General features: G+C 37.7%; 3 protein-coding genes, 1 long non-coding RNA gene and 1 pseudogene across 8 annotated transcripts; 3 read left to right on the top strand and 2 right to left on the bottom strand.

Moving 5' to 3' along the window:
- Positions 1-23,693: 23,693 nt before the first annotated feature.
- Positions 23,694-24,366, bottom strand: LOC109154020 (annotated as a pseudogene).
- An 11,154-nt stretch (positions 24,367-35,520) lies between these two features.
- LOC109154083 lies at positions 35,521-36,227 on the top strand. The gene is made up of 2 exons (XR_002049653.1): positions 35,521-35,560; positions 35,651-36,227. It is a non-coding gene; the product is annotated as an uncharacterized LOC109154083 (long non-coding RNA).
- Positions 36,228-50,051: 13,824 nt separating this feature from the next.
- Positions 50,052-52,109, bottom strand: LOC109154019 (serine/threonine-protein phosphatase 7 long form homolog). Its single transcript, XM_019301906.1, has 4 exons — positions 51,896-52,109; positions 50,658-50,807; positions 50,494-50,581; positions 50,052-50,396 (listed from the first exon to the last, which is right to left on the bottom strand). Exons 2-4 carry the CDS (start codon positions 50,717-50,719, stop codon positions 50,052-50,054), a joined length of 495 nt encoding a protein of 164 aa, XP_019157451.1. The 5' UTR covers positions 50,720-50,807; positions 51,896-52,109.
- A 1,494-nt stretch (positions 52,110-53,603) lies between these two features.
- On the top strand, positions 53,604-58,625 carry LOC109154082 (disease resistance protein ADR2-like). 5 transcript variants are annotated; one of them, XR_002049651.1, is made up of 4 exons: positions 53,604-53,735; positions 54,335-54,438; positions 57,475-57,878; positions 58,073-58,542. XR_002049651.1 is itself a non-coding variant. In XM_019301958.1 (4 exons), exons 1-3 carry the CDS (start codon positions 56,099-56,101, stop codon positions 58,319-58,321), a joined length of 633 nt encoding a protein of 210 aa, XP_019157503.1. In that variant the 5' UTR covers positions 55,679-56,098; the 3' UTR covers positions 58,322-58,342; positions 58,474-58,625. The 5 variants fall into 5 exon arrangements, 2 of the variants coding, with proteins under 2 accessions (XP_019157503.1, XP_019157502.1); XR_002049650.1 differs by lacking the exons at positions 53,604-53,735; positions 54,335-54,438 and adding exons at positions 55,679-56,379; positions 56,771-56,873; XM_019301958.1 differs by lacking the exons at positions 53,604-53,735; positions 54,335-54,438; positions 57,475-57,878 and adding exons at positions 55,679-56,379; positions 56,771-56,873 and having other exon boundaries at positions 58,073-58,342; positions 58,474-58,625.
- A 75-nt stretch (positions 58,626-58,700) lies between these two features.
- LOC109154080 lies at positions 58,701-60,016 on the top strand. The gene is made up of 2 exons (XM_019301956.1): positions 58,701-59,341; positions 59,437-60,016. The coding sequence occupies exons 1-2, from the start codon at positions 58,796-58,798 to the stop codon at positions 59,986-59,988; spliced, it is 1,098 nt and encodes a 365-aa protein (XP_019157501.1). The 5' UTR covers positions 58,701-58,795; the 3' UTR covers positions 59,989-60,016.
- The last annotated feature ends 12,073 nt before the right edge of the window (positions 60,017-72,089 follow it).

Here is a 72,089-nt window from a genome sequence, read left to right as displayed (position 1 = left end):
CATGACTTTTCTTATTTTTTGTAAGGACATTTTTGTCCCTTCATATTTTTCTGGAATAAAGGTCAAATAGGCCATTCAACTGCACACCAAACTGCAATTAGGTCATTGAACTCAAAAAAAAAATGCAATTGAGACATTGAACAACACAAAAACATACAATTTAGCCCAAAATTACTTGTTTACCTGATATAGCGATGAGTGAAAACAGATTATCGTTCAACTAAACTCTGAGAAGATACAGGAATACAAAAGAGGATTAGAGTCCTACCTAACTACACCTAGTCAATAGCTAGTAGTTATAGGACTAATTCAACTCTAATGTTACATAATAATTAAATAGGAAATATAACATGACTAACACTCCCCCTCAAGCTGTAGGTGGTGTGGACACAACACAAAGCTTGTCTCGTAGAGTGGCAAAGCGAGTTGACGGTAGAGGTTTGGTGAAGACGTCGGCTAGCTGATCTTTGGTGGAAATAAAATTAACCAAAAAATCCCCAGAGGCTACCTTATCCCTGACAAAATGGTAGTCAATCTCAACATGCTTAGTCCGTGCATGAAAAACCGGATTAGCGCACATGTAAGTGGCTCCCAAGTTATCACACCATAGAGTCGCCGGTGCCCCGGAATGTAACCCAAGTTCCTGAAGAAGAGACACAACCCAAGTAACTTCGGCTGTGACATCGGCTAGCCCCTTGTACTCAGCCTCGGTGGAAGACCTAGCTACGGTGCGTTGCTTGCGTGATACCCAAGAGACAAGATTCGACCCCAGGAACACGGCATAACCACTTGTGGACTTGCGATCTATCGGACACCCAGCCCAATCGGAGTCCGAGTAAGCATGGATGTCAGCCGAAGGTGAAGCGGATAGTTTAAGCCCAAATTCCTGTGTACCCTTTACATACCGTAGAACCCGTTTAAGTAAACCCCAGTGCTCATCAGTCGGGGTCTGCATGAACTGACAGAGCCTATTCACGGCATAAGACAAGTCTGGGCATGTAATGGTTAAATACTGAAGTGCACCGGCTAATCGACGGTACTGAGTCGGGTTCTCGTACAGGCTCGTTACTGGAGATATGGCTTGCGTGACTGCTGCTGGAGTGGATAGAGGCTTGCAATCGGCCATTCCAGCTCGCGTTAAGATATCGGCCATGTAGCGACGTTGTGAAAGTAGAACACCATCTTTCACTGGAATTGTCTCAATGCGGAGGAAGAAAGTTGGAGTACCCAAATCACGGATTTTAAAGGTGGTAGACAGCTGACTCAGGAGGGAAAACAACAAGTCGGAGTCATTGCCCAGCATGATGATGTCATCCACGTAGACAAGGAGATAGACTCGTGACGTGCCTCGTGTGTAGTAAAAGAGAGATACGTCAGTTTTGGACGCCACAAAACCTGCAGTCAGTAAGTAATCATGTAACCGCTTAAACCAGGCACGTGGAGCCTGTTTAAGACCATAGAGGGACCGCTGCAAACGGCACACGTAATCTGGATGAGTGGGGTCTTCATAACCCGGTGGCTGACGCATATGGACAGTCTCGGCGAGATGTCCATTTAAGAAAGCATTATGGACATCCAGTTGGCGCATAGTCCAGCCCTGTGATATAGCTAGGGCGAGTAATATGCGAACCGTGGTTGGTTTGACCACTGGACTATAGGTTTCAAAAAAGTCCTCTCCAGCGACTTGATTGAACCCCTTGGCAACCAACCGGGCTCTGTAGCGCTCGATGGTACCATCGGCCTTCCACTTGGTGCGATAGACCCACTTGCAACCCACTATATTCATACCGGGTTTGGCCGGAGTGAGACACCATGTATTGTTATGCAGCAATGCATTAAATTCCTGGTCCATAGCATCCCGCCACTGTGGGTGTGCTACGGCCTGAGTATAGCAAGTTGGATTAGTTGAGGCGGTTAGAGCCTAGAAGGGCTCATCCGTGTCTCGTGTCATGCGCCGGAGCCGCATGGTGAGGGGTTGAACTGGTGGCTTGACCCGAACCCTGGTTCGACGTCGTGGTGCCACAGCGGTGACTGACTCATGCTGTATGGCTAACGGTGGCTCTTGAACTGCCAGCGGTAACTCATTTAGAGGTTCAGCCTGAGACTGTGTGATGATGGGGCTTGACGCCCACGGTACACCGCTTTGAGTGTCCGTACCGCTACTTTGCTCGTGTGAACCTGTAGCATAGGGAAACACACTTTCGTCAAACCTGACATGTCGGCAGATAAAGGTTTTCCCAGTTGATGGGTCCATGCATCGGTACCCCCTATATAACGTAGGATATCCTAAAAAGACACAGGGTGTAGAACGGTACTCTATCTTGTGGCGATTGTAGGGCCGCAGATAAGGGTAACATCTACACCCGAATACTCGTAGGAATGTGTATGGTGGGATTTTGTTATAAACAGACTCGTAGGGACTGACAAAGTTTTTAAGTGCAGATGATGGTAAACAGTTTATAAGATAGGAAGTTGTTTCAAACGCGGCATCCCAGTGTTTGATGGGGACAGAGCTGTGCGCGAGTAAAGCCAACCCGGTTTCGACAATGTGTCTGTTCCGGCGTTCTACTCGGCCATTTTGCTCATGCGTGTAGGCGCAAGACTGCCTATGCACGATGCCAAGGGACTGAAAAATAGAGTGGAGACGACGATACTCGCCTCCGAGATCGGATTGAACAGACTTGATAGAACGCGAAAACTGGCGTTCTACCATGACACGAAAAGACTCGAAGATATTATAAATGTCTGATTTTAACCGCATAGGGTAAAACCAGCAAAAACGTGTGTGGTCATCCACAAAAAGCACAAAGTATCTAAAACCCCCGGCAGAGACAACGGGTGCCGGGCCCCAAATGTCCGTGTACAGCAAGTCAAGTACATTATTACTACTAGAAAAAACCCTATCTAGCGGGAATCGAGACGATTTCCCGAGCTGACACGACGAACACAACTTCGACATACTGGACTTCGATTGAGTGACCGGGCATTTTTGTAAGACTCGATTTTGGGCACGTTCATGCGGATGTCCAAGCCTGCGATGCCAAACGTCAGGTGGCGCACGAGCCGTTATTAACGCAACATGTGACCGTGACATGGGTAGCTTGTACAAACCCCCCGTGGAAGGACCCCTAAGGAGCACCGCCTTGGTGTGACAATCCTTCACAACAAAATGATCATGATGAAATTCAAAATATACAGCATTATCAATTGTAAAACGGTTAACTGATAACAACGGTAAGGAAAGACGGGGGACATGCAGAATATTGTTTAATTTAAGAGTTCTAGACACAGAGTTTAATGATGAATGGCCAACACTGGTTATACCCAAACCTGATCCGTTGCCTACGCGGAGCACATCACCGCCGGAGTAGGGGTCTGATTTCGCCATCATCGTCTGATCAGGCGTAGCATGCGACGACGCCCCGGTGTCCGGGTACCACGCGTCTGCCACAACCGCCCCCTCGTCTCCGGGAACTGCCGTATGGGCTTGCGGTTGCGGTGCGCCGGAGTAGCGCTTGAAGCAGTGGAGCGCCGAATACCCATGAGACCGGCAGATTTGGCATCTCGGTCCTCCGCCACGCCCTCTGCCTTGTCCACCCCGACCACGGCCGCCTCTGCCACGCCACTGCTGCCCGGAACCAGCCTGCCGAGGTCCACCGCCAGCGGCCTGATTTTGACCGTAGCCTCGGCCAGCGATCAACGCAGTGTGCCCGGAGGAAGCGCCGGCAGTGGAGAATTCATCTGCCCAGATGAATTCTTGGGCCTGGAGATAGTCCGAAAGTTGCGGAATCGAGACCGGCGTTCCGGATGCCGCAAGGGAGGAAGCCATCGACCGGAATTCGGGGCGGAGTCCTCGGAAAACCCAGAGGTTTTGTTCATCAAGCGAGACCGGACGGCCGGCCAACGCTAAATCTTCCACCAGTAATTGCGCGCGGCCGAGATACTCGGCGGGTGTACTGTCGCCCTGCCTGAGCGATTGGAATTGCGCCAGGAGATTAAGGCATCTCGCCCGTGTGGAGGAACCAAGCGCCGCTGTGATGGATGTCCAGACCTCCTGCGACGTGGTGCGGCCGACGGCGAGATATAACACCTCGTCCGCCATCGAGGATACAAGCAGCGACAGAATGCTTTGGTCCTGCTGTATCCAGACGCCATGAGCAGGGTTCGGAGAGGTGGTGGCCGTGGAGCCGGAAGCAGCCTCGCCGGAAACCGGCGTGTCCAGCGTCGCCAGCGGGCACGGCGTATCGCCGGTGACAAACCCGAGGAGCCCCTGTCCACGGAGGAATGGAACAAGTTGAGTGCGCCAGAATAGGAAATTTTTGGTGGTTAACTTCATAGAGATGAAGTGGTGAGCCGAAGAAAGGGTGTTTGGGGTGGTGGTGGTCGACGGCGTAGCGGCGGTGACAGTCCGTTCGCTAGAATTAGTCGACATATTCGGAGAGAGAGAGAGAAAAGGTTCACCTAGCTTACTGATACCAGATGAGTGAAAACAGATTATCGTTCAACTAAACTCTGAGAAGATACAGGAATACAAAAGAGGATTAGAGTCCTACCTAACTACACCTAGTCAATAGTTAGTAGTTATAGGACTAATTCAACTCTAATGTTACATAATAATTAAATAGGAAATATAACATGACTAACAGTAGCAAGTTACCAATTCTAAAATTAATTTTTAAAAATAATTTTTAATAATTAAATAATTAATTTAGACAAAAAAAAAAAAAAAAAAAAAAAAACCAGAAACTGCCGGCCGGAGGCGAGCCGTCTCCGGCCGGAGACAAACCTCCGTCTCCAGCCATGGAGACAAAGACCTTCGTCTCCGGCCAGCAGTTTCTTTTTTTTTTTTTTTTTTTTTTTAAATTTTAAATTATTTATTTATTAAAAATTATTTTAAAAAATTAATTAAAAAATCGGTAACTTGCTACATCAGGTAAACAAGTCATTTTTTGCTAAATTGCATGTTTTTGTATTGTTCAATGACTCACTTGCATTATTTTTTAGTTCAATGGCCTAATTGCATTTTGATGTGCAGTTGAGTGACCTATTTGACCCTTATTACTATTTTTCTTTTGTTATTTTTCTGATTTTAACCAGTTTAATTGGTTTAGAACTTTAGGTAACCTTTGATTTTTAGTAACCATATTTTTTCAACCGGTTTTTAGTAAAGTCCTAAATCTATTAAACTGGTTGAAATCAGAAAAATAACGAAAGAAAAATATGAAGAGTCAAAATGCCCTTATTATAAATAGGAAAAGTAATGAAAAAGACTAAAAGTGTCCAAAAATAATAGTCTAGGGTGTTAAATGACAAAATGATAATTTAAGACTAAATTTAAAATTATCACAAAAAACAAGGGACCTCTGGTGGAATTAACTCTTTCTTTTCTTAGCTCCGATCTTCACTCTTTCTCCCAATCCAAGCTGCATGCCATTTGATCTCCAATTTCCAACTTTTGCAGTGCTAGAAATTAAGTTAAAGCTTGAGAAGAAAAACAACCCACTTTTTGTAGTCTTCCATGCAACTTCATACCGGTTTCCAATTAATTTCTTAGATTATGGCCTGGCCTACCTGCATCTTCTAATTTTCTGCTTAATTTCTGGGAATGACCGGGCTTGGTTTTTCCATATTTGTACGTACTGTACGTGTTGATAATAACTCTGGTCGGATGGCCCCTTTAATTTAATTTTGTGATTAGTGTCTAAGGGGCGCGGTGCAAAAGGTTGGAAATTAAAGTTATACACAAGATTAATAAACAGTCGATGTGTGTCTCAACATCATTCTATATCGGCTTGTCAAAACACAAATGCTAGACCATGCATCAAAGTCAATTAGCTAGAAGCGGGCATTAGTTGAATATCGAGATTGGTTTGGCAATATAATTATCATTACAACTAGAAATGTCAATTTATTGAATGGTCCTAAAAAAGATTGTGATGAGAAATAATATAATGTTGGAGCTCTTTAGTTAGTCTGTGCGTTTAAGAATTCAAATCCTTAATTAATAGACTTTAGAACTATCAAATATGATAGTATGTTATGCAGGGGACTTCCTTTGGCACTTCCCGTTCTAGGTTCACATTTTGGAACAAGATCATCAATCCAACAATGGGAAGATGACTTTAAGAAGCTGAGGAGGATTTCTCATAAACATATTTTGAAAATTCTCAAAATTGATTATGATGCACTTCAGATCATTAAATCTTTCTTGATATTATATTTTTTTTTAAAGGGAGGAGGATATTTTGGCATAAAAGATTGTTAAGATATTGAATGGCTGTAGTTGAGGAGTTTCAGCGCTCAAGGTCAAGGAGGTAGTTGATATTTCAGTTAATAATAAACAAATACTCTACTTGATTTCTAATTTTCTACAGTGTAAACTTGTACATAGGACAAAATGAAATGGAGCCCTGCTCACTTGTCCTACTCTAATTTTCTTTGCCGTCTAATTAACATCGCCAATAAAGGGAGGAACTTGCCTCTAATTTTCCATGGATGCTTCTTTCATTTTCCTGCCAATTTACAATTGCTTTCTTTTTTCAACCCAAATGTTATCACACTAGGGACAACCCCAATTAAGTTTGTTTGAGAGTTAACTTGGTAATTATAAAATTTCAAGTTAGACCCTTCATGGGAGTTAGTAATTGTGCCTTATGTTATGAATTTCTGTGTCTTGTGCTGAGAAATTCTGTGCCTATGAACACAAATTAAGTACCTAAATTAGATTTGAAAAATAAGTAAATAGATGAGAGAAAAGAAAAAGGAAAGAAAAGAAAAATGAAAGAAAACAAAAGAAAAGAAGAGAGAAAAGGAAAAGTACTCTGCTGGGAGGCAATGATGGCTTGGCGTTTGTCAGGACTAGCCTCAACAATGCAGGTGTCAGCGGTACAAGAGGCACCCTAATCCGGGCTGAACGGTGGCCGGGCAGGATTTATCAAATCCGTTGACCTAGTCAGGCTTGCTGCTGGCCAATAGTAGTCGAGTCCCTACTGCGCTCCGGGTGGGGTGGGTCATATATGATGGGGGTTGCCTTGTTGTTCGTGTATGCCTGTTATTTCCTTATACACTGCCTATTGAAACATGATTATGAGTTGTATTGGTTTAGGAAATGTGGCGTTGTTTTTCTGTCACGTTTCATTTTGCAGGTTTTTCCTTGGCTTTTGAGGTATTGCTGGTCTTAAGCTTGTTTGGTTTTTCCCTTGTGGGTTTCTTTAAATAGACCACGCCTCAACGTTGGTGCAAGCGGTAAGAAATTGCATCCTAGCCCGGGCTGAACGGTGGTCGGGTAGGTGTTTATCAAATCCGTTGGCGGTTTGTCCAGGCTTGCTGCTAGCCCATAGTAACTAATCCCGTTAGGGTTCTGGTTACTACGATATTGGTGTTGCTTGGGTGGACTGATGATATTGGCTGGCCTATATGTGGCCTGTGTTTTTTGGGTCTACGTGCCTCCTTTTGGTTTGTTTGCCTTGTGCTGATAGTTGGGCAGCTGTTGTTGTGTATTTCTACCCTTGTGAGATAGCCCTGCAGCAGGTTATGTTGCCGGATATCTTACAAAATGGGCTAGCATTCTTCGAGGTTTGTGGCCAGCCAATAGATTTAGTTTGACGAGACGTGGGTGTGAAGCGTTGCGGCCGTGTTGGCACTGTTGCATTGTTGTATTGTGGCGCAGAGTCGCAGCATTGCAACTTTGTGGTGGTGCGGCATGGTGGTGCACTAGTACATGGTGGCACGCACGTGCAGCTATTCTCCTAGAAACAGCCGTTATGCTGCTGGTTTTTGCGAAAATTGGTGCGCGCCGATAGGGGGATTCTGCGCCTCCATTTCAGCACCCCTATTATTTATTTATTTTTCTTCATTTATTATTCATTTGATCTGGTTTATTAGTTGGGCTTGGGTCCATTATTTTATTCTTTCATTCTTTAAGCCTGGCCTGTTAGCGCTTGACTCCATCCTTTATTTTAGTTTCTTTATATTAGTATAGGCCCAATCTCAAAGGGCTGAGTATGGGCAAATTATGCTGTGGACTTGTGTCCACTATGCATTGTGGACACGAGTCCAAAACGTCGTCGTTTTAAAGGAAAACGACGACATTCTAATTAAAAAAAATTGTTTTTGTTAAGCCGTTAACGGCGTTATTGATTTGTTTGGCAGAAAATTTCTATTCTTTCGTTTTGGTAATTTGCGATTGCAATTCCTTCTATATCGCAATTGTAGAGTTTCGCAAGTTTCATATATTCTTTCCTTTCATATTTTTTGTTGTTTGTTGTTCTTCTGTTTTGGAATAATGAGTTCTTTGATGGATGGGGCAACAAATCAGAGTGAATTCAGTGCTGATCGATATTCTACGATGGAGGTTCGAGGTATTTTGCGATTTCTGATATACTTGATATTTTTTGTGTTTTGAGATTTATTAGGTAAAAAATTGGATTGGATTGTATATTTGTGTGTGTTACTGCGATCAAATTTGGTGTCAGTGTATGTGTTTTTTTTTTTTTTTTTTTGAATTTGTGGTTGGTGTTGATTACGTACAATGTCTGAGATTTTGGTGAGGTTTTAATGGTGATTGCAAACAATGTATGCGATTTGGGGTAGAATTTTCTGGTGATTTGAGATTTTGGAGTGTTTACTCTGCTCAGAAATCTTGGCGGTTTGCATCTTCATAATATTGCAACTATACATTCATAATGATTGACCTGTACATTCATATTGTGTGAACTATATATTCATAACAGTTTTTGGTATTCTGTAGCTATTTGTAAAGTCAATGTCAGTAAGTTGCATGTTATATGTTCAAAAATTTTACACTTGTATGTTTCTATATTTGATTGCTTTGTGTACACTGTTTATATATTTTCAGTGAATGAAGGTTTGGTGGGTGATTCATTACGTACAGATCAAGGAGATTTAAACATTGATGGATCTTCTTCGATTCCAGGTTTTTTACCAGTGTTTATTGTCAATTATAATGTTTTTTATTCAATAAATACAGATCAAGTATGCTGATATGTGATGGTTTTTATTGGTAGAATGGTGTTTTTGATCATATATTAATTGTGCTTCTGTGAATAGATTTATGAAATTATGAATATACACTATGAAATTATGAGTATGTAGTTTGAAATTATGAATGAATAGCTATGGAGTTTTGAATATACAGTTAAGTGATTATGAATATACAGTTTTGTAGTTATGAATATACAATTATGGAATTATGAATTTACATTCATAATGTTCAGCCCATGTTATATTTTTTTATCATTTGATGGAAATTCTATTCTTATGTAGAGCATGACTGGATTTATTCGGCATTCCCCTTCCCCCCCTCTACGTTGGAATTATTTTTCCATCAAATGTTATTATTTGTTATACTTGAGGTTATATTTTTGTAATTGCAGTTGATGAAGATTTGGTTGGTGTTGTAGTAAGTAATGGTGATGAAGTTTTTGAGTTGTATAATGAACATGCATATAGAGTTGGTTTTAGTGTGAGGAAGGGTAAACAACATTACAAGACATCTACCAAGACAATTCAAATGAAGAGATTTTACTGTTCTAAGGCTGGTTTTAAGTGTAAGGCAGATGGTGGTGTCAAGCTTTATTCAAAAATTGATACAAGGACGGGGTGTGGTGCATTTGTTCAGTTTGATGTGGGTGGGGATGGCTTGTGGACAGTTGCAAAACATATGAAGGTGCACAATCACGAGTTATGTGATTTAGACAAGAGTCATCTACTTCGTTCACATAGGAGAGTGGGAAGTAACCAGTTGTCATGTTTAAAAGATTTGAAGCAGAGTGGAGTTGGTTTGGCAGGTGGTATTAGGTTTTTCAAATATCAATCAGGCGGGTCTCCATTGGTTGGTTTCACTAGTCGTGATGTTTATAATTCGTTGGCTTCTGACACAGTCAAGAGTTTGGATGGAACTGATTCAAATTCTTTAATTGAAATATTTAGGAGGAGGCAGTCCAATGAGTCTGATTTTTTTTTTTTTTCGATTTTGAAGTCGATTCTGATGCAAGACTGTGTAATATTTTTTGGAGGGATGGTCAAATGAGACGGGATTATGAATTGTTTGGAGATTTGTTAGTGCATGATACAACATATCGCACTAACAAATATGATATGATATGTGGGCCTTTTGTAGGGATGAATCATCATTGTATGAATGTAATGTTTGGTTGTGGTTTTTGAAGAACAAGATGATAGAATCCTTTGTGTGGTTGTTTAGAGCTTTTTTAAGATCTATGGATGGCAAGTGTCCACAATCGATCATGACGGATCAATGTGTAGTTATGGCTGCTGCTATTTCTATAGTTTTTCCAACATCACACCATCGTCTTTGCATATGGCATATTGGTGAGAATTCGAAGAAGCATATCAAGACATTAAGGAACAATAAGGAGTTCATGGATATCTTTAACTATTTGTTGAAATACACAGACACTGAAGCTGAGTTTGAATTTTATTGGACTAGGTATGTTACTATTTATGGGTTTTTATTTATGAATCTACATTTTAGAAGTTTTGAAGTTACAGTATAGCAGTTATAAATATACAGTTTAGCAATTATGAACCTACAGTATATTAACTATGGATATACAATATTTGCAATTATGAATCTGCATTATATGAATTATGAATATACAGTTTATTAATTATGAATATATAGTTAAGTAACTATGACTCTACAATACAGAAATTATGATTTTAAAGTATATCAGTTATGGACATATAGTGTCTTGGTTTGTGGGGCATCTGTTAGTGTTTTGGTTACCTTATTGTTTTCTTTTACACAATTTTTTTAGTGAATGTGTCTTGTAAATTTCAGGATGGTGACTAAATATAAGTGTCACAAGAATTCGTGGCTAGGGAAGCTTTATGATTGTAGGGAGAAATGGTGTCCAGCATTTAACAAGGATTACTTTTCTGGGGGTATTTTATCTTCACAAAGGAGTGAAACCACAAATCATTCAATTTCTAGAAGGCTATCTAAGACTGCTGGTTTTTGTGATTTCTATTCCTCTTTTGTTAGCGTTATTTCTGAGTGGAGAAGTAAAGAAAATGGTGAAGATTTTCGTTGTGCTCAAGGGGTAATTGCTATGATGATTGACCATGTGAAACTTCTTTCACATGCTAGAGAGGTATATACAATTGAGATCTATTTTTTGTTTGAGGAACAATTAATGAAAGGCAGTGCGTGTCATCAAGAAATTGTTTTGAATGATGGGTGTCAATATAAGTATCATGTGTGGCGATCAGATGAAGACATTATATGGCGTGAAGTTAGTTTTAAGCCAATTAATCTTGACATTTCTTGCAGTTGTAGATTGTTTTCTGAAATGGGAATTCTTTGTTGTCATTGTTTACGCATACTTAATGTAAATTGTGTTCCTAGTATTCCTGACAAGTACATTATGAAAAGATCGGACTAAAAAGGTTGCGGCTGGTAGGAATGTGAACATTGATTCATTGTCTTATAATGTTGGTGTTCCTCCTTCAATTTGGGTTGTTGAGATTAGTAGGAAATTTCAAAGATTGGTTTTTTCAAGTCAAGACAATAGTGTAGCTAGACAGTTTTGCGATGAAGCTGTTGAGAATGCAAAGAAATTGATTGAAGCTGAGATTGGGCAAGTGAATATTGAAGGGTGTGGTGTTTCATCTTCAAGTGGTATTGTTCAAGATCCTTCAAGCCGAAGATTGAAAGGTGTGCGTAATAGAAGGATGATTAGTGTTATTGCAAAGAAGTACACTATAGCAAGGGGAAGAAGGAGTGCTGCAAATAAGGTTGCTTCAAATATAAAGGGTGCCGTTCAATCATTGGTTTTGGAAAATATATCTGAGATTGCTGGTGATGGTTATCTTGTACATCCAACTTCTAGTAGTTCACAGTTTGTTCGTTTTAGTAAGAGTTTAGATGAGAATGTAGTTGTAGATTGAGATTGTGCTATTACAATTGGTTAGCTTTGAACTTTATATTCACAACTGTTGACATATACATTTACAAGTTTTGCAGTATATATTCTTAATACGTGTTCCTTATTTTTTAAAGATGTTTAAATATCTATGTTGACAATTTATAGGTTGGTATGATAATAACTTTTATCACTATATATTCATAATTATAAGTTCATAATGTCAGAGCTCTATGTTCATAATTCCATAACTGTACATTCATATCCCCATAACTATACATCCATAATGCCATAACTGTACATTCATAATCAGAATACTATACGTTCATAATCTCATAAATGTGCATTTATAATCGCATAACTGTACATTCATAATCTTATAACAGTACATTCATAATCTCATAACTGTATATTCATTATATCATAGTTATGAATTATGTAATTTATTTTCAAAAATTAACAGTAGAACCATATTCTTTTGATATTTACATTTACAAGTTTTGTTGTCTATATTATTAATATTTGATCGTTATTTCTTTTAAGAGGTTTAAACATCAATGTTGGAAATTTATAGGTTGATATGATAATAACGTTTATCACTATATATTCATAATTATAAGTTCATAATGTCAGAGCTCTGTGTTCATAATTCCATAACTGTACAGTCATAACCCCATAACTGTACATCCATAATGCCATAACTGCACATTCATAATAAGAATACTGTACGTTCATAATCTCATAGATATCAAATATGTAATATATGTTCACAAATTAATAATAGAACCATATTTTTTAACCATAAAGTCATAATAATAGAACCAGGTTTTTGAACCATAAAGTCATAATAATAGAACCATGGTCACAAGTGCAAAAATATACATTCCCACAATCCCACTACACAATTCATATTTTCAGAAATCAAAATTCACAATTTTTCAGTCAACCATGCAATGACAGTATTTCACATTCATTTCGGGTTGGACATATCCCTTGCTGCTTTCATAATTTTGTGCATTTCTTTGTTCTCTTCCCACGTTATGATTGCAGCAGCATACTTAGCTCGCAACTCATAGATGAAATCAGCCTACAAATGAAGAATATTAAATAATCAGTTGCAATGGCAAAAAAACAAAAGTAATATATTTTTCTCTTACATTTACACTAGAATTTCTCTTGAATCCTGGGTTCCAATTCTTTAGAGTTCCTTTATATGATTCCATATGCCTCATGACATATATTCCACAGTCAATGGAATTTTCAGTGTCTCTCCAGGACATAGGAAGGAACTCTATAGGAATGTCTTCTATTTTCCAGTACAAGGATGAACTCTGTACTGTCAAGTATTCCTGGAATGCAGTTAGTTGCACAAAAAATATGTCAGTGTTCATTATGCATTATAATCCACATATCTCAAATGAGAAAAAGTTCAAGTTTTTGGATAAGTTACCAATAATTGAGGGCAATATTCATACTTATCTTCTTCTGTAACATCTTTTGGTAGGGCTTTGTTGTCTATCACTTCAAGCTTAGATGAAATCGTGTTGATGCAAATAACAAAATAGTGTCCATGTCGATACACAGGGAAAAATATCTTATTTGAAGAAATAAAAAAAATTATGAATTTATAGTACAAGAATTATAAATGTACAGTATTGATATTATGAATATATAGTATAACAAGTATGAATATGCAGTGTTTGGTTTATAAACATGTGTTAGTGATTTGGTAATCTTATTGTTTATTTTTTTGGATGTGATAAATAAACATTGAGTGTGGGTAATAGAACGTACCAATTGTGCATCACTGATATCTACATTGCCAAAACTACTCAGCTCATAGTTTAACCGCTCATTGAAATTTTTCTTCTTTTTATCAAGTGGGAGTGTCTTCATCCATTCGCTGTTGGGTCAAGATACAGCTAATGAAAAAACATTTATTAAGAAATGAGATCTTTGCATACTGTAAATTGAAATTCAAATAACAGTTTCTTGCAAGTCAAAAGACACTCACATATACCATTGTGCTGAAGAACACAGAATTTGGTTGTCCCAGTGCTCGTTTGATGTTGAGCATTGTATGCTTATAAGACCATACATCTATCAGAATGCTGGATATTTCTCCCTCACTCAATGTGAGGAAATGTTCTCTTGTCAAATAGAAATCCTTATAGCTGAACAGTAGCTCGCTACAACACCACAAAAAGCACAAAAAAAAAAAGAGTAGACATTAGTTAATACATGTTAAATATTTAAGTAGTTAAATAGTTTAATAAGTATTTAGATTTCAAACATACTCTCTTGGATGATTATCAGAAATTTCCATGAATGCATAATTTGAAGCGACCTTTTCCCTCGCAGTGGCATTGTGAATATATTGTGCATTCTGTGTCCAATAAGGAGATCGTAGATGCAGTGGGACATTCTTGAATTTTCTTTTTGGCCTCTTTCGGATGGTGACATCCACAATATCAGACTCACTCTCATTCAATGCTCTGTATTTATACAAAATGCAGGTAGGTAGTTATAATAATGCAATAGAATATTTACAATTTAATATCTATATGTTTGAAATTTACATACTGTATGTTCATAATTCATAAACTGTATATTCATAAATACCTAACTATAGATTCATAATAAATAAACTGTAGATTCATAATTAATAAACTGTAGATTCATAATCCATAAAATGTAGATTCATAATTACTTAACTATAGATTCATAATTACTAAATTGTAAATTCATAAGCACTTGACTATAGATTCATAATTACTTAACTATAGATTCATAACTAATAAACTGCATATTAGTTATATGCAATAGGTATCATATTAGTGGTAATCAAAATATATTGAATCTAAGCATACATTTACCTATCAATATCATCAAGCTCCACATTAGGGCAGCAGCAGCAGCAGGGGTGGCAGGGAAATCTATGGTGAATGGAACCTTAATCAAAGAAGTTTTTCCCTTGTTGCCGGAGGTTGAAACAACATCAGTTGACTTTTCTTTAGAATTGTTGGAGGTCGTCAAACCTGCTCCACATGCAATGCTGTCAACAAGAGCATCCAATTGTATTTCTGCTGTTGTGCTCTGCCCTGCTGGTCTCTTACGTAATGGGGCTGGGGTTAGGGAAATTCCTATATCAAAAGATGGAGCTTCTATTTCCATTTGCTTGGTTGTTTTCTGAAAGGCCTCTACCAAAGCATCCACTGCAGCTGTAAAAGTTTCTTGGCCAAAGAAAACGTCATCTAGTTGGGATGCTGTTGGGTTTGGAGCGGCTTCCATTGTGCTTGCCACAGAAATCATATTTGAAATACCGGAGAAAGTTGTCTTTATCACCTCTGCAGGTGCTCCCTCCTTTCCAACCTCAGCCATCGCCTCTCCAAATTCAATGACATCGGCAGCAAGCTTCTGCAGTACTCGCGTCACTCTATCAATACTGAATGATGGCACAAAAATCGTTGGAACCACTTGTGCAAAAGGACAAGCTGAAATAGCAACAGTGTGAGCAGTAGCAGGATTGTTGATGCGGGGTACAACCTTTCCCTTTCCGAATTCCCCAGCATTCTTCTTTGCATCCACTCTTTTCCTCAAAAGTTTAGTTGTCCATGCAAGAATGGTAGGGTGTGTTCTAATGACTTTCATTCCCTTGAATTGGACTCTATCAACATAGAATAGCTACAATTTTCAAAAAAAAAAAAAACAATGGGTTAAATAAATTCAGAACTAGATATTCAAAATTCTATAACTGTACATTCATAATGCCACTATTTTATATTCATCTACAACTGTACATTCTTAAATATATTTTCAATACAACATATTTATCCATATTTTAATAACTATTTTAAAATTTACATAATTATATATGCACAATATCACAGCAAACACATTGAATGAAGTAGAGACATAACAAGAACTTACAAGGATGAATGTGGCTGGACCAGTAAACACACTGTCAGGTTTCTTCTGGTACTTGTCAATTGATTTAATAAGAAACTTGTAGGTATAGCTGCACCAATTGTACTACTTGATATCTTGAACATTGATCAAGGAGTTAAGGATTCTGACATTGCAGTACCTTGATTGGAATCCCCGGAGCATTGAAGAAACGATCAAGACAATGAAATCTCTCTTAAATTCATCCCCGTAATCTCCCCTGCTTACAATTGCATCTCACATTCTTGCTATGATTGGTGATCCGGTTTGTATTCCCCACCTTTGCCTCCAAGTACGTAATAGAGCTTTGTACTCAGGTTTACCATTCTCTTCAAATTTTGGAGCCCCCTCCACCTCCTGTATGCCTTGCGGAATGCCTAAAGTGCACTCAATGTCGTTCTCATCAACATGTAGCCTATCGCCCTCCAATACGATGTCACACTTGAAAACATCAAAGCTGTCAACTAGATACTTCACCAATTGAGACTCACTTGTGTTCAGTTGAAGATTCAAGATTGCTCCAAATCCAATATCAGTTATGGCTTGTTTTTTATGTGTTGATAGTCTCTTAACAAGCTTATGCATTACTCTTGGCCCCATTCGAGTGCTAAAGTATGTAGCATCAGATTTATTTTCACCAGCTTTTGGTTTTGAGATTGGTCTTTTTAGTTTTACTTGCTGATTGCTTCGACTTCCTGGGTTTGGCTGCGATGGGCCAGCACCTTGTGTTTTTGATACCAATATTGTTCTTTTTTTTGGATTGCTTTGATTTGCTGACTGCGACTGTGATGCCTCGGCAGTCTGTGAGTTCAAGACGGCCTTTGTGGTTTTTCTTCGCTTGATTTCCTTTTCTAGCAGTGGCTGTGATGTATCAGCAGCTTGTGCAGGCCTACTTCGCGTCATTTTTCGTTGAATTTCTTTTAGCGCTTCACCCAAAGTAGGTTCAGATTCCATTGCTGCCACTGAAAACATTAGAAATGCATGATTTTATGTATGATAAAGCATAACACAAGACAAAATTAAAACGATTTTGATGGGCATATAATCCGTAAGTAGAGGGGGGATGGGGAGTGCCGAATAAATCCAGCCATGCTCTACAAAAAGAATAATATGGCCATCAAATTAGAAAGTGTTCTATTCACAATTTACAAATTACAGATTCCCACATTCATAATGTCTGAACTATATGTTCATAATGTTATAACTATATATTCATAAGCATATAACTACATATTCACAATGTGCAAATTACAGAGTACCACATTCATAATGTATGAACTGTATGTTCATAATGTTATAACTGTACATTCATAAGCATATAACTCAATAATCACAATGTGCAAATTACAGAGTACCACATTCTTAATGTCTGAACTGTATCTTCATAATGTTATAACTGTACATTCATAAGCATATACCTCCATAATCACAAAAGTTACGAACATTCATAATCTTTTTGAAGTCTATATACTAATATACAAAATGTATAGTGTTAGAACACAAACCCTAGGTCAAAAACACAAAATGTATAGAGAATCTATATGTTTATGATGTATAAACTCATTTTTAAGAGGCAAGGTTAGACACAGAATACCTGTTCGTCAAGTATGTAGAGTAAATGATGGAGACCTGTGGTGCGATCGACGATGATGGAGTGTATTTTGAGAAAAAAAACAGACAAAAATGATGAGAATTGGGAGAATGAAGGTTTTGCGAGGAAGGAGATGGAAGCTTGATCGACAGGAAACGGCGAAATGGAGTCTAATAGTGATGAATCGGGTTTTAATATTTAAGCCTAAATTAAAAAAAAATGATTCGTTGATGATAACGGTGCCACTTACGGCTCCGTTAGTGCGCTAGTATGAAACGCTGTTGTTTCAATCCGTGTCCATAGTGCATTGTGGACACGGGTGCATAGCATAACGATTGCTGAGTATGTGTTATGGTCACTTTTGGATCATCAGTTGTAAGACATTTTTATTCCTTTGCTTAATAAAGTTTTGTTTAAAAAAAAAAACAAAAAACAAAAAAACAAAAAAACAAAAAACAAAAAAAGTAAATATATAACATGCATATGTGTCTTGTGTTATGATTTTTTGTATCTTGTGTTATGAAATTTTGTACCTTACAAATATGAATTATATATCTCGTCGTTTCAATCCAGGGTTCATAATGTTATATGTCTTGTGTTGTAATTTTTATGTGTGTTTTGTATTATGAAATTATGTACCTTACGGGTATAAATTTTCTAACTCGTCGTATTAAATCAGGGTCCTTAATATTATGTGAATCCTCGTCCATGATATAAATTGTCAATTTTTCATGTTTTGGAAGTAGAGAAAAAAATGACGAAATTGCAATTCTTCCAACCAAAGTCCAAGTAAATAGTACTTCATCAGTCCCATTTTATTTGTCCAACTTACTATTCATTGGTCAAATCAACTCTTTCTTCTTTGTTTATTTTCGTTACTTTCTTTACTTATTTTTAAATTTGATTTGTTGTGTTTAATAGTACTTTTAGTGTAGTTTCTAAATATATAAATTATGTATACTAATACTAAACTTAATATTACGAAAAATTAGATTAAAAATGACTTCAGTCAAACCTCATTAACCGAACCAGACACATAAAATGGGACGAAGGAAGTAGTAACCATAAAATAATAAATTATGCTATGTCTTTACCTGCAAGTATTTTGGTCGTGGAATCCACATCTAAAACTAATCCTACAACAAGGATTTGTTGTATGAGTTGGTGCACATACGTACTTATTACTTCCTCAAATTATTTCACTACATGCAAATTATTTCACTACATGCTATTAAGACTATGTATTTAAGTCAGATTCACAGTCCTAGTTTCCCTATGATTCACAATCATATTCTCCCTATTTCTTCTCTTGTATATATACCTAGAATCTATACATTGTAATCACCACTTTCAATACAATCAATAACAGTTCTCATGGCCGACGGATATGTCAATTCCTCCGAATGGATCGTCTCTGATGGTTTTATCTCTTTGGTCACCTCGATCGTGAGTACCCTATCCACCGCCCACCACTTTATTAGTGTTAAACTAACTTATAAGAAACTTCCAGTTTTGGAGAGCTCATAATGTTGTTCTTTTTTTTTAAAACGGACATGATTTAATGGGTTTCATCGATGGTATGAAACCTTGTCCATCAGCCGTAATCTCTTCCGGCGAAGAAGGTGCGCCGTCCCAACCGAATCCCGCCCGTGCTGCTTGGATTCGTCAAGATCAAGCTCTCATCTCCATGCTCATGTCTTCATTATCGGATGAAGTTATGCCCTTGGCCATCGGGCATCACACCAGCAACGCGGTGTGGAAAGCCGTCACCAGCGCTCTTGCCTCATCGTCTCAGGCTCGTTCAATGAATCTCCTTGGACAGCTCTAGATGCTTCATCAGGGTAATGCCTCTGTCGCCGACTACATCAGAAGAGCACAGGTTTTGGTAGAAGACCTCGCCCTCACCAGACGACCTATCTCCCTCGAAGAGGAAAACCTATTTGTGTTTCGAGGGTTGAGGCCTGAGTTCAGGGGTCTGACGTCTTCTCTTAACATCCAAGTGCAGCCGGTTTCTCTTCACGAACTCGCTGACCTATTGGGCACTGAGGAGTTCGTCACCGACGACTTTTCCTGTGCAGAGAGGCGGGCAACAGCGAGGAAAAGGGAGCCAGTCGCATGGAGGCGGCGACCGTGGCTCCGGGCAGAATAGTGGGCAGTCCGTCTAGTCACGCGGTGGTGGTGACAGTCGGGGCTCGTGGTGGTGGAGGCCGTGGTCACGGTGGTTGACACGGTAACCGGCAATCGAAGTGTCAACTCTGTGGAATTCTAGGGCACACTGCGGTAACTTGCTACAAACAGTATGACAAAGATCCTCAGGCTCATATGGTTTATCAAGGATCTCCTTCAGATTGCAAGCAGGGCTTTCATACATGGTTCCCAGACATAGGTGCAACCAATCATGCCACTCCAGATATAGCATCCCTATCCATCTCGGATGAGTATAATGGTAATGACACGCTTCTTGTCGGTGATGGTACGTGTTTACCTATTAGTCATATTCGTCATATTTCTTTTCATATCCCCTCTAAGTCGTTTCATTTGTTTAACATTCTTCATATTCCGAATTTATCTACTTCTTTATTATCCATTCAAAAGTTTGCAACAGATAATAAAGTATTTTTTGAATTTCACCCATCTTTTTTTGTTGTGGAGGATATCATCACCAATGAGATTCTTCTTCGGGACAATAGTTGTGAGGAACTGTACACATTACCAGTTCCAAGTTCGTCACCTTCTGCGTTTCTTTCGACTCGTGTGTCACCGTAAGTAACAAGTTTTACCCTATAAAATTCCATATATCATTTTCCATGAAAATAAATAATACAAGAAACTCACCTTATCAATAATGTTGACTAGCTATTCTAAATGAAACAGATTAATTAAATGCCTGGGGTGACTCTATCTTCATAATTTTCTCCTACCAGTATCATCACCTAAAACGAAGCAACATGTGTATTGAATTTTCCATTATATTCCCTTTCCAAATTACAATTGCTTCGTTCTTCAAACCAAAAGGGGCTACTCTAACACCCACAAAACTCTACTAAATAATTCATACCAATTACGGAGTAGATTATTGTTTTATTAAAGATGGATGCAAGAAAATTCATCCCAATTTCCATTTCTTACAGATCAGAGGATGTATATATAAATGCCTCCATCCTTCCAACCTTCCTTAGCTTGTATCTTTACCCGCAGCTGTGTTTCCACCACCATCATATTATGGAATCCACTTCTGAAACTAATCAACTGCTCCTTCCCTCATCTTCACTTCCACGCTGTTGGCACTATGATGTCTTTTTGAGATTTAGAGGTGAAGACACACGAAAGAATTTTACAGATCACCTCTTTGCTGCGTTGTGCCGAGCCTGAGTTCACACTTTCAGAGTTGCAGAAGAAGCTCCGTAAAGGAGAAGACATCTCCATTGACCTCATTAGAGCTATTCAAGAATCAAAGATTTCCATTATTGTGTTCTCCAAAAACTATGCCTCCTCCCGGTGGTATCTTGAGGAGCTTGTGAAGATAGTAGAATGTAAAGAAAAGGCAAATCAGGTGGTTCTCCCTGTATTCTATGATGTTGATCCTTCTGAAGTGCGAAAACAAACCGGTGGGTTTGGTGAAGCCTTGGGACCAAAAAAGTTAGTCAATGGAAAACATCTCTGATTAAGGCTGCAAATTTTTCTGGTTGGGATTTACATAACGATGTTGACGGGTATCTTGATTTCTCCCTTTTATTTAAAAAACAAAATTATTAACTACTTTCGTTGTCTTCTTCCATTATTCTACTTAATTATATGATACAATTCACCTGTCAGTAATTTACTCAACAAAAATTTGCAGGCATGAATCAAAATGTATTGACAAAATTATAGAGAAGGTTCTACAAGTGGCAAACCGTACATTTTTTGATGTTGCAAAATATCCTGTTGGAATTCATACTCGGATTAGCGAAATACTTTCTTTATTACAAAGTAAATCAAATGGTGATGTTTGTATGATAGGGATTTATGGCATGGGCGGGGTAGGAAAAACAACCTTAGCAAAAGCCATATTTAACCAAATTTATGAAACATTTGAAGGTAGTTGCTTTCTTGATGTCAGATCAGAATGTTAAAAGGGAAAGAGTGTAGGCTTAAAATGTTTGCAAGAGCAGCTTCTTTGTAAAACCCTCAAAACAACGAGATTTGAAGTTAACCATGTTGATGAAGGAATTAGTTTGATCAAATTAAGACTTTGATTAAAAAGGTTCTCATTGTTGTTGATGATATAGAACATGATGTTGGGAAACATCCAAAGGCAAGCTTCAAGTGGAAAATCGTTTGATAGTCATTTGCTTAAAATGAGTATCCCACATTGCTTGGCTAGCTTTCTTTTCACTCCCTTATATTCTTGAACTCCCTAAAGAAGGCTTGAAGTGTTATGGAGAGGGAATAAGGGGAAAACCCCACGTGCACCGCCCGCTCGGCTTGGCACGCGAGGTGTGGTGTGGAAAGTTTTGTTCGGACATTGTTATCTTGATCCCTATTTTAGTGGATCATCTCAAGAAATTGTCTAAATAATATGTGTTGTTAGCTGTCTGAATAATATGTGTTGTTAGCAGTTGTCTGAATAATATGTATTGTTAGCAGTGCTTCCTCGCGTTGCCTACTTTCTTGCTGCCACAAATTAGCTATTATTTTGGCAAGGTTGTAAGAAAGCTAGGCAGTAGTATATAAGCAATGCATTTACACTGCCTAATGGCCGAATATGATTTCCACTCCAACACAAAACTTTCTAGTCCCCAAGTTCTAAGATTCATCTATTTATTTGTTTCTGTGCTGTCAGTCGAAGATATAACGATACCCTGGTCGTTAAATATCTTTAAGATAGTGTTGCCAAACACGACACAGAACGCTGCCGGTTTCCTGTCCCGAAGCAACAACACATCGCAAATATCCATTCCAGGTATTCATTACTGTTAATTTACCAAACACATGAGAGTCAATTAGAGGCATTAGTTGGAGAGCGAGATTGGTTTGGTTCAGGTAGTACAATTCTCATTACAACTAGAAATGTTAATTTGTTGAATGGCCTCGGAAGTGTGAAAAGTATAATGTTCCGGTGTTAAGTTATAAGGAATCTTTGCAACTCTTGTGTTGGCATGCTTTTAAGGACCCAAGTCCTTTGGAGGCTTTTGCAGAACTATCAAACGTGATAGTAAGTTATGCTCGTGGACTTCCTTTGGCACTTATTGTTCTAGGTTCACATTTTCGGTCAAGATCATCAATTCAATACTGGATAGCTGACTTTGAGAAGTTAAGAAGGATTCCTCATGAAGATATTTTGAATATTCTCAAAATTAGTTATGATGCACTTGACATTGATACTCAAAGAATCTTCCTTCATATTGCTTGTTTTTTTTTTAGGGTGGATATTTCCACAAAGAAGAGATTGTGATGACGTTGAGTGCTTGTGATTCCTATGTTCAAAGTAGAATTACAACTTTAATTGATAGGTGCTTGCTAGGGGAAATAGATTATCATATACATTTAGTATGAGATATGGGAAGAGAAATTGTTTGCCATGAATCTCTTACGGTGTCTGAAAAATGAAGTAGATTGTTTTCATGCGATGAGGTTTTGGATGTGCTCGTGAACAAAAAGGTAAATTAAAACACACTTTATTTGCTTTATTATTTTGGTATGTATGTTTTTCAAATCGTTTGCTTAGGGGGGTGTATTCAATCAAGACTTTTAAAGAGTTTCAAAGACTTTTAAAGTGAGGGAGTTTAAATGACTTTTGTAGAGATTTTGTAGACTTTCATAGAATCTTTTAAACTTTCATCAACTTTGTAAGGCTCTTTAAAAATCCATAGGACAAACATTTATAGACTTTTAAAAACTTTTTCATATTAAAAAGTCTATAAAAGTCATTAAAACTCTAAATTGAATTCACCCTTACAAACATTTCATAACTTTTATTAATACACTATTTATAATTTTCTTAAAAAATATGTTTTTATAAACCATAAATAAACTAATGTATTGCAAAAAAAAAAAAAAAAAAAAAAAAAAAAGAATAAAAAAAATATTGATTGCCACAAAAATAGAATATATTATACATAAAGAAAATATAATCAATTTTCACTAAATATAACCAATACAAATATTTCTTAAACTAATGAAACAACTAATGTTGAGTAATATAATTATTAAAATCTCTAAAATGAAAAATTACAAATTAAAATATTCATCTTGAGTTAGTACAATTATCTTTGATTGGAATTGATTTCACCTTGTTGGGTATCTCTCTACATATCCAAAGCTATTTTAGCCCTCCATTCATTGGCATGCTCTCATTGTTGCTCTTGAATTTCAAATAGTTGTTCAAAATTATCTACATCATTTGTCGGTAAAGGTGAAAGAGATTTATCATTATTTAGATCAACAGGAAACTCATCACTACGACGCTCCTTGCGAAGAAAATTATGAAGGCCTGCACAAGTTAGTACAAGTTCTGCTTGAGTCTTATAAGGGAATGGAGGTGCTGACTTGAAGATCGTAAATCTCGATTTGAATATACCGAATATCCTCTCAATTACATTCCTCAAAGGAGAATGTCGTAGATTGAATAACTCAACATCATTTTCAGGGTCACGACCTTTCCCGAAAAAATCTTGGAGATGATACTGTACACCTCGATATGGAGCTAAAAACTGTTGTCGGTTTGGAAATCCACAATCGACTAAACTGACCCTGTGGCACTTTAAGGGCATTCCTCCTTGATAAACTGTCACTTAGCACTTTTGAATCATGTGCTGAACCCTCCCACCCGCTAAGAACATATATAAATTCTAAATCAAAGTTACAAGCAGCCAATACATTTTGTGAAATTATTCCATGACGATTACGATAACTGCTTACATCACGCCCAGTTGCCATTGCTGGAATATGTGTGCCATCAATAGTGCAACACCCCAGATTTTCAAGACATTTTAAGCTTATATAATAAAGGTAATATCTCATTACATCCCAAAGTATATCATAAGTGTACAGGGTGCTATGCCACACCTGGGCTAGAGAACCCAGGTGCACAGGCTGTCTAACTAATATCCATTGAAACACAATGCATAATATGGCACGCAGGCCGAAAGGGAAACTACTCTACTTCTACGCTCCAGTTCTAGCGCGCTCCAGTGCTCTAGTCCTCTGTGCCTGAAAGCCAAATATATCTGTTCAGCGAGAGATGCTGGTAACCCACTCCAACGCGTTGAAATACAATACATATAGAGATATATATAGATATACGAAAACCATTTTGAGCATGAAGATATATCCTACGAACACTAGCTTTAAAACCGGGAATGACTCGACAGATAAGGCCAGACACAAGCACAGTTATAACGAGCATATGCAGTTTACAACAGATAAGGCAGATAAGGCAAAGCATAAACAATGATCATAACCCAACATGAACAATCCCCAATATAAATCCCATAGTCACATCCCCCAAGACGCTCGTAATCACAACTCGTCCAGGTCACAACACATAACACACTTTGTTGGCGCCACAGGACCAATCGCATGCCCATACATGAGGGTCAGCGCATATAGCTCTGACACGGCCCCGCAACACCCTGCCCCGTATCGCAACACGGAGGGGTCGATTGCAACCGACCGATGAACCGCAGCTCATCATAGTGTTTGATCGCAACCAAACAGTGGACCGCAGCCCAAGAGAATGTCATCTGACCGCAGCCAGGAAAAAGGACGAACCGCAGCTCGTATAGAAACGTTTGATCGCAACCAAACGGTGGACCGCAGCCCAAGTGTATCAATCTGACCGCAGCCAGCTTTTGAACCGCAGCTCAGGATAACCAATCCGATCGCAACCGAATTGGGGTAACACACACATAACACATAGCAAGCACATGCAACCCACATTACACATTAGGAAGGGGGAGAAAACGTATAACAAAACCTATGCGTGATCCATCACTTACTAAGAATAGTCCTAAGGGGTTCATACTTCTTCCACCTAGGTCAACGGAATACCAATTCAACTAGCATGCAATATAATAGACTCATAAACCTACGAACGGTACCCGAAACATCAAACTAGACATAGGCACGATAAACGGAGTCCGTTGGGACACCACGGGGAACGGGGAACATCAAACGGGGAAGCCGGGATCCCGGGTGGGATGAATTTCCAGCGGGTAGCCGGTGGGTGGGGGCCACCCGCCGGATTCTACTGTTCCGGGCAGCGGGTCGCAGGCGGGCAGCTGCCCGCCCGCCGGCCACCCGCTGCCGGGCGGTGTTTTACGGCCATGGGTAGGTGGCGGGTCCCCTACCCCCCACTGACTCTTTTCATCACTTTACGCCCTGGGAACCGTTGTGGAACCCGAAACCATGCTTGGACACTTTACAACGCAATTAATGACAACACGTAGACAATTAACGAATCAAATACAAGAAACGAACGGCACATAACCTATCATGCTTTTCTAAATATAATCAACACCCAAACATGCGATTTCCCCACCCGATAATCCAAGAATAAGATCATACGATACAACCTAGGGTTCTAATCACTTTTATATCAACAAGAATACGGTTCGTCTTCTAATTGCAAGATTCGGTAAGAATAACACATAAACATCAAGAGCATCACACAATTATCAAGAACGACACATAATCATCAAGAACTCCATATAATTACCAAGAACACCATAATTATCAAGAATCTCCCAATATCAAGATTATCAAGATCCCTCATGGGATCATCACATCAAACATCAATAATAATCATCATATCTCGCCAATACACAATAATATGGGGGAAACCTTAAGGGGGAATCATAGCTATGAAAATAGGTTTTGTTGAGACATGGGTTACCTCTTAGCCTTAATTAATTCCTTGGCTATGAAGGATCTTTCTTTAAGTTTCCTTGCTTTCTTGGTTTCTCCTAAGGGGATTCTTGGAGCTCTTTTGGGGTGGTGGGGCGTTATTTTTGTGGGAAGTTCTAGGTGCCTCCTAAGTCCCCTATTTATATATATAGGAGTCCTAATTAGGAACTAATATTATAGGCTCGCTAATTCTATTCCTTTTGGAACTAAGGATTGGGTTTAGGGGTTGGATTTATATATGAGGGCCCATGGACTATGGTGGGCCTTTTTCCCTAATTAATCATTATGATTTATTCTTTCTCTTGGGCTATTGATTAATTAATTAAATGGTTTTAGGGGCCGTAACACGGGGTGTTACACTCTCCCCCCCTTACAAGGGGCTTCATCCCCGAAGCCCGGTGTTATAGTCCATCCTTTCACCCCTAGACACCTCGTAGCTCGGCCTCCTGATTAGGGTTGCGGCCTTACGTTTGTCTTGGCTTGGGGTAGGCTGAACTTTTGATGGTGTTGTGATAGAGAATTTTTCGGTTGTACCTCGGTTTCCTGCGCTGGAACTGGATGCACCGCGAGTGCCCAAGGCGGCCTCGATCGCTGCTACCCTTTGATCGAGTGCGCGTGTGGTGCGAATCAAGGATGAGAACCCTTCTTCCATGATTCGATTCTGCCGGTCGAGCTGAGCGAGTATGCGTTCGTTGACCGAACCCTCGTTTTGTCCCCTCGGGTTCCCTCCTGGCTGTGGGTGCACTGACGGGTTAGGCCCGTCTTCCTCCTCTTGTCCCTCATTTCCCTCCGTACCTCCGCAATCTTGCATGGCTCGCTTGAGCTTTTTGTTGGAGATGTCCAATCGATCGACCAATTCCCTACGTTCCTCCTCGGGTTTTTGGCAAATTTCTTCGAGGGTGAGATAGTGTCCTCCCTCGGTGTAGTAGATGTCGTTGCGGCGGAGGTTTTGGGCATTGAAAACCATGCCGTTGGCGGTTTTGACCTCGGTATGGCTTAGGTCTACCCCCTTTTTCTCCATGATCCAACTTAGGATCATCCCGTAGGGTAGGCTAAGCCGGTGGTTTGTCTTGCAGAACTCTATGTGTTTTAGTATGAGTGCCGGCAGGTTGAACTTGATTTTATGTTTTAGGAGATACGCAAAGGTGCACTCCAAGCTCCCCACATCCTTGCTCTTGTTATTGGTGGGCAAGAGGCTATCGGTTACAATCATAACCAATATCTTTTGCTCTGCCGATAGCCACTTTCGGTTTGGTCGAGTGGCCGAGGTGAACCTGTCCTCTTTCCCGAGTAAGTACCCAAGATAGTCCTTGTATCCCGTAGTTTGGGTATCAATCCACCCCTTTCGGTCATAGTCAGACACACCCGTGGTGGTCAATTTCAAGAGCTTGGCCAACCGGCCCTCGGAAAGCACAATTTCCTTGCCACGGACCTTGGTGGTAATTTCTACTTTGTCACCTCGTTTGGTGGCTACAAGGTGTTGGTAGAATTCTTTTACCAAGTCGGGGTATGTATCCCCTTTGATGGCAAGGTAAGTGTCTAAGAGCCCTTGATGTCTAAGCATGTCAACCAATTCCGGAGAGAATTGGTCGGGTTCGAGTGCTTTACCTCCGATTACGGTGTAATCGGCATTGCTCCATTCCGGGGTGCGGATTCCGAGAGGTTTTGTTTGGCATGGTGATGATCGTTTGTTGGTGACGTTTCCCGGCGACTCCTTTTTCCGGCACGGCGGTGATGGCGGTTTTCCGGCGAGCTTTCTGGCGGGTTTCCGGTGGCGGTTTTTCGTTTGTTTTCACGGGAGACGCCGGCGAGCAGCGTTTCTGGCGTTGATTTGGCGAGGGAAGGCGACGGCGTGCTGGTGGCGGCAGCCCCGTGTCGTTTTGGTGTTGCGTGGCAGCGGGTTGCTACCGGGTTCGTCGTGGGCGACGGGAGGCGGCCGGCTGGGGCGGTGGCGCGGCGGCGTGGTGTTGTCGCGAGGGAGGGGACGGCGGCGGCTGGCTCCGATGCTGGTCCGGCGAGGTGGGGCAGCAGCAGTCTTCGAGTGATGCCGGATGGTGGTGGCAGCGGGCTGGAGCTGGGCGTCTACCGGGTGGAGTGGGGTGGCCGGTTTCGGGTGGTGGTGCGGCGTCGCGGGCTGGCGGTCGTTTGTCGGCCGGCGACGGCGTTTGGTTAGGCGGCGTCGCGTGGTTGCGGCGCTTCTACGGTGGACGGCCGGTGAAGGTTAGGAGGAGCGTGAGAGAGAGGGGGAAGAGGGGGTTTGGGTGATTTGGGGAAGAAGGAGAAGGGTTTATGATTTGGGGATTTTATGGGTTTTAGGGATTTGGAGGGGTTTATCAAGGGAGTGTTCCCTTGTGGTTTCAAGAAACACTCATGGCTTGGTGGTTGGGACATAGACTTGTAAATAGGAGGTTTAGGGTTCAATTTCTAATGGTGACATTAGACAATTCTTGATGGTATGGTTTTTGTCCCTTTCCTTGTTTCGTCCTTTCGTGGGGAAAGGGTTGGGTTGATGACATAACTTGTGCTTTACCCCGTAGTGGAATTGAAATTCGATCAAAATCTTTATTCATAATACTTTCGAAATAGCTAAGCTAAATAAGTGGTCTTTATGACAAAAAGAGGGGGTGGTTACAAGGGGTGTGACGGTTTATCCCAGACAGAATTCGTTTTCTGGATTTTCTTCTGTGGGATCCGCATGGTCCTCGTCTTCCGGGACTGGGTTTCCATCTTCCGGGACCTCTTCGCTCCCGAGGTTGGCTTGAGTGTGGCTCATAACGAATACCTTTCCGGGAGCGCCGTAACTTCCTTGATGACCGGTGCCCCCGTGTTGGCCCACGGTGGCGGGGCGCGGTCTTTGGGGTCGAGTGCACTGGAAGGCCTTGTGCCCCTCCTCTCCGCAGTTGAAGCATCGCCAGGGGTTGCCTGCGCAATCCTTACCCCTATGGCTTTTGTTGCATCTCGGGCAAGGGAAGCTTCTTGGATTAGCTTCGTTGTTTCCCAGGGTCGGTCTTTGGTTGGTCGGGTTGTTCGTCCTTGTGCCGGTGTCGTTTCTCGTTCTTTTCACTGGCGGTGCCCCACTTCCGGTGTTTCTTCTTCGTATTTGTTCCTGAACTCCGTGTTGGAGTAGTTGGATCCGATAGAGATTCGCGGCACTGGAGTAAGCCTCGTTGAGGGTCCGAGGTCTACTTACCACTAGCGCCTTTCGAGCTTCGAAGTTGAGGCCCGACACGAATCTCTCTATCTTGGTTACCTCGGTGGGGACTAGCTCTGGCGCGAAGCGTGCCAGCTCGAGGAATCGTTTATGGTATTCTATGACGGTGGCCGTTCCTTGTTTTAGATGAAGGAACTCTTCGTACATGGATGCCTTCACGTGGGTTGGATAGAATCTCTCTCGTAGTCGTGTCTTGAGGTCCTCCCAATTGAACCCCGGTTCTTGTTGATAAGTGGGTCCCTCGTGGATCCACCAGAGATCGGCCTCGTGCCCGAAGTAGAATGAGGCTATCTCTACGCGGCGTTCCTCCGGGCATTCTACTACCCCAAAAATCTTATCAAGAGTCCGGATCCATTCCTCTAGGACCGTGGGGTCCTCTTCCCCGAAGAACGTGAGTGGTCGGTGATTTGAAACTTGTCGGGCGATGTCTGAGTTTGCGTTTGATGGAGGCGGTGTGGGCCTGTTGTTGCGAAGGGCCGCGTCACTTAGTGCCTGTGCGACCTGTGTTAGTTGCTGTAGAGTTTGGGTCAAGGGGTCATTAGTGGCGGGTTCCAGAGTCCTTGATTGCCTTCTGTTCGGTGCCATGCTATCGTCTTTCTGGTCAGTGTTTATAAGAATGTTAAGTTAGAGTTCGATGCACTTCTGGTGAAGTGATAAGTGGGGAAGGGTTTTAGAATGGGGAAGGGCAACGTGTAGGGAAGTTATGTGTAGGTTTCACAATCTCACCGCGCGTCCTAAGATTCCTGAGTCCTATGTTCCTAGGTACCTAGAGTTCAAGCCTAACGTCCTAAAGTCCGGTCTTAAGAGTCTTTCCCTAGGGTCAAACTTAGGCTCTGATACCAACTGTAACACCCCAGATTTTCAAGACATTTTAAGCTTATATAATAAAGGTAATATCTCATTACATCCCAAAGTATATCATAAGTGTATGGGGTGCTATGCCACACCTGGGCTAGAGAACCCAGGTGCACAGGCTGTCTAACTAATATCCATTGAAACACAATGCATAATATGGCACGCAGGCCAAAAGGGAAACTACTCTACTTCTACGCTCCAGTTCTAGCGCGCTCCAGTGCTCTAGTCCTCTGTGCCTGAAAGCCAAATATATCTGTTCAGCGAGAGATGCTGGTAACCCACTCCAACGCGTTGAAATACAATACATATAGAGATATATATAGATATACGAAAACCATTTTGAGCATGAAGATATATCCTACGAACACTAGCTTTAAAACCGGGAATGACTCGACAGATAAGGCCAGACACAAGCACAGTTATAATGAGCATATGCAGTTTACAACAGATAAGGCAGATAAGGCAAAGCATAAACAATGATCATAACCCAACATGAACAATCCCCAATATAAATCCCATAGTCACATCCCCCAAGACGCTCGTAATCACAACTCGTCCAGGTCACAAAACATAACACACTTTGTTGGCGCCACAGGACCAATCGCATGCCCATACATGAGGGTCAGCGCATATAGCTCTGACACGGCCCCGCAGCACCCTGCCCCGTATCGCAACACGGAGGGGTCGATCGCAACCGACCGATGAACCGCAGCTCATCATAGTGTTTGATCGCAACCAAACAGTGGACCGCAGCCCAAGAGAATGTCATCTGACCGCAGCCAGGAAAAAGGACGAACCGCAGCTCGTATAGAAACGTTTGATCGCAACCAAACGGTGGACCGCAGCCCAAGAGTATCAATCTGACCGCAGCCAGCTTCTGAACCGCAGCTCAGGATAACCAATCCGATCGCAACCGAATTGGGGTAACACACACATAACACATAGCAAGCACATGCAACCCACATTACACATTAGGAAGGGGGAGAAAACGTATAACAAAACCTATGCGTGATCCATCACTTACTAAGAATAGTCCTAAGGGGTTCATACTTCTTCCACCTAGGTCAACGGAATACCAATTCAACTAGCATGCAATATAATAGACTCATAAACCTACGAACGGTACCCGAAACATCAAACTAGACATAGGCACGATAAACGGAGTTCGTTGGGACACCACGGGGAACGGGGAACAACAAACGGGGAAGCCGGGATCCCGGGTGGGATGAATTTCCAATGGGTATCCGGTGGGTGGGGGCCACCCGCCGGCTGCCCGCCGGATTCTACTGTTCCGGGCAGCGGGTCGCCGGCGGGCAGCTGCCCGCCCGCCGGCCACCCGCTGCCGGGCGGTGTTTTACGGCCATGGGTAGGTGGCGGGTCCCCTACCCCCCACTGACTCTTTTCATCACTTTACGCCCCGGGAACCGTTGTGGAACCCGAAACCATGCTTGGACACTTTACAACGCAATTAATGACAACACGTAGACAATTAACGAATCAAATACAAGAAACGAACGGCACATAACCTATCATGCTTTTCTAAATATAATCAACACCCAAACATGCGATTTCCCCACCCGATAATCCAAGAATAAGATCATACGATACAACCTAGGGTTCTAATCACTTTTATATCAACAAGAATACGGTTCGTCTTCTAATTGCAAGATTCGGTAAGAATAACACATAAACATCAAGAGCATCACACAATTATCAAGAACGACACATAATCATCAAGAACTCCATATAATTACCAAGAACACCATAATTATCAAGAATCTCCCAATATCAAGATTATCAAGATCCCTCATGGGATCATCACATCAAACATCAATAATAATCATCATATCTCGCCAATACACAATAATATGGGGGAAACCCTAAGGGGGAATCATAGCTATGAAAATAGGTTTTGTTGAGACATGGGTTACCTCTTAGCCTTAATTAATTCCTTGGCTATGAAGGATCTTTCTTTAAGCTTCCTTGCTTTCTTGGTTTCTCCTAAGGGGATTCTTGGAGCTCTTTTGGGGTGGTGGGGCGTTATTTTTGTGGGAAGTTCTAGGTGCCTCCTAAGTCCCCTATTTATATATATAGGAGTCCTAATTAGGAACTAATATTATAGGTTCGCTAATTCTATTCCTTTTGGAACTAAGGATTGGGTTTAGGGGTTGGATTTATATATGAGGGCCCATGGACTATGGTGGGCCTTTTTCCCTAATTAATCATTATGATTTATTCTTTCTCTTGGGCTATTGATTAATTAATTAAATGGTTTTAGGGGCCGTAACACGGGGTGTTACAAATAGCTCCAACACAATCTTAAAGTAAATTCAACACATAAATATAATTTCATATTCACATTTATAAGAATATCTGTGGCACTCATAAAAAACTAAACAATAACTAATCAAATAGAGTTATTTATTACTTATATTAAAGTAAGGGTAAAACCTTGTACTTTCTCTTATTCGTGTAGGCACTGTAGAACTAGGTTTGACCATCATCTCAGGTGTTATTGTGTTAAGAGCCTTTATTTTTGTTAAAATTCTTACTTGTAGCAAAGTGTGATCGACAAAATGTTTCACGAGTATCGCAATATCTAGAGTTCTGCCCAACCGTTAGTAAAAATATTGCAACCATTTCTTCAACAGTAATGTATCTTGTATCCTTTAAAAGTATTTTCTCTCTTATAATATGGCATAGCTTTAAAAACACATTTGGATACATTCTGTATACCTGCCGAAAGTTATCAGAATCTTCAGCCAATACATTTTGTATGTAATTGTATCCACGTGAAGTAATTGGTCGTTGAGCTAGTGGATGTTCAATTCGTTCACCATTATTACCGATAATAACCTCTTTCAGTATGTGTATAATCATAGAAATTGTTTCCGATAAACGTTGAATGATGTCATAAAACTCTACTTCTTCACATTCTTCATCTACTTGTTCTTCCTCCATATCAACCATCTCAATGTCGTCATTGCTATCAATACTAGAGCTCGACATTATGTCATAAAATTTATAGAAGATTTATGCTGCAAACAGCAGAAAGATGCTGTTGTTCGCAGTAGATTTAAGCAGATTTAAAATCTGCTGCGAACAGAAGTTTGTTGTTCACAGTAGCAAGAAAAGTAAAACAAAATTACATTAAAAAAACAATAAATTATAAAGTATAGTATTATGAAAAGTTTGAAACGTACCGTAAAATTTGGTAGAAATTGATGAAGAATTTGTCTGGTTTAGATAGAGAAAAAAGTCTGTAGAGAAAATTGAAAAGTTTGGGGTTGGAGAGTCGGATTTCATCTATTTATATTAATGAAGAAAAAGTCTACAGAAATCCTATTCTGATAGAGTCTATGAAAGTTGATAAATTTTGAATACCAGTAGACTTTTAAAGACTTCTGAAAAGTCTGAAACGAATACCAGTATACTTTTAAAGACTTCTGAAAGGTCTGAACTGAATACCGGTAGACTTTTAAAGAGTCTTTAAAAGTCTAAATTGAATACCCCCAAACTTTGAAAATCATTAAATGTCTTTAAAACTCTTTAAAAGTCTGGATTGAATACACCCCCCATAGTAATTACATTTTGAACTTTTTCAATAATTTATTTGTCATTAATTTCCGTTTTATTTTTTTTTATTATACTTCTGTCACTTAGGAATGTTTTAATGCTATGTTTTTTTTTATATATTTTTTTTATTGGCTAGGTAATGAAGCAATTGAAGCAATGATTATTGATTTGCCAAAGGAAGTGCATTTGAGTTCTAAAGTATTCTCTAAAATGAGCAGGTTAAGATTACTCAGGATCGAATCCATGAATGCCAAGGGATCATTAAAATACTTATCCAACGAGTTTAGGTTGCTTTTTTGGAATAATTGTCCATTGAGACACATACTGTCTGGTCTTTGCTTGAAGAAGCTTGTTATTTTAGAAATAACATACAACAATATTAAGGAATTTAAACCTAGTTTGCAGGTTTGAAGTTTATATGGGATTTTTTTTTTTGACATTACATCTTTTTAAAAAAGATTATAATTTATTTAGACAAAATGATTGGGAAATGCTTACTACAACTTTTTATATTTTGATTTAACAGCGTTTTGGATGCTTGGAGATCTTAAGGTTTGTTGGTTGCGAGCAACTTAAAGGATCACCAAACTTTACCGGAGCACACAATCTAAAGACATTGTCCTTTTTTCATTGATTAAAATTGGTTGAATTGTCGCAATCAATTAGAGATTTAAAAAGTCTTGTTAAGTTAGATATGAGATTTTGCACGAATCTTAGAGCGCTCTCCAATAGTATTTGCAACTTGAAGTCACTTAAGTGTCTTGATCTGGAAAGGTGCTACAAGATTAAAAAGTTGCCTACTAACTTGGGAAAATTATAGCAACTAGGTGTGCTTAATGCTAAATGGACTTTAGTGTCACATATGCCTTTTTCTTGTGGATCTTTGAGATATCTCTACTATCTGACACTAGGGCAGCCCAATAATATGAATGGGTATACGAGTGTGGGACCAATTTCTTCTTCAGATGCTAATTTATGTTCCTTGGAAACTCTAGAGGCTCATTACCAGTCTATGCAACATTTAGATCTTCAAATGGGGAGTCTATCATTCTTGAGATTTCTAGACCTAAGCAATAGTTACTTCACTACCATTCCCTTTAACCTTTCTCATCTTTCTCAGCTAGAAGTGTTAGTTTTGAACAACTGTCAAAACCTTCAACTAATTAAAGATCTTCCACCTAACCTAGGTCAGCTCGTTGCATGGCATTGTCCCTTGCTGGAGAATATACAAGATGTATCAGGGCTACATTGGTTGTCTCTTTCTATCTACAAAAGTTTGATTATTCAGCCTCGATGCAGTTTCAAAAAACTCACTCATTTAGATCTGTGTGATAGTTACTTGGATACCCTGCCCTTTAACCTTTCTCATCTTTCTCAACTACAAAGTCTCAGTTTAGATAACTGCCAGAATCTTCAAGTGATTCCAGATCTGCCTTACTCAAGTTTAAAGTATTTGCGGATTAATAACTGCAGTAATTTGATTGAAATTCAAGGCATGGAGAATTGTGTTAATTTACGTTCAATTGACATGTTACATATTGTAGCGCTCTAGCCAGTAATTCTTGTCATGCAAAATTGTTCAAGGTTAGTGATCTGATCTGATCTATCTCTGATCTAATGCTTCTCATGCATTTATTAATTAATTTCTTTCTTAATATATATATACGCACGCAGGCATTTTTACAAAACCCAAACCTTCACGGGTTTAATATGAGGGTTTCAAAAGACATGGTGCCAGAAGTAGTAGTTGGTTGTTCATCATCAAATTACACATTTGCCATTGTTTTCTTCCAAAAAACGGATACTTATACTTGTGACGGTTTCATGTTTGTTTTGGTGTGACTGTTATTTAAAATACAAAATCACAGAGAAGTTTGAGCGGGTGAGCCACACAGATCCCACAACAAGTCATACGGCGTTGGAGTTGAGAGTATATGATCATTTTATAGAAGCCAATAAAGTGGAAGAAGTAAAGGTGGTTGCAGAGTTTTATTCAGCGCTGGAGAAAGGAGCTGAAGAGAAATTGAGAATTGAAACATGTATAGTTTATGAAGAAGAGGGTGAGGTTTACTTCTTTCCTGTGAATCCAAATACGGTGATCAAATTCCACCCTGAAGATTCTACACACACCCAGAGACATTAAAATCCAAAGGTTAATATAATAGTCACAATTAGTTCTCCATCCTCTGATTCAAAAATGGAAACAGAGCAGCAGCGCAATAGGCGATATGAAGGAGAAGAAGAAGAAGAAGAAGAAGAAGGGAGTTCGAAGCCTTTATCTGGAGGAAAATGCTACGTGTACTCCCGTGTTGTACTTCAATTTATACTCCCACACACAAAACATTGATGTAAACATTGATATCCTGCCCTTTAACTTCAAGGCATGGAGATTTGTGCTAATTTACTTTCAATCCACAGGGTAGAATGTATCGCTCTAACGAGTAATTCTTGTCATGCGAAGTTGCTCAAGGTTAGTGATCTGATCTGATCTATCTCTAAAACCCCCTCGACTCGATCTAATGCTTCTCATGCATTTATTAATTAATCTCTTAATATAAGCACGCAAGCATTTTTACAAAGGAAAATGCTATATGTAATCCCATGGAGTATAAACTCCCGCCACGTATACCATTGAATGCAAGTGAATAAAGAAAAATAATGGCCTACTTTGTTATTTAAACCAATCAAATAATGACACTTCAGCAGGGAGTACAAAATGGAGTAGAAAGTGGGAGTACATGTAGTATTACTCTTTTACAAAACCCAAACCATCATGAGTTCACAATGAGGGTTTCAAAAGACATGGTGACAAGAGTAGCTAGTGACATGGCTTCTGTGTTTAATGTGCTGTAGATTCCATAATCAATGAATTATCCCCTCACATGTCGCTGATGATCTTGCAATAACTGAGAAGGAAGAAAAATTGGGAGAGTTGATGGAGATGAACCAAGGGTTGGTACAGTACATGGAGATAAGCCTACCCCAACTATTCCATTTTGATTCTTAGTTCTACTCAATTCAAGAACTTCCTGCTCTCTTGAGCGCAAGAGAGTTATTCTAGTGAGTCGGGTGCATAATCCAGCTACAATGCATGAGTTGTTCGAGAGTCTCTCCCTGAACTCCAATTGCATTATTTTGATGGCTAAGATTATTATGAGGGAGTCATGCAAAACCTATGTAGTACAGACATACTGTGAGGTAGTAACGAAGCCAATCTGTACTGTTGCTGGTGTTTACAAGTTGCCTTAGAGACTCATGCCCCGACCCTTCTTAGCTTTCATTCCCACTTCCCAGTATCATATTTTACGGTTAACGGTATTTTTCTCACATTCTTTTTTATCAAATACACACACTCCTATAATAGATGTCATTAAGTTCTGCTATATAATATCATTGAATTGGTAAAATAATAAATTTAGATATGCAATTTATGAACGTCATGACCACATAATTATCGATCATTAAACCCTAAAGTTTATTTGGAAAAATCCATGATGGATTTATAACTCTCGGATTGAGAAAAGAAATGAAAATCGCAATATGTATATTGTTGAATTACAAATTCTTTACTTGACTTCAAGTATTAAGCAATTGGCTGAGTAATTTCCTCCTGAAGTAGAAATATGTAAATATAAACCATCTCAGTCGATGTTGATGGGTTAAATGTTATTGAAATACATAGAGATCGAACTTGGTGATATTAGCTCATGCCTAGAGATCAAGTTTGAAATGAAAGACTTGGAAAACTCAAGCATTATCTCAACTTGAGGATCGAGCTTCTCCTTGAAGGAGTTTTATACACCAGTTAGCCTACTTGAAAAATATCATGAAGATTTTTGTAAGGATAAGTCTTAGTTACTTGTCACACGGATTGGAAAAGGTTTTCGTTAATTGATCATAACATTAGGATTACAGAGTATATCTAACTCTAACTAATCCTAACAAATAGATAAACTAAGTCAAGCTATCTAAGCCACACAATATAAAACATACAAAGGAAATAATAATAACTTATACTAACACACCCCCTCAAGCACAAGGTTGGAGGGCGACAACATTGAGCTTGTCACGCATGGCAGCAAACCTGGAGCAGGTAGCGGCTTCGTGAAGATATCTGCAAGCTGATCCGTCATAGAAACATAATTAACGAGGAAGTCACCCGAAGCGACCTTGTCACGGACAAAATGGTAGTCTATCTCCACATGTTTCGTACGTGCATGGAATACCGGATTGGCACATAGATACGTAGCCCCTAGATTGTCACACCAGAGCATTGCAGGCTTCCCAGAATGTAACCCAAGCTCGCGTAGTAACGAAACGACCCAAGTGACCTCAGCGGAGACATCAGCTAAGGCCTTGTACTCAGCCTCAGTGGAGGACCTAGCCACAGTGCGCTACTTCTTCGAGAGCCAAGAGATTAAATTATCACCTAAGTAGACGGCAAACCCACTCGTGCTTTTCCTATCCACAGGACAACCAGCCCAATCAGAGTCTGAATAAGCATGAATATCGGATGATGCAGACAGAGAAATCCGTAACCCATAACTCAGAGTACCCTTGACATACCGCATGACTCGCTTCACCATACCCCAATGCTCATCAGTGGGTGTGTGCATAAACTGACAAAGACGGTTGACTGCATAACTCAAATCCAGCCTCGTAATGGTTAAGTATTGCAAAGCCCCTACAATGCGCCGATACTGAGTCGGATTATAATAGAGTTGAGCAGAAGGCACAGTGGCCTTTGTGACGGCTGTTGGCGTAGTAAGAGGCTTGCAGTCAGCCATACCTAAACCGCCCAATAGATCAGTCATATAGCGTCGCTGTGACAAAAACATACCACTAGTAGAAGATACAGTCTCAATACCCAAGAAGAAACCCGGTGAGCCTAGATCCCGAATCTTGAAGGTAGAGGCAAGCCGACGTAGGATAGTGTCTACTAGTGTACTGTCGTTTCCCATCATAATTATATCATCAACATAGACGAGTAGATATACACGAGCGATGCCTGAAGTGTAATAGAATAAGGATACATCCGTCTTCGAAGCGGAGAGCCCGTTGCGCCTTGTTTTTCTTTTACCGACCTATCTTCTTTCTATAAGCAAGCTCCCTCCGGCCGTCCAGTCCCATGCTGAGTCACAGGCAGCGCCTTGGAAAGCACGGACGAGCCACATGCAGGGAAACTTGCACGTGTGGTTCTGGCCGGGCACAGCGAAGCCAAATTCAATCAAGGCATGGGGGCTTACTTTTCCTGAGGCTGATTCATTCTATTCAAATTTAGCTAACCCTGCTGACAACAGAAAATCGTGAAGCCGCTTAAACCAGGCACGAGGAGCCTGTTTGAGACCATACAACGACCGTTGTAAATGGCAAACATGTCCTGGGGTAGATGGGTCTTAATACCCCGGTGGTTGCTTCATGTATACTGTTTCTGCTAAATGATCGTTCAGAAAAGCATTGTGAACGTCCAGTTGCCGGAGAGTCCACTTATTGGCTACGGCTAGAGAAAACAAGAGTCGTACCGTGGTTGGTTTAACAACCAGACTGAACGTATCAAAGAAGTCTTCACCTGCCACCTGATTGAACCCTTTGGCTACCAACCGAGCCTTGTACCGTTCCACTGACACATCTGCAGTGCGCTTCGTCCGGAATACCCACTTGCACCCGATGATATTCATGTGTGGCTCCGGAGGGACAGATGCCAGGTTTGATTATGTAATAACGCGTTGAGCTCTTGATCCATGGCCTCACGCCAGTGGGGGTGCCCCATGGCTTGTGAGTAACAAGTGGGATCAGCAACTGCTGTCAAGGCATGGAAGGGTTCAGACGTGCCTTTGGTCATGTGACGAAGGCGCATAACATGATCACGGCCTTGCAGTTGTGCACGCCGTTTGCGAGGCCTTACCGGAGCGGTCTGTGTGATTGCCAACTGAGGAGGAGCCCTCGCTAGTGGTATAGGTTCACTTTCAGACAGCATAGTGTTAGATGGTACAGTGTGACTACTACTCGGTGCCGGTAGACACAAGGGTGCTACCGCCCAAGGTATCGCCGGAGGTGTAGATACTTGTGTATAGTTTCCTGTTGCAAAAGGAAAATTAGACTCGTCAAAACGCACATAACGATAGATATAGGTTTTCCCGGTCGCCAAGTCAACACATCTATATCCCCTAAAGGAGGGTGGGTAACCTAGGAAGACGCAAGGAATGGAGTGGTACTCAATTTTGTGTCGATTGTATGGACGGAGATGTGGGTAGCACCGACACCCAAAGACACGTAGGAAATTATAGGGCGGTGAAACTTTGAATAAGCGGGTGTAGGGACGTTCATAATTAATTGCTGATGATGGTAAGTAGTTGATTAAGCATGTTGATGTTTCAAAAGCGTAGTCCCAATATTGTTGCGGGACTTTGCCTTCAGCAAGGAGGGTGAGACCCGTTTCAACTACATGCCTGTTACGGCGTTCAACTTTGCCATTTTGTTCATGTGTATAGGCACATGATTGGCGATGATTTATACCTAAAGATTGGAAAATTGTATGGAGTTTACAGTATTCACCCCCTAGATCGCACTGAATAGACTTGATAGAGCGCGAAAACTGCCGCTCTACCAAAACACGAAACGACTCAAACACTTCATATATATCTGATTTCACCCTTAATGGGTAAAACCAGCAGAATCTGGAATAGTTGTCTACAAATAAACAAAAGTAACGATTATCACTACTAGATAGCTCAGGGGAAGGACCCCAAATATCGGTAAAAATTAAATCGAGTACATTTTCACTGAAATGAGAAACACTATCTAGTTTAAATCGAGATGATTTGCCTATGTGACACGATGCACACAGTTCAAGAGTGGTGTTTTTATTGATTGTGACGGGACAGCTTTTCAGGACTTTGTTTAATACTTGACTGTGCGGGTGACCAAGCCTGTTATGCCAAACGGTGGGAGTGGCACGGGAACTGACGAACGCATATTGTGACCGTAACCTTGGAAACTTGTACAACCCGCCAGAAGTAGATCCTTTAAGTAGAACCGCCTTGGTTGTGGAATCCTTCACAAAAAAAGAATCCTTATGAAATTCAAAAAACACTTTGTTGTCATTAGTAAATTTATGAACGGAGAACAAAGGAACCGATAAACGCGGGACATGTAACACATCATTTAAGTGGAGTTTTTTAGATTTGGACGGAATAGACGTGTGACCGACTCTCGAGATAGCCAAACCTGCCCCATTGTCGACACGAAGCACGTCTGGCCCACCATACTCCTCGGAGTTACCCATCATTGACGCATCGGGAGATGCATGCGCAGTGGCCCCGGTGTCCGGATACCACCCATCCGGAGCGTGCGATGCCGAGGTCGACGGTGCCTCACCGGACACGGCCACGTGAGCCTGGGCGGGCGGTTGCATGGAATACCTCTTATAGCAATACACGGCTGTGTGACCGTGGGACCTGCAAATTTGACACCGCTGATTCCCACGGCCTCCAGGACCGCCACCACGGTTCGGATTCCGACTGCCGTTGCCGCTAGAACTCCGTCCGCCGCCCCTGTTTTGGTTCCGGCCGCCGCCGTGATTATTCGAACTGCGCCCCTGACCGGCATACAAAGCAATATGCACTGCGCCATTGTCCAGAGATGGATAATCATCCACCAATATGAATTCATGGGCCTGCAAATAATCAGACAAGTGTGATAATGTGACCAGATTCCCGGTTGCCGTCAGCGCGGTGGCTAGAGTTTTGAGTTCCGGACGAAGCCCGTCAATAATATATAGGTTCTGCTCCATCAACGTCAACGGCCGGCCGGCCTGGATCAGCGACTCCACCAGAACGCCGGCACACCCAAGATAATCTCTGGTGGTCGAATTGCCCTGCCTGAGAATCTTGAATTGCGACAACAGATTTAGGCATCTCGCCTGGCTTGAGGATCCCAGCGCGCCGGTAATAGATGACCATATCTCAGTCGAGGTGTTCCTCCCGAATGCAAGATGTAGCGTCTCATCCGCCATAGACGAGACCAGGAGAGAGATGATGGTCTGGTCCTGCTTCACCCAGGCTTTGAAAGCCGGATTGGGAGTGTCGGACTGGACGGCGTGACTGGATGAGGCGTCGTCGGTAGCCAGTGTTCCGGCGATCAACTCCGGTGGGCAGGGAAGGCTGCCGCCTACGAAGCCAAGAAGCTCCTGGCCACGGAGGAAGGAAACGATCTGCATACGCCAAAAAAAGATAGTTCTTCAGCGTGAGCTTCATTGAAACGTAATGGTGAGCACCGGCGAGGGAACCACCGGCTGCCGGAGCTGCACCATCGGAAGCCGTACGATCGGAACCGACGGACGACATTGCTGATTTGGAGTGCGGGAAGAGAGGGGGAAGATTTGTGGTGGAAATAATAATAACTTATACTAACAACACGAACGGTTGTCCAATCTCCTGAAGTAGATAAGAAACCTTTTATACTCAAAGATAATAATGAGGATATTTTGAGACTGGAAGTCTATTATTTTGTTGCTATTAGAACACTATTATAGAACCATAAGTTTCATAATCACATTAGGTCTAACATTGTATCTACGATGAAATTGCTAGCAACATTTAATGTTCTGTTTGCAATGAAATAGTGTTTAGTTAACATATCTTCCAATATCTTTTTGCATTTTTGTGAGAAACTAATATGTGGTTTTAATGGCTATTTGGGTACTAGTTTTTTTATTTGATTCTCATGATGTCAAGTCCCAAACTGTTTATGTTTTATTTTATCCCCACTGTCTTATATGTGGACAATAAAGCTTGTGTTGCACAAATGATAAATGGATATGGTTAAGAATATTTGACACATCATATATAATTATATATTGTCAAGATGCAATACACGTGAGCTCTAGAAGAGTCACGAGGATGTTATACAAAATGTTCATTCTAGTGACAATATAATCTTGAAGATTGTACCATAATCATTTTCTACACTTATCTTGGAACAATATTTTTATATTAGAACATGTAGACTGTGACGATTGTTATCCTCAGGGAGAGTGAAAATTTACTTGAATCAATCTTGAAGATTGGGTCTTAAAGACCAACATTTGTACTCATTTTGCAACACATGAATGCATATATATCATGTACTCTTTTCCTCACTAGATTTTTCTCATTGGGTTTTCTAGTGTGGTTTTTAACCAGGCATAAGTATGATATAATAATGTCAAAATGGAAAAGTTGCACATAAATAGTTAAATAGACAAACTTCAAAATCATGAAGATTATGTCCTGAAGGCTTATTATTGTTGTATTTTTTTTCTTTAGATAAGTGTATCCCATTGGGTTTTTCTTAGCCTAAGGTTTTTAATGAGGCATCCAGTCCAACACATGATATCACATACTTTGTGTACTGTTTTTCTCGACTAAGTTTTTCCCACTGAGTTTTCTAGCGAGGTTTTTAGCGAGGCATGAGTACGTATGGTAAGATAATGGCCAATGAAGAGTGTTATAAATATATTTAATTTTAGCAATTATCCTTATTTTTCTCTTCCCTGATTAGATACGGTTTCACCCACGTTTGTATATGTATATATATTCCATGATTAACTAATGAAAGATGGAAGAGTTCATCGGGTTCAACTTCTTCTTCTCTTGATTCTCTCTGTTTTTCTAATGAAAGATGGAAGGGTTCAACTATTCAATAGTAGAATTGTATAATTCAATATTTTAATTATTTTATTTAGAATATAACAATATGTATAATAATATAATAATATAATAATTATTTTAATTATAATAAAAAATAACTAATAAGATATAACAACAACAACAACAACAACAACAACAACAACAACAACAACAACAATAATAATAATAATAATAATAATAATAATAATAAGTGGTATAGTAGTGGTGGTGGTGGTGGTGTTGGTGTTGGTGATGTTAATGGTGGTGGTGGTGCAGTGGTAGTGTGGTGGTGATAGTGGTGTTATTTGTTATATATAATAATAATAATCTTTATCTTTATCTTTATCTTCTTTAATATAATAAAGCAGAAACTAGGCACAAAATTTCTCCTCCAAAGTGTGAATGCATTTTGATAGAAGCAAGATTAGCAAGGACCCCCCACACTTAATGAATATGATTATCCGTTAACTTTTCCGTTAAATATTATCTTTTCCGTTAATTTCTGTTAGTTCATCGTTAACTTACTCATTGATTTCAATAAGAAAGGTCTTAGGTTCGAACCTCATACCATTCAAAGTTGACATAATTAGTACTCTATTTTACTCTTATTAAATTATTATAATAATAATTTAGTATTTAACTACAACAAAAAATAATACATATGCATTTCTTTAATTTAGAATTATGTATCTACAATGTCTTTATTCAAAAAAAATTATTCATTATCAATAAATTAAATAAGTGAAATAATTTCATTAGTTATATTGTCTTTATTTTTCTTCAATATAAAATTTCTTTACATTAAAATTCATCAATTGATAATATTCGCTATATTGTCCCTACAATGTCTTTATCAAAAAAAAAACAAATTATTCATTATCAATAAATTAATTAAGAGAAATAATTTTATTAGTTATATTATCTTTATTTTTCTCCAATGTACGTAACAATTCTTTACATTCAAATTCATCAATTGATTATATTCACTACATTGTCTATTATTTTTTTGTGCACTATTTTTTTAATTAAATATCAAAGTTGTAATACAAAATAATGCTATATATTTATTTACCAAGTATTTTATTAATACCTTGAAAAAATTAAAAAATATATATATAATTAATAAAGCCAATCATATTAACTACTTGAGAGATTTGTTGACAAAGAGAGTATTCAAATCATACAACAAATCGAAGTGAGAACTATCCTGCAATGTCATTGTTTGACAATCAGCAGTTAGCGGTTAGCGTCAGCAACGGATTTGACCCGCGAATTATATCAATGATTGGTAAAAAGATATTTGAAAAAGTTAACTGTTTAGATTAACATGTAAAATGACTTAAGGGTATACATATATTTAATAATAATAATAATAATAATAATAATAATAATAATAATAATAATAATAATAATAATAATAATAATAATAATAATTGTTTTTTAAAAAATAAAAAAATCTCATTAAGCCAATCATATTAACTATTTGGGGGTTTATTGACAAAAGGAGTATTCAAATCACACAACAAATTGAAGTGGGAAACTACCCCGAAATGTCCTTGTTTGGCAATCAGCAGTTAGCTCTTCAATATTATTATATATTTAATATTTTATGCCCTAATTTTTATTTGCTCTCCCTTATGTCCCGTATTTGGTTTCAACCATACCTATACAATTATTTTATTGACAATTATAATTATCTTGACTATATTATTTTACATTTGTAAATTTAAAATTACCTATTTAAATACGCAAATTCAATATTCAATTATCTATACATGAACAATTCAATATAAACTTTCATTGATATACTTTAAATTACTTATTTAAAAAAAAAACATTGAGCATTATCCAATCGCGCAATGTGCGTAAAAAACTAGTAATAATAATTAAGTGGTATAGTAGTGGTGGTGGTGGTGGTGTTGGTGATGTTAATGGTGGTGGTGGTGGTGGTGGTGGTGTTGGTGATGTTAATGGTGGTGGTGGTGCAGTGGTAGTGTGGCGGTGATAGTGGTGTTATTTGTTATATAATAATAATAATCTTTATCTTTATCTTCTTTATATATAATAAAGCAGAAACTAGGCACAAAATTTCCCCTCCAAAGTGTGAATGCATTTTGATAGAAGCAAGATTAGCAAGTATGAATGCATTTTGATAGAAGCAAGATTAGCAAGTATGAATGCATTAATTGTGTGGGTTGATGTATTTATACATATTTTTTTTGAAGTTATTATGTGTACTAGTATTGTCCCGTGCGATGCACGGTTATATATTATAAATATTGTTATAATACTATAGTAAATTAATCATTATAAACATAATTGAAGTTGTTTAGGACACAAGAAATTTTAGTACATTAAATCATTACATGAATTTCAAAAATATTTTAATAAACATAACTTTTGTATTCAATATTATGTTTAGGACAAAAGAAACTAAGATCAGCCGTCATTGATTCCATCTCTTAATACTCTTGCATGGAGTTACATGTTTATTGTAAATATAAGAGACAAAAGATAAAATCTGCTCCGAGTAAAGTAATAAAACTAATTAAGACTTTAAGACTAAATATAATGGTATTTGCGTATGAACATAATAGTTTAACCAGATTACAGATTAGTCACAAAGAGCCACAGCAAACCAGGATGGGCAAATTCTCCTCCCAGCACCAAAAGGCATCATATTGATTTCTCTGTTACCAGTTATATAATACCGCCCTCTAGTTCAACTTCCTCAGTTACATACCGTGTGCGGCAACACGAAATGTGCCGAAGAGTAGCGTCTCAACCCTTCCAAAACTACTACGGAGTACTTTTAAGTATGGCATTCTCTGAAATTCAAATCATCACCTTTCACGCCCTCATTCGGCCTACCACTCCAGTGATTTCCTCAGAGAGTTTAGCTAGAGTACATGGGCGCTTCACTAAATTAGCCACCCTATCACCTATTCTCTTTCTGCAAATCTCCCATTTCTCCAATTAATATATATTCTTGGTTTCCGGTTCATAGCCAAGCATTTCAGGAGATGAGAGTGACAGCACAACATTAAGCTCAACCACATCTAACCACTCTCAACTAATTCTGTTACTTACAATTCTTTGTGTATCTCTTCTTTTTAATTTCTTCCCGCTCTCCTTTCCCTCTGTAAATATATAAATTCTGTACAGCTTCCTTGATAGCTTAATGAGAAAATACCTTTCATAAACTTTGGTTCCCTTTGCCTTTTTAGTCTTTCTGTTCAAGATGCATTCTTCTTCTTTCTCTCCATCTCCGGACTTCACACTCCTCTTCTTCCTGTTATCCACGTCCATTCTCCATGCCTACCCTTATGATCTTGACGTGCTGCTGAAGTTGAAGGTTGAGTCATTAACACGATTAGGAGGAGTCTTTATGATGGGATACAAAAATAGGGCACTTTTTAAAAGTAAACAAAGATAGGAAAAACTATTTTGTGGAATGCATGTTTGCTTAACATAAAATGCAACCTCAGAATGCATGTTAGCTTTTTTGAAAAAAAAAATAGTTTAAATAGAAAAGAATATAGTATTATATGTGTATGTGTATAGTATTGTAAAAGTAGATATATATGTATAAGTATACACGTATACTTGTTCTTCTTTTTTTTTTTTTGGAAAAATATATTAGTTAGTTTTTTTTTTTTTTTTGAAAGTAGTAGTTAGTTAATTATTACATAATCATTTGTACTGCAATAATAATGCATAGTAATTAGTGTATAAAAATAATGAAAATAAATTATTTAATTATTAGGAATCATAAAAGTAATAATTGCATAATGACTATAATTTGTTGTACTTAGATAAATAAAATTAGTAATTATCCTTTAGTTGTGATATAATAAGATAAAATAATTTATGCATATTTTACTTATAAGAAAAAATATATAGTCAAATTATTTATAAAATAATATTTATTATTACGTAAATGTTTAAAAAATAAATAGAATAAGAATATGCTTGTAAATAAAATAGAGTGATATAAGTTGTGTTCATATTTATGATTCATTTAACAAGTTCAATTCACCATACATGTTGTCGTGAATGTCATATTCAACCGACCATGGATAAATATTCTCAACATTACATTTACCAATCAACATCATTAGTACGATATTGTCTTCTGTATTGAATAGTACAACATCATCTGTTTCCTCAATTTGGAAAGATGTTTCTATTTCGTCCCACAACAGTGGGAATAGGCTTGCATTGAAGTAGATCTCTATTTCTCAATTTCCAACAATTAGCTTTAAAGTGTCGGAGAAGACTTGGGAGTTGTTGAGAAATGTACCCAACAAATCATGCTAGAGAAATGTAATGAGAAGTTAGTAAATGAAAAAATTCCTGTTGACGGAAGTTGAATGTATACGTTAATGCATGTATATTGTTTCTTACCGCTGAAAGGTTTAGAGAAATCAATATACCAAGAACGTTCTCGTCTTTGTAGTGCATTAAATGACAAGGATGGTGGGATAGCGGACATCGCATTGACAGTTATTTGGTCTAAAATATTAAAAAGAATAGTTAATATTTGTAGTTAAGTGTATAATTTATAATATATGGATTATAGTGTAATGTTACCTTGATCATAATGGCGAGCTGTTATGTAATCCCCATAACGATTAGGCTCTAGCTTCATCTTGCCATTAAAGTAGTTGGGAGTGTTGTAGCCATAGTAGAAAAAAGTTTCAAAAGTAAAGAAACCAGTATGTCTAAAGAGTACAATGTCCCCAACATGCAAATCATTAACTGTCATGAAATCTGATGTTCCCGTAGTGAAGTGCATGTTCTCAACGGTAACTTCAATTCCTATCGAGCGACCATGACGCAAAATAGCCGTTGTAGTAAAATGTTGCATTAGATGACGATGCATGCAATTTAGAATTTTCTAGGAAAAAAAATTCGATGTATCAAATAAAAATGTAATCAATGTACTAAAACACATAATAACAAAATTAGATTGTTATACTTACCATTGTTACTGTCGACGTAATTGTAATACTAAACCATGTGATAGTGCATGTAGTAATATCGGGCAAATGTTGTTGATAATTGCAAGCTGAAAGTAATAGTAAAAACTATAGTTAGTCCTGAAAAAAGTAATTAAATAAAAGGTTACCAAATATTACGTGATTCATAAATAATGGCTTGTAAGCCTTGATGTAGGATCTCCGTCGAATATCTTTTGGCACCTTGTCAATCTTGAAAAAACATTGGCTCCAACGAATTTGAGCCTAGCATTTGTAAATATTTAACCCATGATGGTGCTGCGAAACATGCGTATTGGTTTGATATTGTATGTATTATAATTGCATACAATGTTTTCTTCCCATTAACGGTATAGGCGAAATAACGTTTCATTTGTCTATTATAAGAATTGACAGCTGACATATTTGTAAAACGAACAAATACGTCCATTTTGAAATTTCAAATGCTAAAAGAGGTATAGTGTATGTAAAAGTTACAAAGTTGGCTAGATGTTGGTTGGTATGTAATGTTGATGAAAACTGCCGTGATTTATATAGAACTAGGAAAAACACAAAACATGCCTTCCTGAGAGGCATGTTACATGAATTTATAATTAAAAAAAAATACATATTACTCTGAAGTCAAACTTTAAATTGTAAAAGTAATTTCCAATGAATTTCATTTCCCCACACTAACAATTTTCCACATATAAATCAATTCTCCAGAAAAATTGTTTAATTCCAACAAAAACGGGATTCAGAAAGGGGGACATGATTTTTTTTTGGGAAGAATGAATTTATTGAATCGAAGTCAAACACAAAACATGCCTTCTTGAGAGGCATGTTACATGAATTTATAATTTAAAAAAAAATACATATTACTCTGAAGTCAAACTTTAAATTGTAAAAGTAATTTCGAATGAATTTAATGTTTCTGTTCTCAAAAGTAAAAAAAAAAATTGTTCCTACGAAACATGCATCCATAAGATGCATGTTACTTAGAACTAGTTTCCTATAAAAGGGTCAACGAAATCTCTTCATGGGAGCCTATTAAAATAATACCAGAAGTTTCTTATTCTGAAATTTCTTGATGGCTGCTTTAGAGTATAACAATTATCCGTTGTACGTGTTTTGGGGGGGTCAATTATGTCAATTTGCAATACCCCCCCCCTCCCCCCCCCCCAACTGTATTATACCAGTGCTGCACAAACAATCATTCAACTTGATGTGCATACTGGATTTGATGTCGTGGTACTTATGATACGACATGCAATGGGTCTAAGTTCTGAACACGACATTGAAATAATAGGAAGATTGATCGTTCATACTCCAATTGGTCTTACCCATAGTGCATATACTATATATACTAAACCAGGAGGAGTGGCAATATTTCGTACAACAAACATCCACTTTTGGTGAATTGCATGTTTATGTTACCCCACAAGTCAATGTTCCACCACAAATTCCAAATGCTGCAGGCTTTGGTGCATACGAAGAGTATGTTGACCCAGTCGAATTGTCGGAGAATACAGAATCAGAAGCCGAAGCCGAATAGATAGTCTCACAACCTTCATAAAATTCGGATGAAGACAATAGAAATGAACATTTTCCTTTCAACTTTGAGTCATGAAATTGTCTACAAAACCTATCTGGGTAATGATACTCAACAATGTAAAAGAAAATTAGAGGAACTCGGGCTGTCCAAAACTCTTGCCCTGCTTTGCAATAATGGGGCAAGCTATTCAAGATGTTATCATATGGAGTGAAACTGAACTGCAAAATAAAATTCAATGTCATGAAGTTAAAATTTTATTTATATAAATATCTATTATAATTGTAAAAATATAAACATTACATTGAAGTGACTCACTTTGCTTGCACTAAGTCGATCGAATTGGTCGCGATAAACTCGTTCTACGTGTCCGAGGACAGAACGCCATGAATGCCGGCAATTCCACCTAGGTTTCAAAATAACACAATAAGTAATTCACACACAATAAAAATTCAAGCATTTAATCAAAGTTTACAACTAACCTTGCTGCAAGTGGCAAATCTCCAAGTATTTCCTGAGGCAAAACGCCTTGTGGCCTAACCATAGGCAATCGCTCCCATGCCCAAATTTGTACCAATAATAAGCATCCGCATACGGTCTTAGTTTCATGATGGGCCCCTCTACACAACGCCCTGTACAGATACGCTAATGTTGCCGATCCCCAACTATATTGACCGCACACTTCAAAATCACGAATATACTCAAGCAAAAATAATTTCATATCTGTCTTATTTGTTTCGGGGAATAGAAGCCCTCCTAATAAGTGAAACATAAGTAATCGCGTGGCTTTTTTCACCTCAAAATCTGAGCTGTTAGGCATGAGTTTTGGAACTTTGGGTACGACTGTTGAATTAACCTTACTAGTTGTAACAAATTTATCTAGAAGTTCAATTCCAAACAATTCGCAAAAAACATACTTCCACTCTTGGACAGACCGCTTATCTCCCCCGTAACTGGTAGGCCATCCACCTTCAATCCGAATAACACTTCAATATCTTGAAGTGTAATTCCCACCTCACCGAAAGGCATGTGAAAGGTGTGGACCTCTGGACGCCAACGCTCTATAAGGGCAGCAATTAATGCGTGGTCCAACTTTATATTTGTAAGGTGAGTAACTCCGTAAAATCCCGCAACACGTAGGTAATGAAGCATTTGGGGATGGCAAACATCTCGACTTTGAGTCTGCACGTCGTACCATCTACTTCATCTTCAAGAAGTTTCATGTCTGAATTACTACTGAGCTTAACAAGAGGATGGTTTTCTGCAAATATTGTTTCCAATAATAAAACTACTTAACCAAATTTAGTATATTTGACCACTATTTAACAAAATTGTAATATCTAAACCAAATTTAGTATATATAAATATTTTTAGTATTTAAAAAAAAAATTTGCTTATGCAGTACTGTGCTTCGTTGATTGCTCATTTACAGTATCATTGTATGAAGAACATGGATTGGCACTAAACAAAAAAGTTGTTGTTATTAGTTCACCAGGATACTGGTACACCCAGTGCCTTATGTTAATGTCCTCTATTTTACTCTTTTTGTGTCTTATTCAACTTCATCTATAATAAATATTGATCGCTGAACAACTTTTTCATAGATCATCTTAAATATATTATGGATTGCAACCAAGAATAAAATAGAAGATAAAATTAGAAAATTGAGAATTCAAAAGAACAGAAAGTCAATTGCACAAAAGTGAAGTTTAGAGCTTACCTATAGGTTTCTGTCAATTTGAAGTAAAATGTCGCCTTTTTCACCGTCGATCACCACAAACCACCGCACGCCGTCGACCACCACAAAGCACCGAACGCCGTCGACCACCGCAGACCACCGCACGCCGTCGTTGTCCACCCCACGCACCGCCGCCGTCCGCCGCACAAATAGACGCAGATGAGATTGAGGCGTTAGAAGTCTTCTGTATCTTCTATGCGGCAGAGAACGTAAAAAAGGGGAAGGGGGAATAATGAAATAAGTAGGGTTTTATTAATACATAATTTTATATTTATTTTTTTTGTATTTATTAATGTGAATACATTTACCGTATTATCCCTGTACTATCTACGTATAATGTATCGTACTTTATATGAAAATACATTTTATTTAAAGTTATTAATGCATTCCTGAGATGCATGTTTAAAAAAGTAAACATGCATTCCTCAACTTCACTTTTCCTATGTTTGTATCCCAAAAAAAAAGGTCTTACTTTTGTATCCCGTTCAAAACGCCTTCCCAACCGGCGAATTCACCCGTTGAAGGTTTCCATGGTCGGGCAGCGCAACTCTAGGCTGAGGACTGGCGAGACGCCGGCAACGCCACCTCGGGCGTCGCGCATTGCCTCTTTTCCTGGGCGCATGGATATACACGATTTCCCATTGCCTCTACCATCTTTGATCTAGCTTCTAAGTTCCCGATTCTCCCTCAAAGATGTGCTGGTGATCTAAGCATTTGTTGATATTTATACTGGATTAAAGGCAAAAAATATATGTGAAAAGTTTTTTTTTTTTTTTATTGAAAATAACATACAAACAATTTTCTAGAGAACTCAAAAGACAACTTGGGAATAACATCCATAATTACTCTTTAGATTTGAAAAGCCTGTAAATCAATGTTTGGAAAATGGAATATGAAAAACAACGAATACTAAGGTCTTGCCATTAAAATAATTAAATTAAATATGTAAAATCATGAAAAATAACCCAAATTCATTGGGCGGGAACTTATTTTCTATTTTATATTACCAAATATGTTTAGCTTTATTATAGTAGAGGATTTATATTTTATAAATTATATTTTTATTATTATAGCTCTATCTCTATCTCTATCTCTATCTCTATATATATTAAAGCATAATGAAGTATGGAAAAAAATTTATTGTGTTCAAAATTTTTGGTAAAGTTTTATATTTAATATAATTTGTGTATATATTCATTTAAACCTCAATTATAATTAATTTGACTCCACATATATAAAGAGGAGAAATTAGATATAAAATAAATATAGTTCTTACATAAATAATCTTTTTCAAATGAATAACTTCTTGGTGGAGATTTTCAATAAATATTGCCTGTTATTTTAATTACAAGATTTATTTAAATACGTTAGTTATATAATTAAAGTAGTTATTTCAAATTCAAATTCCTTTCAAAAAAATTCAAATTCAAATAATAATACAAGTAACAATAAACTTTAAAATCAACATAATAATAGCATAATTAAACTTTTAAAAATATTAAATATTGACATCTCCACTGACATCATCAAAGCAATTCAGGAGTCAACGATTTCTATCATCGTGCTCTCAAAAACTTATGCCTCCTCTCGATGGTGTCTTGAGGATGTTGTGAAGATAGTAGAATGTAAAGAAAAGGCAAATAAGGTGGTTCTCCTCGTATTCTATGATGTTGATCCTTCTGCACAAACAAACTAGTGGGTTTGGTAAAGCCTTAACTCAACATCAACAACAATTTGGGACCAAAAAAGTTAGTCAATGGAAAACAGCTCTGACTAAGGTTGCAAATTTTTCTGGTTGGGATTTACAGAACGGTGCTGACGGGTATATCTTGATTTCTCCCTTTTATTTTAAGGTCACATTTGTGTAAGACCGTCTCATGGATCATTATTCGTGAGATGGGTCGGGTCGGGTCGAATCAAAATGCTGATGGTATACTTATATGCGCAAATGTCATATTTATATGTTCAAATGTAATACTAATCAAGAATAAAATTTTTGTTACTTATAAGGAAAAATGTAATACTTTTACATTTTGATGTAAAAGTATTATATTTCCATCAAAAGTGTTACATTTTCCATAATAAATAATGTTGTCAAGTGTCCCTTACTTATAAGGGAAAATATAATACTTTTGAGGAAAAATGTAATACTTTTAAATCAAAATGTAAAAGTATTACATTTTTCCTTTAAACTATTACATTTACCCTTATAAGTAACAAAATTTTTTTATTCCTGATTACTATTACATTTGAGACGACCGGTCTCACGGTGAGGCGACGATCTCACACAAATTTTTGCCTTTATTTAAAAAAACAAAATTATTAAATACTTTTTGTTAGTATTTTCTGGTTGTCTTCTTCCATTATTCCCCATGATACAATTCATCGGTCAATAATTTACTCATCAACAAAAATTTGCAGGTATGAATTAAAATTTATTGACAAAATTGTAAAAAAGGGTTCTACATGTGGTGAATCGGACATTTTTTAATGTTGCAAAATATCCTATTGGAATTCATACCCGGGTTAGAGAAATACTTTTTTTTATTATTACAAAGTAAATCAAATGGTGATGTTTGTATGATAGGGATTTATGGTATGGGCGGAGTAGAAAAAAACAACCTTAGCGAAAGCCATATTTAACCAAATTTATGAAACATTTGAAGGTAGTTGCTTTCTTGATGTTAGATCAAAATGTTCAAAGGGAGGGAGTGTAGATTTAAAATGTTTGCAGAAGCGGTTTCTTTGTAATACTCTAAAAACAATGAGATTTGAAGTTAACCATGTTTCGAATGTACAGAATTATATAATAGAAAATACATAAATTTATATCTAAAAATACAGAATTTTATACCTGAAAATACAGAATTTTATAACTGAAAATTCTCATGTTTCGAATGTACATAATTTTATACATGAAAACACATAATTTTATACATGAAAACACATAATCTTTTTTAAAAGGATAAAAATCCATGTTTCGAATGTACAGAATTTTATACCTGAAAACACATTATTGTATACCTGAAAACACATAATTTTATAATTGAATACACATACGTTTTCGTCGCGTTAATTTCCCACACAACTTAACAAAACGACGTCATTATGGGAGGCGCGGGGCGCACATTGCTATGTGCGCCCTAGTGCACGGTATAACGACTGAGGCTCAGGCTTGAGCCTAATAAAAAGCCTACATATAGGCTCAAGCCCAGGCCCAAACTTAAAATTTCCATAACAGGCCCAGTCCTAATTTTTCTAAAGCTCAATTCGGCTCGATCTATTTCCACCTCTACCTGGAGTAACTTGTCATAATCAATTGTTATATCGTACACCAGGGTTCACAATGCATTGTGCACTCTAAAAATCTCATGTTTCGTATGTACATAATTGTATAGTAGAATGCACATAAATTCCTAACATAATACACATAATCTAACATAAATACATAATACACATAAACTCTTAACATAATACACATAAACTCTTATCATAATACACATGAACTTTTAACATTATACACATAAACTCTTAACATAATATACATAAACTCTTAAGGTGCACAATGCATTGTATATCCTGGTGCACCATATAATTTGCCCTTCATAATTATCTCCTACCAATATCACCTAAAACGAAAGCAACATTTATAGAAATTTCGATTCCCTTTCCAAATTACACCCACAAAAGGCTAGTAAATAATTCATACCAATTAGATTATTGTTTTATTTAATTAATGCTCTGGCCGGCCTACATCTTTATATTAAAGATGGATGCAAGAAAATACATAGCAATTTCCATTTCTTAGAGATCAGAAGATGTATATATAATATAAATGCCTCCACATGAATTAGAAGCAGCAGACGCAGTAGTAATCTATCGTAAGTTAAGTTTTAATCTCCATCCATCCTTCCTACCTTCCTTAGCTTGTGTCTTTACCGGCAGGTGTTTCCACCATGGAATCTACTTCTGAAACTAATCAACTGCTCATTCACTCATCTTCGTCTTTATTTCCGCACTGCTACCACTACGATGTCTTTTTGAGGTGAAGACACCCGAAAGTCCTTTACGGATCATCTCTTTGCAGCGTTATGCCGAGTAGGAGTTTATGCCTTCAGAGATGCAGAAGAGCTCCGTAAAGGAGTGGACATCTCCACTGACCTCATCAAAGCAATTCAGGAGTCAATGATTTCTATTATCGTGTTCTCAAAAACTTATGCCTCCTCCCGATGGTGTCTTGAGGAGCTTGTGAAGATAGTGGAATGTAAAGAAAAGGCAAATCAGGTAATCCTCCCTGTATTCTATGATGTTGATCCTTCTAAAGTGCGCAAACAAACCGGTGGGTTTGGTAAAGCCTTAGCTCAACATCAACAACGATTTGGGACCAAAAGAGTTAGTCAATGGAAAACAGCTCTGACTAAGGTTGCAAATTTTTCTGGCTGGGATTTACAGAATGATGCTGACGGGTATCTTGATTTCTCCCTTTTATGTTAAGGTTACAGTTGTGTGAGACCGTCTCATGGATCATTATTCGTGAGACCGATCAGGACGGGTCGAATCAAAATGCAGATGTCATACTTATACCACTTACACTTTGATTCTACATTTTACCTTAAAAGTATTCATGATTACTATTACGTTTGAGCTATAGTACGACATTTGTGTGTATAAATATTAGATTTTCATCTTAATCCGACCCGACACAACCTGTCTCGGTGAGACAATCTCACACAAGTTTTTACATTTATTTTTAAAACAAAATTAGTTGTTAGTATTTTCTGTTTGTCTTCTTCCATTATTCCCCTTATATAATACAATTCATGGGTCAATAATTTACTCATCAACAAAAATATGCAGGTATGAATCAAAACTTATTGACAAAATTGTAGAAAAGGTTCTACAAGTGGTGAACCAGACATTTTTTAATGTTGCAAAATATCCTGTTGGAATTCATACCCGGGTTAGAGAAATACTTTCTTTATTACAAAGTAAATCAAATGGTGATGTTTGTATGATAGGGATTTATGGCATGGGCGGAGTAGGAAAAACAACTTTAGCAAAAGCCATATTTAACCAAATTTCTGAAACATTTGAAGGTAGTTGCTTTCTTGATGTTAGATCAGAATGTTCAAAGGGAGGGAGTGTAGATTTAAAATGTTTGCAGAAGCAACTTCTTTGTAATACTCTCAAAACAATGAGATTTGAAGTTAACCATGTTGATGAAGGAATTAGTTTGATCAAATTAAGACTTGGATCAAAAAGGGTTCTCATTGTTGTTGATGATGTAGACCATGAGAGTCAAATAGAGGCATTAGTCGGAGACCGAGTTTGGTTTGGTTCAGGTAGTACAATTCTCATTACGACTAGAAATGTTGATTTGTTGAATGGCCTCGGAATAGATTGCGAGAAGTACAATGTTGCACTATTAAGCTTCGAGGAATCTTTGCAACTCTTTAGTTGGCATGCTTTTAAGAACTTAAATCTTATGGATCATTTTATAGAACTATCAAACATGATAGTAAGTTATGCTGGTGGACTTCCTTTGGCACTTACTGTTCTAGGCTCACATTTTCGAGCAAGATCGTCCATTCAAGAATGGAGCAATGACTTTGAGAAGTTAAGAAGGATTCCTCATAATGATATTTTGAAGATTGTCAATTATGACGCACTTGATGATGATACTCAACAAATCTTCCTTGATATTGCTTGTTTTTTTTAGGGTGGATATTTCCCCAAAGAAGAGATTGTTACGATATTGAATGCTTGTGGTTTCTTTGCTCAAAGTGGAATTACAACTTTAATTGATAGATGTTTGTTAGGGGGAATAGATTATTATTATTATATGCATGTTTTAGTTCGAGATATAGGAAGAGAAATTGTTCGCCAAGAATCTCTTATACTCCTTGAAAAAAGAAGTAGGTTGTTTTCATGCGATGAGGTTTTGGATGTACTCGTGGACAACAAGGTAAATTAAAACACATTTGATTTGCTTTAATTTATTATTTTGTTATGTATGTTTTTCAAATTGTTTGCTTAGTAATTACATTTTGTACTTTTTCAATAATTCATTTGTCATTAATTTGCGTTTTATACTTTGATTATACTTGTGTCACTTAGGAATGTTTTAACACTATGATTTTTTTTTTTTTTATTTGTTAGGGCAATGAAGCAATTGAAACAATGATTATTAATTTGCCAAAGGAAGTGCATTTGAGTACTAAAGTATTCTCTAAAATGAGCAGGTTAAGATTACTCAGAATCTTATCCATGAATGCCAATGGACCATTAAAATACTTACCCAAGGAGCTTAGGCTGCTTGTTTGGAATAATTGTCCATTGAAATACATACCGTCTGATCTTTGCTTGAAGAAGCTTGTTATTTTAGAAATAACAAACAGCAATATTTAGGAATTTAAACCCAGTTTACAGGTTTGAAGTTTATATGAGATTTTTTGTTTTTTTTTTTTGACATTACATCTTTTTAAAAAAGTTATTATAATTTATTTCGACAAAATGATTGGGAAAAGCTTATTACAACCTTTTATATTTTGATTTAACAGCATTTTAGATGCTTGGAGATCTTAAGGTTTGATGGTTGCAAGCAACTTAAAGGATCCCCAAACTTTACTGGAGCATACAATCTAAAGACATTATCCTTCTCTGAATGTTCAAAATTGGTTGAATTGTCACAATCAATTGGAGATTTAGAAAAGTTGCACGAATCTTAGAGAGGTCCCTAATAGTATTTCCAACTTGAAGTCGCTTAAGTGTCTTTCTTTTAAAAGTTGCTCCAAAATTATTGTACCGCGTACTAATATTGTGGTACTTACTTCTTTAGAAGCTAAATTATATTCCTTGGAAACTCTACAGTTAGATCTTCAAATGGGGAGACTATCATGCTTGAGATTTCTAGACCTAAGCAATAGTTACTTCACTACCATTCCCAACCTTTCTCATCTTTCTCAGCTAACCAAGTTAGTTTTGAACAAGTGTCAGAACCTTCAACTGATTAAAGATCTTCCACCTAATCTAGGTGAGCTCCATGCATGCCATTGTCCCTTGCTGGAGAACATACAAGATGTATCAAGGCTACATTCTTTGTCTCTTTCTATCTACAGAAGTTTGATTATTGAGCCTCGATGCAGTTTTGAAAAGCTCTGTAATTTATATCTGGGTGGTACTTACTCTGATACCCTGCCCATTAACCTTTCTCATCTTTCTCAACTACAAAGTCTCAGTTTGGATAACTGCCAGAACCTTCGAGTGATTCAAGATCTGGCTTACTCAAGTTTAGAGTATTTGGGTCTTCATAACTGCAGTAATTTGATTGAAATTCAAGGCATAGAGAACTGTGTTAATTTACGTTCAATCAGGATGGTAGGATGTAGCGCTCTAGCGAGTAATTCTTGTCGTGAGAAGTTGTTCAAGGTTAGTGATCTGATCTGATCTGATCTATCTCTGATCTAGCGCTTCTCATGCATTTATTAATTAATTTCTTTCTTAATATATATATACGCACGCAGGCATTTTTACAAAACCCAAACCTTCACGGGTTTACAATGAGGGTTTCAGAAGACATGGTGGCAGAAGTAGTAGTTGGATGTTCATCATCAAATTACACATTGCCAATGTTTTCGACCAAAAAACGGATACTTATACTTGTGAAGATTTCATGTTTGTTTAGTTGTGTGTGTTATTTAAGATACAAAACCACAGAGGAGTTTGAGCATGTGAGCCACACAGATCCCACAGAGGAGTTGGAGTTGAGAGTATATGATGATTTTATAGAAGCAAATAAAGTGGAAGAAGTAAAGGTGGTTGTAGAGTTTTATTCACCGCTGGAGCATGGAGCTAAAGAGAATTTCAGAATTGAAACATGTATAATTTATGAAGAAGAGGGTGAGGTTTACTTCTTTCCTGTGAACCCAAATAAGCTCATCATCATATTCCACTCTGACGATGATTCTACACACAGCAAGAGAGATGCATATCCAAGGGTTAATGCAACAGTCACAATTAGCTCTCCAACCTCTGATTCAAAAATGGAAACAGAGCAGCAGCGCAATAGGCGATAAGAAGAAGAAGAAGAAGAAGAAGAAGAAGGAGGAGAAGAAGAAGGAGGGAGTTGGAAGTCTTTGTGGATGTGTTGGCTGCTTTTTCTGACACACAATTGGCTGGGGCGTGGGGGCACAATTTTGGGCAGAAGGGAAACAGTGGTAGGCAATCACCTCTTGCCACTTTGACTTTCAGTGGTTTTTTAATCTTTTTTTTTCCTATGTTTATTAAAAGAATAAGGTTCAAATTGGCAACAAAGTGCAATTAGGTCATTGAACGAAAAAAAATTCAATTAGATCATTGAACACTCCAAATATATGTAATTTTATCTGATAGTAGGTTACCATCCATTCATCAGATTGGCTGCTTACGTGAAGGGTGAGTTGGCATTTTAAAATAATTTTTAATAATTAACTTTAAAAATAAAAATAAAAACACTGGGGTGAAATGGATAATTTTAAATAATTAACTTTAAAAATAAAAATAAAAAAATGCTAGGGTGAAAAGGATAATTTTTAATAATTAACTTTAAAAATAAAAAAATAAAAACTTAAAAAATATTAGGGTGAAATGGATAATTTTTAATAATTAACTTTAAAAATAAAAAATAAAAACGCAGGGGTGAAATGGATAATTTTTAATAATTAATTTTATTATATTTTATTTTTTATTTTTTATTTTTTATTTTTAAAATTTATTATTAAAAATTATTTAAAAGTGTCAACTCACCATCTTTGTAAGCAGGCAACCTGATGAAATGAATAATAACTTGCTATCAGGTGAAATTGCATACATTTGGAGTATTTAGTGGTCAATTGCATTCTTTTTTCGCTCAGTGGCCTAATTGCATTTTTAGGTTACGTTCTGCGGCCATTTTGAACTTTATTCCTTTATTTAATAAGATCAAAGTCCAAAGCTTCTTAAATTTGATATTGGATAAAATTACTAAATTATCTCTTTTTACTCTTAAAGCTTAAGGAATCACTTTTGTCTAGGAATATTTCATTTGAAAGAAGATAATGAGAGTATTGGCTATAGAGATACGGGAAGGGAAAACCTTAAGGTTTGAACTCCATCTTCTTCATGCTTAGGTCTCAAAGTTATTGAATTATTCTAAGTGAGTTTGAACTCCATTTTTTCACTCTTTTTAAGTTGAATTTATCATTGGAGCCTAAGATTGATATTTGAAAATATTAGGAATTTTGACAAGGAGTATTTGTGTGAGCTAAATAGCTAAGATTTAGATGTTTTAGTTGAGTGGTTAACTCTTCTCTCCTTATTTTACAAATCCATAACCTATCTTGAAATATCTACTACTTTGAATACACATTTTAGGGTTAGTATGAGCTAAAAATATTTTGGGATTTAGATATAATATGACTCAAGCTATTTACGATTGTTAGTGTGATTTTACAATTTATTCGATTTATGAGTTATTATTATTGATTATTAAGGATATGTTTGAAAATTTTTGTGATGAATTAATATGTGATGTACTCATTGAAAATTTTTGTGATGAATTAATATATCATGGTACCCGTATACACTTGATATTCAAACAAGAACATGTTGAAAAGTTCAAGTGTATGCTCAATGAGGGCTCTTTATATGCGATTAACAATTTCATTGTCTCCAACAATTCTTTGACATTCAAAACCACATGACACAAATACATGATCAATTCCATGCGGGGCACAGAAATGTTTAATTTGATCACACAAATGATAATTTCCCAAATATAATATATAGATTTAAGAAGTTTGGCCAACTTAAACCATAAGAGATAATTTCATAGGAGTTATTTGGTCATTTTTTTAGTATATGGTAACTTCATCTTTCAGTCTATGTTATCACATATACTCATTTACAATTATGTATTTGTTAAACTAGATTTGATTGACTTTATCATGTCTATGCAATTGATAAGTACTAATTCTTAGTACTTTTATGTGCATAATTGATATCAAACTCATATGATTTCATGTTAATTGGAAGTTAAATATGTGCTTATTTGATTCCTTTGTGTCACTTAGGTGATTTGGAGGCATTGATTGTAACTTCATGTAAATTGGAGCTCAATTGGATGTGTTTTGAAGTCATCTTGACATAAAGTCAAGTTCCGGGAGTCATGAGATGTCAAGAAAGTGAAAAATAGCGAGTGGAAGTATCATGACATGACTGGGAGACCCAATGGAACAAAGGAGATGAAGAAATATGCATTTTGAAGTGAAGAACATGGGTCACGCTGGTGGTCATGCCGTGACTGCCTGACACCATTCTGCTTTGCACTTTTCTCTGCCAGGCGGCGTCTCGGTATTTTGAGCATATCTCGAGCTAAAAGTGTTCAAATGAGATGATTCAAGTGGAATTGGAACCGAAACTCAAAGGGCTACAACTTTCATGAAGATCATAAAGGCTAGTTTAGAAGTCTACAAGGTGAAAAATAGCCTAGAAATCAGAACTGTTATGCCGAGTAAGTGGTCACGGTCACGGCGTGAACTCAACCATGACCTCTGGAACCTGCAAATTATGCTAAAAAGTCACATCGTGAGGTAGATCGTGACCACAAGCCCAGAATCAGTTTTTAAATTGTATTTTTGATGCGATTGGAATGGTATAAATGGCCCTAGATGGTTCTTTTTAGAAAACAGTTCATCCTCCACGCTCTCTCAGAGGTTTTCTTGGAGAGAAAATATCTCCAAACATTTAGTTTTTGTAATCAACCAACATTTGATGAAGATTTGAAGATCAATTCCAATTGCAATTTCCAGATTTACTCTTGCATTATATTGTTCTTCACCAAGATCAATTTAACTTGTAATCAACCAACATTTGATGAAGATTTGAAGATCAAGTCTTTCTTGTTTCTTTTGCATTTTCTTTGTTCCAATTATGATTGCAATGTCTTTAATTTTAATTCATGTTTAGTTAGATTCAATTAGGGATTGGATTAAGTCATCTTTTGTGATTGAATTGCGCTATGAACTAGTGTAATGACTTGATAATGACCCTAGTTGTGAGCTTGATGGTTTGTATTGGTTCGTGTATAATTGTGGCCAAATTGTGCAAGAGGTGCTTGGAAAAAGGTCTTGTCACTATGAGAATAGGACAACACCATAGCTACACCTCTCACTAATCCAACTCACCTTTAAAAAAAAGGGAGTTGGAAGGAGATAAGAACATCATGTGTTTGATGAATTGCTTCAATTGGCTTGAGTCACCATGAGAGTGGGGCTGAATTCCAATTGAGAGTCCAATCTCCATGAGAGTGGCATTGGCATTTAGTAGTGCCTCTCTAGTTCCCTGTCAATGCATTACATGAGCTCTAACCAAGATACACTATACCATCTACACTTAAGTTACCTATTCCAAGTCCTTAGTTTTACTATTGGTTGTTAATTACCTTAGTTGATTGCTTTACAATTGCACTTAGTTGTTCCTTAATAGGTTGCAACTCACTCTTGAACTAGCTTCCAAACACTATACATTCTTGTGTTTAATCACCTACTATTCAACACCCTTCTAGTCCACTCCTTGAGACGATATCTGGTGTGGGGATACCCTCTCACACACACTCTATTTCCATCACCACTGCACACAAATTTCAGTAATCACTCTACACTACATTATTTAATGGCCAAAAAAAAGATTCATGGATATTGTTATTCAAGATCACGAGTAAGTCATGTTTAAATACTAATTTTTCATATTATAGTTTTATTACTTTTCAGTCTTATTACTTCCAAAATGACTATGCTTTATTGCATTCTATACAATGATAAATCCTTAAGGTGCATTTTTTGGGACCAATATATATTCAGATGTGTCGTGCAAAGATGCATAATGGTAAAAATCTAATTTCATCTTGACTTGTGATGCTTTGTAAATATTACATGATTTTTTTATTTAAGAATTAAAACAACAGTGTATGAAGTTAAAATTTGTTATCTTAATGATTAGGTGATGTTTCAATCACTAATACATTTGGTGCTACTAAGCTTGTGATATATAATAACTGTCAACAAATGTGTGATTTCAAATTATTGTACGTTACTTTTTGTATTTCAAATATTAAAATAGAGTTTGATTCAATTTTTTTCACAGCTTAATACCTTTTTAAATTATTTCTTCTTTTTCTCATATTTATTTTAATAATAATATAATTACTTAAATCATATTACAATATCGATTTTTTCAAGATAATTACAGACAACTGAGACATATTATTCATTTAATTGGGTGATACTTTTGCACTACTAATCTTATAATAAAATAAATGTACACTTTCAAATATTAAAATTATTTATAACTTTATCTTAAATTTTATTATCTAAATATATAATAAAAAATTTGTATCAGTACATCACACGAGTAATTTACTAGCTACTCTACTAAATATAATAAATTTATATATATATATATATATATATATATATATATATATATATATATATAATAATAATAATAATAATAAGAGTCAATGTTGGTAAGGTTATAATAGGAATACAAGTTATGTTAGAGTAATAATGTGCATTGATACCTTGTACATTTAATTTATTTATTGTACACATGGTTGCAAAAAACCATGCCTTGGCGTCGGCTAGCCACCTAGATTTTCAAAGTAACCGGCATTCTAGGCGCCAACTAGGTCGTAGCTGATTAGATATTGTTCCGTTAAAAAAATGAGTTATTTCTTTCAAAACGATGTCGTTCTGAGCAAAATAACCTGAACTCGTTCAAATCGGTCGCAAAACAAAAAAAAATGTAAAAAAAAAAAAACAAAAAAAATGAAAAACAAAAACAAAATCAACTACTCTAATATTGATACTTTGTGAGTGTGAATTTGTGGAATAGTGTTATGATTCTTTAAATCTTTATACAGTTTACAATTGTAGATGTTTTTAGTTTAATATTTAATATTTTAACATTTACTATTATAGTATTAAATAGTTTATAATTATCAAATCTTAAAAAAATTAAAATAAAAATTATTTTTAAAAAAAATGGGCGCCTAGGCGCCTCCCGAACACCTGAGAAACGCCTAGCAATTTTTGCAACCTTAATTGTACAATGATAAGACATTTTCAAAGTTACAATATTTTCCTTTCTACTTTTTCATATATGTACAAATTTAGTAATGGTATATTTCGTTAACTTTTTATTATTTTTAAGTTACTCATTGCAAATTTGGTTTTTTTTTTTTTTTTTTTTTTTTTTTTTTTTTTTTTTACTTCTAATAACAACAACAACAATAATGATGGATATTTTATTATTTGTTATAAATATATCATTATGTGAACATTATTATAGATTATATAACGGTTGTAACGGTTCGTGTATTTATGTCTCCATTATATCTTCCGTTACGTTTGTATTATATATATATATATATATATATATATATATATATATATATATATATATATATATATATATATATATATATATATATATGAGCAAATTGCAGATAACGTGTTGAAAGAAAATCATAATAGAGAGAAAAAGGGAGAAAAAGAAAAATCTCTTATTTATTCATCTGTGTGTGTGTGTGTGTGTGTTCAAATAAGGACAATTATATTATAGAGGATTGTGAGGACAGATGTAGTGTGTGCCATTAGCCGGTATGTCGTTTGCATAGTCGATTGTAGTCGTGTGCCACAGTTTGTATGTCGCGTGCTAGATTTGTTAATTTATAGAGCCTGTGTTCGAAACCTGATGTTTACATGTATTCTTGTGTGCCATTATGTATTAAGTTGTGTGCTTGGTATTAATTTGTTGTGTGCTTGTTATTAATTTGTTGTGTGCCCATTATTTATCCTCACAGTCCTCTATATATTGTTGTCCTCATTTGAACTCAACCCTATATATAAATAAATAAATAAATAAATAAATATATATATATATATATATATATATATATATATATATATATATATATATATATATATATATATATATAGGGTTGCATTCACATGCAAACACCCTTAAAATACAAACCTATGGACAAATATGGGCCATTAGATTATATTAGATTTAAGTGGGAGAAAATAAGTCAGCATCCTAATCAAATATTATATGGGCAATTAAGACAATTGTATGGAATATTAATTAAGGTAAAAATAGGATTTTGATATTTAACCTAAATTACAGTAGACTAATTAAAGTATGATTACATATTCTACAGTACAGAACACGGCACTCCAACCCCAACCCCCCATGGCAACCCCAAACAGCGTACAGGACCAAAACTCCGGCGATCAACGGCACCAACGGCAAGCAACGAACGAGAAGAAGCAAAGGAAAAAATTGTGACACCCCATAAATCTAAATGCTAATTGGGATTAATTAAGGAATTAATCCTAGCCTTCCTTGGTAATTTCTTCCTAAAATCCTGAAATTTCATAGTCGAAGGACTAGAAATTGACTAGTCTTCTTGGTGTACCTTGTGCCTTGTGTGTTGTACCTCAATCCCTTATTCATCCAAACCTTAGTAAGGGTAACTTGGTCTTTTCAATAGTGAGAGGTGCTCATGTTTACCTAGCAAGACCTCTTATCTTCATTCCATGCTAGCCAAAGTTCTAAAAACTCTCCAACCTCTCTCTAAAAGAATCCTAGCTTGCTCTCCAAGTCAAAAAGGGAACTTCCAAGCTTTGCATAGTCTTCCACCAAGATTCAAACTTTCCAACACTACAAGGCTAGGAATGGTATTATCTATCCTTCCCTACCTTTTCCTTACAAGACTCTTCCATCTTTTCTCTAAATCTTTCTTCTACCTTGTGGGTTTTGGGAGTTTGTAGAAGATCTAGTGGTGGATGAAGTGCTAGGTTGATCTAGAGGAGCTTTGATCTTGCTTTGAGGTTGAAGAAGGTGTTCTTGGTCTACAACAGGTAAGCCATGCTACACAAAACCTACTCTCACTTGATAATAATGATTGTTGGCTTCTATGTGATATTCTTGATGTGTTTGAGTGATTGATGCATGATCTTGTGATAATGCATGTTTAGAGCTTGTATTTTAGGGTTCTTGGATGCTATTTTATGAGTTATTCATAGGTTCAAGTCATATCTTTGTTGTGTGGAAGATTTCGGGTCATTTGGACTTGAACTTAGCCTTAAAAGTGCAAAATCGCGAATGCTGAATTTTGGGTGCAGGGTGTACCCGGGGGTGGAGGTCCACCCGTGGCCCCACCCGCAGGGAACATATGTGGGGATTGCGGGGATTTGTTCCCCGTGATCCCTTCTTCTTGGTATTTGATTTTTTGACCTCCCATTGTTGGATTATTGAGTTTTTGTGAGTCTTCTTGATGTTTCGTATGTCTAGAACGATGATTTAGGAATCCATGTTAGGATTGATTTCTTGAATCATGCTTATGATCCAACCTTGTGATTTGTTGGATTGATGTTGAGTCTTTGTGGTTCATTGGAACTATTTTGGTTTACCCGTTTGATATGCATGCTAGTCTTGGTGTCATTGATGCTAGTATGTGTTGTTTGTCCCTTTCTATTGAGGATTAGCAACTCGTGTTGCCAATCATGTTGATGTTGGATTGAGGTCCATTATTGATGTTGAGTATCGTTTTATGTCCTTCATTGAAACCCCTTGATTGAATCCCTTGATGTGATTCCGTGTGTATGATTATTCCTTGATTAAGCTATTGTTGAGCTTATCCGTTGTTGTACACACTTTGTGTGGAATCTAGGTGTTGTTGTAACTCTAGATTCCGTGTGTTTTTACTCTTGTTGGGATGATGGATTGATGTGGTGGGATGTTTGAGCTGGTAAAGTGGACAATGTGGGGACTTATGTGTGAACGGACCGGTAGTGAAGCTCCAGAGGGCCGTTTGGTTACTTGTGACTTGTGGGCAACATGGGAAACTTATCCTCGTTGCCAGAGATGGTAGCTAACCCGTTGAGCTTGGAATCTCAATAGGGGGTGTATACACTTCAAGTTGCTAGCTCTGTTTCCATTGGGCTGCAGTACTAGACATTGCGATGACACTATGCATGTGATCTGAGTCATTGCGATGACTACGTGATACATGTTTGTTGATGATTTGGAGCCCTCCACACTGATCCACTATGAATCGAGACGTGGTGCTGACTCCATGGTATATGAACTTGGAACTGTGAAACTTGTGACATGTAGTTGCCAATGTGTGATGTGTATCCTTTGCTAATGAGCATGTCTTGATGTATTCAACTTTGTGATCAGTAAAATACATCTCGAGTTGTATTGGTTACAGTTGGTATTCTTGTCTTGTTGTTGTCGTAAGGATGTTGCTTTCCTTTTTCCTTTGAGAGTGTGAATGAGTCCTTGAAGTTGACTTCTCTCTATGGCTTTTGAAATTATATATACTGTATTCCGTTTCAAAAATGGTTTTGACTTATACTTATCTATGTATGCTATTTAACGCGTGTTGATGGGTTACCAGCAATGTTCGCTGACCGAGTGTCATCCCCTATCTTTATGTCGCTTTACAGGTCTTGAGTAGCATCTTGGAGAGCGCACTAGCATATCATTAGTTAGTGTAGCTCCTTGTGACTTGTTTTAGTTAGACTTGTGGCCTGTGAGCCGTGGATTTTTATAAGTATGACTATGACGCTTTGTTTAGACTTAGCCTGTGCACCTATAGATGTGTAGGTGTGGCATAACATCTCCCGTACTTGTTTAGTAGCTTCTGCTTTATTTTATCTTATTGAGTAGTCCTTATCTCTTCTTTAAGCTTTAATTGGTTTTTAAAAGTTGTGAAAATCGGGGGTGTTACAAAAATGGATTATATGTCACCATCACTACCAGGTAATTATCTCAAATTCATTACAATATGTGTAGCATAGACTGTGAGTAAATATTGAATAGTATGTAGATAAGAAAATTTATGATTCAGAATCAATCATTATGTGAATGTGATAATAATGTACTGGGGTAAACGTGCACAATAGGGGTAATTGGAAATCGTAATAATGAAAACAAGATGAACACGATGATTTTGGGAGCAAAAAATGACAGAAATTAACCATGCACACTAACGGATAGTGCAGTGCACACATGCCAGCCCAGTATAAGACACGTAGTCCATGGGTGAGTCGTAACGTAATGTACATAGATCATGTGCACGCATCTGGAGACGTCCATGCACAACTCTAGAATCCACCCTATGCATGTTAAAAAACACCTTGTGCTAATTAAACAATTATATGACATTAAATAAAGACGGAATATGTGTTTCTGAGGTGATGCACACATTGTGGACTAACCGAGCACACACCTGAAACCCCATAAACAGTGGGGGGGGGGGGGGGGGCACACACACCAACAGATTGGAACAAAAACAAAATGTAATATACCATTAATACAACCTTCATGTTATAGCACGTAATTTATAAGTGAAGAACAACTCTAACGTGTATTTATTGTGATGAATAGGTGAAGATCAATGTGGACACAGTGTACACGAATTGAAATGGAAATATGCAAAGACGGTCCGAAATACTAGAGACTGGCAACCCAAAAAGAGAAGACACCGTACGAAGGACAGCGATTCGAAATAGTAGAGGTCGGGATAGATTTCTACCAAGCATACGTTAAGGAGGCAGGATTCGATGTTAGGCACGACACAAAGCGTAGAAATCGAATGTGGGAAGTGTCAATTAAATACATGTTGTGCTCACGAGAGGGTTACAAGGCCGAAAGGAAAGACTCCAACAATAGCTCGAAAGAACGAAAGAGACGAAGGAGAGTGTCCAACAGGATAGGCTGTAAGGCACGTATGGTAATGACAAAGTGTGACACTAGAAGATACAAAGTCCACGTAGTCGAGCTCCAACAACACACTGCATATGCTCAGAACAGGGAAACCCTTTTTTTAAAGATAAATAGGCAACTTGACATCGGCCACAAAACCTTTTTGGCACACTGTGCAAAGGCAAACGTTGGTCCCACAAAAGCTTTCAGACTGTTCAAAGAGATGGTGGGAGGGTTTACGAATATAGGAGCAACATGCATTGACTTTTGATATTTTAGGCGCGACCTATTCGCCTATATAGCTGAGGCAGACGCCCAAAGGGTGATTGAAGACATGTTCAAAAGAAAAGAGGAAAACTCGGACTTCTATTTCAATTTCGACATAGACGAAGAAGCTCAATTATCGAGGTTATTCTGGGCAGACGCAGAATCTTAGAGGGATTATGCATGCTTCGGCAATGTCATGTCATTTGATGCTACATACAGCACAAACATGTACATCTCGTATTACATTACATATGATGAGCTCTGTCTGTGCATGCAAGGGGAAAAATGTGTGCGCGCAAGAGGACTGTGTGAAAAAAAAATGAACATGCGTGCATGACGTACGCGATTAGTGTGCGCAGAAGCGTGCAGGATGCAAGTAGTACAACCAAAAGAAATGTGTGCGATACTAATTCCAACCGTGCTTACATTGCACGTACAAGTTAGTTTTCATCCCTTTTACGGGGGTGGATTGTAACACCCCCGATTTTCATGCCAATTTAAAGCTTAAATTGCAAGGCAAACTAACCAATATATAACATAAAACATAAACACAGCGGAAGTCTAACATATAGTAGGGAAAACCAGGGAGTGTTATGCCACGTTCACCCCAACGTGAACGCACAGGCAAAAACTAAACCATCAATCTAACATGTTCAACATCAGTGGCACACAGGCCATAACACAAACTAAACTGTTTAGCGGATCTAAACTATCCACGTCTAACGCTCTCGCCACTTAGGACCTGTTAGGGATGACAATGGGGCGAGGTGGGTGCGGGGGATATATCCCCGCCCCCGCACCCGCATTCCCAACCCACTCCCCGCACCCGCGCGGGTAATGAAATTCCTACCCCATACCCGCCCCCACGGGGACTTTGCGGGTGCGGGTAATACCCAACCCGCGACTCTAATTATTAATATTACACTTAAATTTAATAAAAAATTTAAACTACAATTCTTATTATCACATGGATTTTTTTTATAAGTTTGAACATAACTCTAAAATTTAATAAGAGCCAATGAAGTTAATTCTTAATTGGAACTAAAATTGTGTTGATAGTATAAATTGTATTAATTGTTTACTCATTATGTTATTTGTGTTGTTCTTACTCAATTTTCATTAACAAAAAACTAAGAAGTTTAATTCATTATGCATTTTTAATTATAAAATATACATAAACTTATATAATAAATGGCTACTAATAACAATATATATAAGTGCGGGTGCGGGTGTGGGGCGGGGATACCTCCCCCGCACCCGCCCCCATACCCGCGTGGGTATACAAAACTCCCCCCATACCCGCACCCATTACCCAAATTGTGCGGGTATTTTAAAACGCGTTGGGGCGGGGATGCGGGGAATCCATTGGGTGCGGGTAGAATTGCCATCCCTAGGACCTGTAAAGCACATAATGAAAGGGGACGACGCCTGGTCAGCGAATATTGCTGGTAACCCATCAATACGCGTTCAATAGCATATATAGATAGTTTAATACAAAATCATTTTCGAAACGGAATACAGTATATATCAGTTCAAAACCGTAAAGAGAGAAGTCAACTACAAAGACTCTATTTCACTCTCAACAAGGACAACGGGAATCAACATCCCAAGACAACATCAAGACAAGAACGACAACAACACAAGTACAACTCGAGGTGTATTCTACTGATCACAAAGTAGAATACCACTCGACAGGCTCAACAGAAAAAGGATAGACAAACACACATTGGCAACACATGCCACCGTGACACTACATGTCACATGTTACAAATTCCATGTTCCATCCTTATGCCCGGTTCCAACCTTATGGCTACCCCCGACCTTATAACTAGTTCCAACCTTTACCTCCAGGACCCCTGTACTTCTGAGTCCAACCTTATACCTCCGGGAACCGTCGTTCCCCCACCAACAACCACCAACATTTCCACCAACAAATAGTACACGAGGGTATCGTTCATTTCAATCACACAACCACCAACAAGTGAGCCTGAAGCCCATAATACAACTCCATAATATCATTTCATGGCCACCACGAGGACCACATATGTACCTTGGTGACTAATGTCTCATACCATTAATCGTGCAATCCAGGTACAGTCAACACACACATCAT

This window comes from Ipomoea nil, unplaced genomic scaffold (assembly GCF_001879475.1).
Source record: "Ipomoea nil cultivar Tokyo-kokei standard unplaced genomic scaffold, Asagao_1.1 scaffold2580, whole genome shotgun sequence".
NCBI lineage: Eukaryota > Viridiplantae > Streptophyta > Magnoliopsida > Solanales > Convolvulaceae > Ipomoea > Ipomoea nil.
Note: the sequence above shows the minus strand (reverse complement) of the source record. Positions and strands in the feature narration are given on the sequence as shown.

Bases quoted from the DNA above. Each gene is read 5' to 3' on its own strand.
- LOC109154019 (XM_019301906.1), bottom strand. From the start codon at position 50,719: ATGGTTAGGCCACAAGGCGTTTTGCCTCAGGAAATACTTGGAGATTTG. The intron at 50,582-50,657 runs GTTAGTTGTAAA...TTTGAAACCTAG, and splicing joins GATTTGCCACTTGCAGCAAG to GTGGAATTGCCGGCATTCAT. The intron at 50,397-50,493 runs GTGAGTCACTTC...TTTATTTTGCAG, and splicing joins ATCGACTTAGTGCAAGCAAA to TTCAGTTTCACTCCATATGA.
- LOC109154082 (XM_019301958.1), top strand. From the start codon at position 56,099: ATGATTTCTATTATCGTGTTCTCAAAAACTTATGCCTCCTCCCGATGG. The intron at 56,380-56,770 runs GTATCTTGATTT...AAAAATATGCAG, and splicing joins TTACAGAATGATGCTGACGG to GTATGAATCAAAACTTATTG. The intron at 56,874-58,072 runs GTTAGAGAAATA...TTTATTTGTTAG, and splicing joins CTGTTGGAATTCATACCCGG to GGCAATGAAGCAATTGAAAC.
- LOC109154080 (XM_019301956.1), top strand. From the start codon at position 58,796: ATGGGGAGACTATCATGCTTGAGATTTCTAGACCTAAGCAATAGTTAC. The intron at 59,342-59,436 runs GTTAGTGATCTG...ATACGCACGCAG, and splicing joins GTCGTGAGAAGTTGTTCAAG to GCATTTTTACAAAACCCAAA.